The sequence below is a fragment of the Stegodyphus dumicola genome, chromosome 3 (genome assembly GCF_044657685.1).
Source record: "Stegodyphus dumicola isolate Sdum_Otavi_A_Nest chromosome 3, ASM4465768v1".
Lineage (NCBI taxonomy): Eukaryota > Metazoa > Arthropoda > Arachnida > Araneae > Eresidae > Stegodyphus > Stegodyphus dumicola.
Genome location: NC_140770.1, coordinates 27,529,088 through 27,601,176, shown reverse-complemented (window position 1 = coordinate 27,601,176; position 72,089 = coordinate 27,529,088). Strand labels below are relative to the sequence as shown.

Genomic DNA, 72,089 nt, shown 5'->3' with positions numbered 1-72,089 from the left:
TAAGATTTGGAAATTTTAAGCCAAGAAATTTTAACAAATGTATTAACTTCACAATTATTATAAACGTAATTAAAAAAATTTGGTATGGAATATTTTATTATTATTATCTTCACATTCCGATTGAAAATCGAAAATCGTGATTATTTATTAGTAAATGCTGATCAAGGAATAAATTAAAATGGTTACGATAAAGTAAATCTCAACGAGTATGGAAATATTTTTATGAAACATTTTAGGCTTGGTCAGTGTCAAGCATAGATCTCGAAACCATGGTTTAAGATAATTAGCCTCAATACACAACATTTCGATTCGCAGACATTTCGGAACGTGAGAAGAACCAATGAATAATGATGTAAATAAAATATGTTTTAGTTTTTCATCTTAAATTCATGAGCAATTTAGCTGAAATTTCTTTTCAGTGAAAAAGTTCCTTTTTAATGAAACGTAAACAATTATTTCATTTTTTATTTTTCGTTGATAATTTGACCATTTCTAACCACAACATTAATTTCCTGAAACCTATTTTAAAAGAAGTAAATCCAAACAATACAAATGTATGGAACTGTAAATTTCTCAAAAACAAGAAGCATTTTTCGTAGATTTCAGAATCGTCAAAAAATATGCGGCAAAAGAAGGAATGTTTTTCAAGAAACATTACTTGTTGAAAGCATTTTTTTTTACTAATTTGCCACTAAGGAAGTGAAAAGTATGTAAGCGTTATTTTAAACAAGTGCAGTTATGAATATCTAACATATTTAGTATTTTATGAAAATATATTTTATTTTAAAATTTCCTCTATTTCTGTTTTATTTATATTTGCGCATTACAAACCCACTGAAGAGATGCTATAAACATGTGACGCTTAATTTTTGTTTTTGAATTCTTTCTTCTCTACGTTATCCTTTTTTCGACTTTTTTATAGTATTAAGTTCTTGTTGTTAGAAAAAGATTATAAATTTAATTCATTTTGTTAATATGACATACGCGTGTTTTATATTAATTAAGAAGAGATGTTAAGATTACAAAATAACTTTTTCTGAAACTGATATCTGGAAGTATATAAAGAGGGCGTTTACACACTTTTAGAACCATTTCGAGGTCGTTTAATTAATGTTTAAAACGTAAAGCGTATTTTTTGAAATGTTCTGTCTGATAGATGTTTTTCTGGGCTAAAAGTCTGTATCGTGATTTCTTAAGTAGAAGGACTTTTCATAAAGTTTGCAGGGGTATTGATTTCCATTCCTTTTCCACTACTTTGCACAGTCTCACAAACGTGGTGGGTTTGCGCTTAGGAAGAGCTCTTTTCAAGATTTAATCTGCACAATAGTCCACAGACAAAATGTCAGGAAACTTCGCAGGAATAGGTTGTAAATGTATATGTACAATACTTGTATCTTTCTTAACTTTTTTCAGGGAACGAAGCAGTAAGTTTCGAAGTATTACTTGTTGCTTTGTCTTGATGAAGTTTCACTCTTTGAAAGCCACTGGGATAAAAAAATGGGTTTTTTTTTTCTGTAAATACGGGACGTAAAAAATTCTTTTGTCAGAACTTTTCATTAATTTTGACATTATTCCACTTTTCCTAATTTTAATTCACCATTCTAAGAGATACATGTGAAAGTCATAAAGCATCTTACTCAAATATTCTTTGCATTGACGGAACCAGAATTTGTACAATTTTTCGTTTAGTTTTCTATAGTAAATCGACCATTTTGCATTTATTTAAGTAAACTCAGGCTTCATCAAGCACTACAATGTATTTATTATTTATCTCCTGCTAAATAGCTTTCATAGAGGGGCCTACAAATAGTTCTGCGTTGAACCATGGGCTTCGAAAAAGACTGGTGAACATTATGATTTTTAGCTTTTTTAAGTGTAAATCTTGGTTAATTATTTTATTGATTGTTGCTACAGAAGTTTCTGCGTCAGCGGATTTTCTCTTGTAACCAATTGCTTAAATTTAGAAACATTAGAAACCGTACGTACCCTTTTCTTGTATTCGTTTGGAGTCTTCGTTCTATGCGAAAGTAATGAGTAACGGTTTTTTCCTTTCCTATTAATATTGCTGCTTATTTTTTACTTGGACAATTTTAAACAGTGTATTTCAGTACGTATTTGTATTATGAAACAGAAATATTTCTCTTAGAAAAGCGCAAAAACATATCCTTTAATCAGCTGCTTCTTTACGTGCTACATTTTGAAAGAAGAATAAATTTTAAAGCAGCAAACGATATTTTTCATTTCATATATAAAACTTTCGTCGGAAATTATTATTCCAAATCATTTTTGTTTTAATAGTTTATCTAAATCGTTTTAAAATTGTAAACACCGTCTGTATGTACATGCGTATATAAAAAGAGATATAAATAACTATTTTAAGAAGACTTGTATTTAAAAAAAAATTAGACAAGTTTTAAGCATATGAGAAACTTACGTAATGTATAAATAAGAACCTAAAGGAAATTTTGAAAAATAATGGTTTTACATGGTGAAAATGTATCTCTAATTAAAAAATTTTAGCATGTAAAAATCAAGAAATCAAGTACCTTAAATTGCCAAGAGAAGCATACATCTATTTCCTTTTATATACGCCTCAGTTTATTTTTCAATCTCATCTTTAAATTTTATTTACGATTAATGTTTACTTGTTATAAACTAGTGTTTTATTTCGAAAACACAAATTTCGGGATTATTTTATAAGATCTTTAATTAATTTTAGTTAATTTATCTATATTTATATGTTTATTTGTCAGGATTATATCTGAATGCATGCAAATCATAAATTCGTAAACTACCAAATCTGAAGGTAGTAATTTTATTTCTAATGTTGATATCTGCCAGAAAAATATGCTTATTTTTTGCACCTTTTTTACTTTTTGAATTTTAGTAACTAAAGTAAACAGAATACCGTTCTTTATGTAAAAAATGACTAATGTAATTTTCTGATGATTTACAATTACCTGCCAAGCATTTTAAATTAAATTTTTGTCTTATAAAAAGATTCATTTTACATCACAAATGCATAATTGGGATATTTTTACAAAAAACTATAAATAATAAAAAATACAGATATCATTTGTGAAACACGGACGTTACGATTTATGTTTTACATCATAGCCAAAAATATTCTATGGAGTGCGAAACTGCATTTATCTCATAGCGTACTGTAATATACATGCCGTATTCTATTCACGTCCTTTCATAAGATTTAAGAAATCCCATTTGTATAAATTAATTGTCAATTACTCTTATCCAGATAAAGAACCATACACTAAAAACCACACGAATAAAATTTTTATATCCCGCCAGGCAATGCGTTAAAATATTAGTTTACAGTTACTTAGCAAATATTAATTTAATCACTACTACTATTTCGTTTCCTCTTAAATGCATTTAAGAGCTTTTTAATTCAAGGAATTTTATCATGAAATGAAATTTTAATTAAAAAGTTCTTATTTTTAATTTAAAAACAAGTCTGTTTTAATCCGCTAAATCTAATGCTTATATTTTAATATTCCAAAGTTTAACGAAATATATAGATTCTTGTTACATATTTTAATTCTGTATTATTGAAAAGTTTTGTTAGACATGTTCCTAAACGAAATTAATAATTTTACAGGTGTATTCTAGTATTTATTTCGTTATTTCAAATAAATTCGCTTTCTTGATTAATCTAATGCAAGGAAAATATTATCGTCTTTTCTTTCGAAGCTTGAAAACCATTTGATTATCATGGTTTAGTTTTAGACCAAAGAATTTATTCTTATCGTTCACGTGATATTTTTATTTTACGTTATTTTTTCTAAAACATTCCGTAATATGTTTGCCCTTTAAATAATACAAAAGTAGAAATTCTAGCATGAACTTTCGCATTTATATTCAATGCGAATCATGGTTATTAGAATCATGGTGATCTAATTTGTTATTTTTAATAGTTTTTTTTTTTTTATAGATTTCACAAATCGGATTTGTTATTTTTAATAAATAAATTTAAATCTGAGTGGTTAAAGATCTAAGTTGAAAACTGAAATTTAAAGAACAGTTTAAGAACCTACTAAGAGAATATTGAAAAATAATTACGAATTTATTTTTATGATTTTGTGATTATAACCTAATAGTAATATCTTAATATTACAAAAATCTTTTGCTATTCTTTCAAAAACATTACTTAATATTTTCTTCCCTAAGGAATATAAACCTAAAAAATTATAACATAAACATCTGTATTTATATTCAAGTTTAGCATTATACTATAACATAAATATGATTTGTTATTTTAAATAAATAAATTTAAATCTTAGTGGCTAGAGATCACATAATTTAGAAATGAAGATATAAAGTATTTTATGTTAATTAACCAATTAATTATGATTTAAACCTTTACTATAATTTCTTGTTTTCTTGGTCCTCACCAGAATGTAAATTAATTACTTATGTGTTTAAACTCAGGGTTTGAATGTTTATATTTATAGTTTTTGGTAGTACCGACTTACTGTTACTTAGAAGAGCAGCCAGCTTTGCCAAGTTTTATTCCGACTTCAGCATCTTGCTAAATGTGGTTTAAATACCCGGTGTGAGCTATCTTGAGCCAGCTTAAATTGTTTATTTTATATACAGACACCGACTTCGTCATCTGTGTTTGAATTTAACGTTATTTTATGTTAAACTAAATACCCACACGTGGTGGAAGTTCGTCTTTTGCATAAGCAACGCCTTTCTTTATATTTAAGGCTTTGTTCCTTAATAAAAAATATTTTAACGTTCTTTAGGCTTTGTTATTGGTTTCAGACTAAGGTATAACTTGCTCCAAGTCTATTATTGTCCGCAGGACATTAACAGGAGATATATTATAACTCTATAAAAAATCTGCTAAGAATGTAGTAAAAAAATCTTAACTTTCTTTTAACAGCCATTAAAATAAAAAATTAACTTTTCTCATTTGTAAATGATAGAGATTAGGAATAAATAAAGAAAAAAAAAGATTTTAAAATATTAAGACAAAACTTGCCTATTAGAATTTGAAAGAAAAAGCAGAGAAAAAGGAATCTGTCTACAGTTAGAAAAGACGAGAGGTTTAAATACTTACTGCGAGCTCGTTATCGTAAAGAAAGATGAAATTTGAGAAGTGAATGATTCCACTCAAAGGGCGCTCATGTATTTATACGGTGAGAGTTTTAGTCTGCTGAATCTGTTTCCTTTTTCCGAGTATATTCATCAGAGCGTAAGAATCACCCCTTCATCCAAACGATACCTGACACAGGCCGGAAAAATAAAAAAAGAATAAAAAAACTCTGTTTTTTCCCTCAATTTAGAAGGTTATTTCTTGACTTTTTTTTTCCCTTTAGTAATCATCAATAATCCAATACCACGCCAATGCTTAATAGATAGCATCTTAATAACATGCTGCACGTATTCTAAAACTCACAGTGTTTGAAAACAAAGGACTGGAATTGCAAACAAAAATGGAGACAGAAATGGAAGACAAAAATGGCGCGAGGTGGCCTTGCCTTTTTTTTTTCACAGAACAGTTCCGTGCGGTTATTTCGGATGGTGCTATTAGTATTTCCGAAAATGAGCTTAATCCTTTAATTGTTTCCTTCCGCAAAGAAAGATTTTTGCCTTTGTAACAGACAATAAACATTTTCCGCCTACTATGGTAATTTTATCAAATTTTAGAAAGTTATTAGTGGTCCTTTTTTCGGAATATAATAGCAGATGAGAGGAAAGAAGCGTTTAGAAAACAGGAAAATCATTGCAGTTTAGCTTATTCAGCTTGCAGTTATTTTGAACTTAACAAACTTTTACGGTATTCATAATGTTATAATAAAAATATAAAACAAGAAAAATAAAGTAAATGTTCGAGAATAACATATATTTTGTTATGCAACATATGTTTTGCAACGTAATAGAGTACCTTACATTTATTTCTGGTGACTTCTGTTCTTCAGATTTATCTGCATAATTAAGCATTAGCAAAACGACTATTTGTCTTTCACATATAATTATTGATCATCATACAATTAACAAAACAAAAACTTTGTCTTAGGCGTAAATTAGTCAAGATCAGTTTCGAGGACAAATACGTAAGTTTAACCTTCTTCGACTGGAGAATTGGATTTTCTTGAAGCTTTTCATATTCACAAATATTTATCTTGTTTAATTAATGAATTTAAGTTAAATCCAGTTCTTCCTAAGTCTTTTAAAATTCTATTAACTTAATTTTTCAATTTCGTTACTATTTTTGCCAACAGATGGCACTACCTTCTTGTTCGCTTTACTGCCGTAGGGCATAAATATAACCGTGACACTTGCTACGTTTCAGTCTTGCAGATTTCTTGGCTCTTGATGAAGAGGGAGCTGTACATGATTGCCCTAAAAATCGATTGAGATCTTGACTAAATGTATGCCAAACACAAGGTTGTAGGTTTGCTATTTTTAAGTTTCCCTTTAATGTGTTTCTTTTCAGTACTGACCATCAGTTTTAAAATTTGCTTGCTTGAAAAGAAGTTTGCACTCAGAGGCTCGTTTTTGATAAAAAAAAAAAAAATAAATAAAAAAAATAAAAAAAAAAATAAATAGATAAATAAATAAAAATTCTGAAAATGAGCTTACATAAGCATTTGCATATTTTAAGTAAACAGTTTATGTTTAATAAAAACATGAAAATAACAGGACATTTAATATTTCTTTAGATATATTTTAGATATAATTACACTTTTAACACACTTTGGCATGGATTCAACTGGTGTTTGCGTCTAAGTAGGTGCTATTCCTACATAAGAAAAGCGATTCTTATATAGGAATGGAATTCCTAAATAAGAATCGTTTTTAGTAGAGCTTTCGAAGAAATGTCATGTTTACTTATTTTTTCCCACTCCATGCAGTGAGAAGTATGAACATATGATCCCCATGTATGAAGAAGTTTTGATAACTTCAGGTGAGTTGTATAATAATCAAAATCCTGATAGAAATTGAACATATTTTGCATTCCAAGTTTTTCTTACAGATAGTTTCAGGTTTTCATTAAGAATATTTGTATATTTATACTAATTCATATTATTTTTGACAAACATTAAATTTCTTATTCCAAAAGCAAGAAACATCCACAAACCATTATGTGTCTATCCCGGGCGTAACATTAGGCAACAGGCTTTTCAAATTCAGTTCTTAATTCGGATTTTGGCACATCATTATTCGTTTATCGGACCCAAATATATTAAATTTTGTCTTTTCTGCAAATATAATTCTGTCCGAATGTGATAAAACTTCGATTACTATAGATTTTTAGAACACCAGGAGTACTTATCTTGTTTCCTTGTTAACCCTTTCGCCGTCCTCTCCTGTACGCGAAAATGTCCCCCCCCCAACGGCCGTTTGTTTTTCGTAGCATATAATGTTGTTTTCTCTGTACATCATAACTTTCCATACATGATTTTTTTAAGGAAATAAAGCATAATGGAAAAATAATAATATATCTGCTTATTTCTAACAGCAGGATAATTTGATAACATGTGATCCAGGCGGTCCACTTCTCCAATTTTGTTGTTGTAATCTTTTACAATTATTGGTTCTTTTACAGTTCTTTTCCGTGTTTCAACATCAATCATCGAGTTATTATGGACTGTACTCATCAAACGTATATCCTTCTTGACTTTCCAATTCGCAACCTCATTTTTTCTCTTTTTCTTCTGAGTAGACGTTGAAGCCATCTCTCACTGTCTTGTATCTTACGTAAAATGGCGCCATAAAACCCGGGGAAAATTCAATTAGAAATAGAATGACTGATTAGTGCTATCCTGTAGGAGGTATTAGAACAAACAAAAATTAAAACTCAAACAAGTAAACATTTAGAAAGTGTTTTAAACGTTTAAAATTTTTTTAATGTAGAAGAACCCTCGAAGCGCGTTACGGCCGCCCTGCGGAAGTTTCACTTGAACGCGCTAGTCGCGTGACGGACGACGAAAAGGTTAAAGAAGAATTTCCTTCTTGCTGATCGCCAATCGTATCTATGTGATATCAGTGACTCTTCTAAAAGCTTCAAGGTTAATTTTTATTGCAAACCATTCTTTTAAATCAGATGCTGAACACTTTGCAGTGCTAATTTTGTGGTCTTGTTTGGTTTTTTATAGAATAAATCTACAATTCTTTAGTGTTAGTTTAGAATGTTATTCAGACTTCGGTGCCTTTTCAACAGTTCCACGTTCTACGTTCTTTTCATCGTTTTATTACATCAAAGCTAGATGAACGCTTTAAATCAAGGATTTTTTGGACATTTCGAATACTTTTACCATCTTTAAAAACATGAATTATAAAATATATAGAAGAGCTTGTTCTTAATTTATAATATCTTGTATGTTCACTTCAGATATGGAGCTGTTAATATATTTTGTTGAACAAGTTTTTCAAATGCAGACGGTAAGTTCTGCGATGTATTTCCATTTAAAACAAAACATTATAACAAGAAACCTGATCTTTCAAAATATTTTAACAATTTGGTTGAATTTTTATGGAAGTTAATGATTTACAATTTCTGAACAAATTATTTGATTACAAGGAATAATTTGATAATATGTATTTTCCATCAAGTAAGGCTTGGCTTAGAATAGAGAAAAAAAATAATATCCATAAAAAATTCTGAAATTTGTGTTATTTTCGAATTTATCAATAGATAGTCGAAATAGTAATCTTGGCTTAAATGATCTTGTTCGTGACCTTTATTGAACAGAAAATGAGGCCTAGATATTTCAATCAGGATTAAATGGATAGACTCTTCCGAAAAAAAAGAACGATATAGAAATGCGTAGTTTTCACTAAAGAATAGAAAGAATTAAAGAATCAATTCAAACTAATTCAGAAGTCAAACAACAAAAATCAGCGTTAATTTACAAAATTAAATGTTAATTTACAAAATTAATTTTGTAAATTAACGCTGATTTTTGTTGTTTGACTTCTGAATTAATATTTATTCGGCGTGTTATTGTGTCTTAATTAATCAATTCAAAACTTGAATTTTCAAAATAAATTATTTTTTTAAATCATTGCACTAATGAAAACTCATTACCTAAAGTCAAGGAGAGCACACAGCAAAAATGTTTCGTAAAAGCGTTTGCAAGAAAAAGTATCCGATCTGAAAAAGTGGTTCAAAACCTATTACTATTTCTATGTTATTGTCATAGATAAAATCATTTCAAAAGCTCTAAACTAATATATTCCCTTTATGTATGAATTTTACACTTTCAGTGATTTAATTCTTTTAGACATAGATATATTAGTTGTTTCATAAGTATTTTGTATATGTAGTATTCTAATTTACGTATTTGTTATCTATAAAAATTCTATACATTTTTAATTTAATAGATTTTGCGACCTAGATATTAATTTTAGAGTTAGATTGCTTATTATGCATTTTAGATACTTATTTGTGTTAAATTTTAGCAAATGTTCCTAAATTTATAAAATCTAAAGAAAGTAAAATCCCTTGCTGAAGAATATTGAAGAAGCTTTTGACAAAAGGAGGTTTTTTAAGAGATTTATAATTGATTTCTTATTTCTTTCTTATTCCCGGTCGACGTGGAAATATTCTTTTAAAGGCTAACGATGAATGAGATAGACAGAATATAAGTCCTTAAATGGCTGATGGTGACTGAGACAGACGTAATGCAAATCTTTTAGTGGCTGAAGATAAATGAGAGAGACAAATTACAAGTCTTTTAATAGCTGATGATGAATAAGAGAGACGTAAGGCAAGTAAGGCACAGCTTTTAATGTCTGATGATGAATGAGAGACACATAATGGAAGTCTCTTAATGGCTGATGATGAATGAGAGACACGTAATACAGGTTTCTCAGTAGCTGATGATGGAGATTCTCAGTAGATTTATTGTATCATAAATGTTCAATTATAGAAAGACTATATGTATATTACTTGTATATTACCGTATGTAAATTGCTATATTCTACTTGTGTGATAAACAAGTTTATTTCATTTTTGTTGCCACATTTGACATTTTACAGTTTTGGAGCACGGAAAGTTCACTTGGTATAATGCAGAGGTCTTCAAACTGTGTACCGCGGAACCCCAAGATTCCGCAAATCAAATTCTAGGGTTTCGCGAGTATATCTTCCGTTTTACTGGGTCGATTCACAAAATTCATATTACGCTTTTCATGTCTCGAAAGCGCGACTTGGGATATATATTAGATTTATATATGAAAATTGTTCTAATATAGGTATTTTAACACAAATTCAGAGTTTTTATGAAATGTGATGGCAATATTTTCCATATGTCGATTCTACGTATCCAATTGTGCTTAATTATTAAATTTTGTAAATTTGATGCGAAGTTTTAGAAAAATTAAAAAATTTACCTTGGCGCATTTTTTTTTTTAGTTTGCGCAAAGAATAATTCACTTGACGAACTATTTAATTTATAGCAATCTATTTTCTTTTCCTTTTTTACTACCTTGTACGAAGTAAAAAGGAAGTATTGTAATCGCGAAAAGATTCAGGCAGCATATTTCAACGAAAATATCCATTTTGACCGCTATCGAATGCAATTTAACGATGTTTTTGCGTGATATCTGTACATAAGGACAGAATAAAATACTCTTTTCCTTAAAAAAAAAAAATAAAACTGCTTTAAAATAAATTCTGAAGAGAAATTTTCGTGGCGTTTGTACGAACGTATGTACGTACGTGCGTACGTACGTATCTCGCATAACTCAAAAACGAGTAGCCTCAGAACGTTGAAATTTTGTATATAGGACTGCTATAACATGTAGACGTGCACCTCGTATTTTGGTTGCAATCGGCCGCGCCAAACATATATAAATATATTTATATTTATATCCACTCTGTTACCCGGCTCAGTGATCTCAGTTTGACTCTTATATGTTTGTAAATTGTACATTTTTTGCTTTAAAAATGATTGAATTATGTTGTTTTTATCTTCCGGTTAAGGATTTTATGCCTTTAGTAAATATGTGTGCAATATTTCTAGAATTATCAGCAATTTTAAAGTTGTTTAAGTGCCGCTAAGCCTTTTTTTAATGGCGGCCATTGATGTTTACTTTTGAAACAGGAGACTAGTGGATTTGTTGCCAATCTAGAGAAACTTAGCTTCGCAACGACAAAGATAACGCATTCATTTATTATTGCCAATTAAATCATGCTTAATTCTTTCTGGAATTTTTTTCAAGGAAATAAGTGTTTGAGATTTACTTCGTAATTTTTAATATAGATATTTTGAGTTTTTATGTATTTTTGCCTTCTCGCGAAGTGAGAACTGAATTAATTAAATGAAAAATACTCAATCGTCTGTGAAAAACTGTTTCATTTTTGTTTTGTTTGCTTAATTTCTTTTATACATCGTTCTAGCTTTATTATTTGAATAAAACATGTGGCAACGATTAGATAATTCTATTCTTTAAATGATATAAATTTTGTGCATTCTGAGTTATAATATGAACGAAATATATACGTTAACTGTTATGTAATTATTGGATTATATAACAGTTAACTTAGTTTCCGTTATATAATTATTATATAAATTAAGAGTTATATACTATTAAGTAAATCTAGCGCCAGAGTGTCGCTATGGTAAACAAATACTAGAGTGAATTTTAAAGAATGCATTTATTCTATTGTGGTTTATGCGCTGTCGGAGAAGTACTCGTAGATTAAATTCAATCCAATAAGTTTAAATGAAATGCAAGAAAAAATGCGTATAATTTAATATTCCAATACAAGGAAGTCATGTGGTGTACACACCAGATTTTTTCAGTGAAAATTCGTGAAAAAATTTATTGTTCATACTTTCAAATAATTTTAATATAGCTCGTAAGCCACATTTGACGTTATTATTACTTATAACAAATATAACAAATTTCAAAACGTGCAAACATGTAAATTCATGTATATCTTAGAAAATGTTGAATAAAAAAATTCTTATTTTTTGCAGGTGTGCTTTTACATTTACTTTACGATGATATTAAAAATTTTATGGTTTAAATCAAAATGTTATACGAAAAATTTATAACAAAATATTTTAAAATACAAATTTTTAAAATAAAACATAAAAAAACTGGGCGAATTTTATATGAGAAAAAACTTAAACTTCGAAATGTGAAAGGAAGAATGAAATAATTTTAATTAAAAAAAGATACTAACTACTATTATATACCGAATTCAATTAACATTGAGGCACTAAAATTTTTAGAGCTAATATTTTAAAAACAACTCTTGCAGTGTTTACAAAACTTGGCAGTTTGGTATAATTTGAGTCGTAGAATTGAAATATGGAAAACAATTGCCATGTCATTTAAGAAAAAGTCTGATTGTGTGTCGAAATACCTATATTAGAACTAATATATATCCTAAGTCCCGCTTTCGAGACATGAAAAAAGCAATTTGAATTTCATCAATCGGCCCAGTAGAACGGGAGATATAGAACTGTTCCATTTTTTTTGAGCAGTGTACATTTATAGATTAGTATTAATACTTCACTCGTGGTTATTATATGTTAAAGAGAATAACGGGCTATGCTTTGTGAAACTAAACAGTTTTTTTAACGGAAAATGAATTACGTTCAGACGACAGTATTGAAAGTTTAATAGTGAGGCATCTTTCAGATGCAGAAGTCAGAAGGTTAGTCAATAAAGGGATTTCTTTAATTGTCTTCACATAGAGCACCTATAACATTCTGATTTATTTTAAATATTATTTTAAGATACATATTTTTCTAAAGCTGGGATGGGGGTTCCCCAAAAACCATTGTAGTTTTAAGGATTCCGGTAAGTCGACAAAGTTTGAAGACCACTGGTCTAATGGAACATGAGCGCCATTCTATGAAGGTGAACCTTTTCTGCGCCATTTTCAAAAGTCATGTTCTTGGTCCTTTGTTTTCGTGGAAAACTCGATTAATGGGTGTATGTACCCAGATTTGCTACCAGAGATGAATTTGTACCAGAGATGACCCTCAGTTTGAGGAACAGTTTCCCGTTTCATTGTGCAGCAAGACAGTACTCTATCACATTGGCATAAAAACGTACTTAAGTACCTGAACGATAGAATATCCATTCGCTGGATTGGCCGTTCTCAATGTTCTCTTGTGATTTTTTCCTAAGAAATTTTGTGAAAGTGTTCGCGCCTCTATTTTCCCAGACTTACAGCAACTAACTACAGCAAGGACAACTGAAGTGCTCGAATCATTAATAAAAGATATTCTATCACGAGCGTCGCAGAAACTAGAATACCATACGGATGTTTGCCGTGTGAACGGAGGGGCACACACAGAACATCTATAGAAACTTGAATAACTGTAGTTTCACTGTAAATTTGATTTATCAAAACAAAAGAAATACAGAGTTCGCAGGTATTCTTTCTATTTGTTCCATTTAATATGAAACACCCTGTAGAATAAATAATCAAGTGTGAATAGAATGAGCAGTTATTTAGAAAACTTCAGTACTTCTCAGAATTCTCTTTATTTTTATGAAAAGCAAAGTTTAACTATTAAGGGAATGAGGAACTTGAAAGTGATTTATTAATTCTGGATTCGAATCTTCATAATCAGTTCTGAGGGGCAATGTGAAATTTAAATCTGTGTTTGAATAAGTAATGTGAAATAATGATGTTACTTTACAAAAAATCTTCGTTCATATAGGGTGTTAAGTTATTATAACACCATATTAATAAAATGTAATAAAAACAAATGATTTAAAATGCATTAATTTTAGTTATCAAATAATATGTCTGGTGAAAAATTATTTGTTTTTGGAAGTAAACAGGACAGGGAAACACTATAAAAATTTGTAAGCTATTTTTTGAGTAAGGAATTTCAATCATAGGGAAGTTTTCGAGGAATACTTTGATTACATTCTTAAGGGAACATGATGCAATATTGTCATCTAATAGAAACTGCATTGATGCATTACAAACGTGCGTTCATCAAATGGCCTACGCATGAATAAACATTACTAACTCCATAAACACAATACACAACTGAAACATTCGTCATTCGAATTGTGTAAACGATAAAACGCAAGTATGTTTAATATGATAAAGAGGATTTTCGCACATAGTTTAGACTATTGTCATTGCATTCACAGAAATACTTTATCTAAACTTTTTGTGCTTTAGATGTTCTATTTAATAATGCTTATTGTTCACTATAAGATAATAAAACCTTCTGTAGTACCGGAAAAGTTATTTTATCCCATTCCTCTGGAACAGATTTCCAAAGTTCAAGGAAAGTTGTAAGTCGATGCTTGGATAATCCGCTTTTTAAAGGACTAAAAGAGCAAAAATCCATGGGCGATGATACATCAGGAGATTTAGTAGGGATATGATCAAAGGGTATGGCCTTGATACCCGTTTCTTGTGCCATTTGTTTCAGGAAATTTACAGTAGATTTTCATTGTGCGACTGATTGTTTTGTATTGATGCTGTTCTGATTGATGGCACTGTGGGTAAAGAGAAGGTATCTCATATTTTAAAACTTGGTATCAGATATGTTCTTGATAATATGTGGAGTTGATCTTAACATTTTTCTCCACTCTCTTTATTTTTTAATTTGCCCTTATATGAAAATCCTGCGACAATCATAAATCCCTTTCAAAAACTTTGTTTCAATTTTTTTAACCATATTTTAATACATTTTTCTCCTCTTTGATAATAATAAATGGATCTCTTTTTACTACGGACATTTATATACACCTAACATTTATCTATTTTGACAAAATGTTTTCCTTTTTTGTCTGGATAAATGTTTTTCGTAAAGAATACTGCAACGCATTCTGCGTTCGGCGATATCGTGGATAAAGACTGATGTATATTATATTTTTTCCTCCTTTAAGATTCAAATCAAAATTAATCGTTTCCAGTTGACACTGAGCATTTTAATGATTTTGCAACTGTGCTTTGAATTGGCGGAGCTGAATGGCATGGAAATGACACCAAAAATTGCGAATTTTGAGATTAATATCGCGGTCAACTTTTGTCGTAGGGGAATCAAACTTGTTCTAATTTTAATTATTCTTAGCAAGTATAAAACTTACTCAAACATAAGTGTAGGAAATGGGGGAACAAATTAAAAGTTAGATTTCATCATCTGTCCAAAAGTTTGTTATTGTCAAAGCATGAATATTTTCGTTATTTAAAACACTTATATAATTAGAAGCATATAACCACTACCAACAATTAAGAAATTAAAGCCCGAGTAAGAATTTTTAAGCTGGGTAAGGGGATGAGTATATATATATATATATATAATTTAAATGCGTAGATAAAGACACTGGAACTTTTAACAGCTTTCGATATTGCGTAGATGGCTGGGAAGACCGCAGTGGCTGTAGGTAGGGCTAAGTGGAAAAGCATAATGACGCATTTAGCACAATTGACCTTGAATAATCACAAGCTTTATTTTTTTACGTATATCAAATCATCCTTTTGCAGACAAGATAGTTCTTATTTATGCCTGAATTCCGTAAGTTCCATTTTGAAGTACGACGTCATCTTATAAACAAGTAAGTAGCAACATGGAAAAGTTGCGTGTTGCCAGCACCAAAGCGTAATCGAAAAAGGAAAGAGTGTCGCAGTACTTCATAGGAAGAAGGGGGAGTCGCAAAAGTTTCAGTTCCGAGTTTTGGTTTACAATTAATTTGATTGGACAAGAGGTATCTGCATTAAACGTAACATAGAAAACGTATTATAGCATTACGTAACATAGGAAAATCTAGAATTTGGCAGAAAAGATGAAATTAGGGGGGAGATTAACAAATTCAGAATGTTAAGTTTGAGGTCGCCAATTTTGTTTTCAAACAACTATCTTATTTTGTTATATCCCCCCCCTTTTAAAAGAAAGGCTGGGTGAGCAAGGTGGAAGAAAAAGCGTTAGAGCAGGAAAATATGAAAGAGAATTTTGAAGCATACAAAACATAATATAAGCTTTTGAACAAAAACTATCGTGATTTCTAATTATTTTATTTAGGGAAGGTTTGTTGTCCTAATAAGAAATGTGATTAATTTTAAGAATGGCTAAATGCGAAAAATGAACGAGTTACTTTTGAAAAACTAGTACACAAGTGTTTAGAATATAATGTAGAAACTAATTAATGTTTAGAATATTGAGCATAGTAAGATGAATATAAAAATACTAAAAAGAATAATTGCATGTAAACATAAGAGTATGAGGAAGGAGTACTGGCTCAAAAGAGAGCCCTGTTTTTACCTCTGCCATCTGTTCTTTTGTCCTCCTCATATAATATAGACTTTGAAGGCTCTCACTTTAATTTTTTATGTAAGATTTTCTTTACATACAATGCAGTGTGTGTTTGTTTAAATATAATAGAGTGTTGTAATGCAGTTCACAAAAGCCGGTTACCTTATGTAAGGAACGGAGGCCTTTCCAAGTAACTGACTGAATAGCTGGATATGTGTGTACTTGGAGAAAGCTGTAGGGCCTTCTGATTTTGTGTAAAATAAGAAATTTGGAAATCTAACTATAATAGTAAAAACCATTTTGAACGTTTCTGTAATGTTTTAAAATACGTAATGCGTATGCAAAAATTTTACCACTGTGATATTGTGTGCAAAGCCTTCCCTGAAGAAATGTAATTATGTGGAATATTAAAACACAAAGACATTTGGACTGAAAATTTTTAATAGGACTTTAAAATATTGTCTAACTTTATATTTTGCAATTATGTAAATAATTATTTGCTCATATTTTCAGGATTTCGGTTTTACAAATTATTTCTTTTTATTTGCTAAAGCTTTTAAAGCTTTCTTTTTAAAAAACTTTTTCTTTCACCTTGCCCTTTTCTTCTTGAAAACCTTCTCTTCTTCACGCTGGGCCGGTATTCAAGAGGTTCTTGGTTCGATTCCCGGCGAAGGCGTTGCTACTTTTTCATCTCTCCGGCCTCCGAAAAAATATCCTAATGTCTCTACAGTGGGGCCCGAACTGAAAGGGTGTTGGATGATGATTCTCCTCACTCAGGATTTGGCGATTGGGTCCCCTTAAAAAAAAAACTACAGTCACCCTTTAAAAGAGTGGAGTATATAAAGTATTCATCCCACCTTCTTGACGTGCCTTCGTGGTGTAGTGGTTCTGCACGCTGGACCGGTATTCCAGAGGTCCGTGGTTCGATTCCCGGTGAAGGCATTGCTACTTTTGAATCTCTCTGACCTCCAAAAAATATCCTAATGCCTCTACAAGCTGATGAAATCTGAAACCCTAATCCTGTACATTAAAGTGTCACGTGATCTAAAATGGAATTCGGTTATAAAAAGCTTAATTACGTTGCAACTCCCTCTTTTTCTCTTCACTAGTCTCTTGTGCTGTTTTCGGCTGTGCCGCTAGCTACGCAAAGTTTACATTTCTAAATTCTTCCATTGTTTAAAATGTGAGCTGGAGAAAATTGTGAGGTGCGTAGCTCACAGACAGCGATAATGTGCATTATCGAAAAATAAAATGATGTGTGGAATTTACCGTTATGTGTGTTCTTCAAGTGTCATTTTGCTAACTACGCAGCAAAGTCGCAGTCCTCTTCAAGCCAGTTCGTTGAAAATCTCACAAACTCATCTTATTTTCTCTAATAATGTAGTCTTATCACAATAATAACGCAGTTTGTTTTACATCTAATGAACAGTTTTATTGCATATATATAAATTTTGGTATTGCCAATTGCAATAAAAAGGGAGTTGCAGAACGAGATGCTATAGTAGACCGGTGTGCGAAATTTGAGCGTTCTACGGCTAAAAGTTTTTGAGTTTTGCGTGATACGTACATGCGTACGTACGTATGCACAGAGTCACGAAATAATCCATTTTGAATCAATTTTACAATCTGTTTTTTTAAAAAAAGGGTCCCTTAATAAATTCATTTTATAGTTCGTCTTATGGGGGAAAAAAAGAATTCTTATTCTGTCCGTAAGTACAGACTTACAGTAAAAGCCTTATCACGGTCAAAATGGACATTGCCGTTGAAATATGATACAAGAAATTCTTGGCGATTACAATACATCCTTTATACATTTATTATTTATTTTTATTTTTTTTTACAATACATCCATCGTAAAAGGAAGTAAAAATGCCTTACATTTAAGAAGGCATCTCATGCATTTGTTTTTAAAGTTGTTAACCCGTTGTTTTAATCTTACCCTATCTGAAAATCATTTGATTTCTACGGGACAAGCAAGAAAAAAGAGGTGTCTGTATGCAGGTAAAAAAGAGTCCATTAACTATGATGAATTATGATATGCTCAGAATGACTGATATTGATTGAGATCCAACTTAGTAACGTGTGTCTTCGTATCAGTGTTCACCAGATTCTATGTTTATTTTGAGTCAAAAAAAAAAAAAAAAAAAAAAAAAAAGCAGTGAAGGGATAAGCGTTTAATGATATTGTGACAGCTTGGTAAATGGCAAGAGAAATTATTCGGTGCTGTAGTCTCAAACTTGGTAGCCCAAAGAAGTATTTTTGTTCGGCTAGCGATTTGGTTTCAATTATGTACTTGTTGCTAATACCGTGCTTGTACAGAATTGTTTTTTGGACACTTGCCTTTCTAGTATTGACTTTTCCTTAAGCCAAAAGTGGTTTATTTGTTTTATGCTGGAGGCATCTAATAGGCGGCAACCGTTACCTCCTATGAGAAACCATCGTTTGGAGGGAACAAACAGTTTACATCCATGCCTTCTCCGGGATTCGAACCCGGACCCTTCGGTATCGCAGTCGGCTGCTCTAACCACTATATCGTCTGAGTTGTATAGATTTAGATATAGCGTAAATGTGTTGCACAGAGGATTGCAATATGGTGTTTATTAAGAGAACAGAAAAGAGCTAGCAGTCACTACTCTTCAACTATGTGTAATAACATATCTATATGTGTAATAACATCAAAAAGCTAAGAAAACACATTAGGAGACAGAGAAATATACTGTCATTGTTCATTACGAGTATCAAGTTTAGTCTCACTCGGAAAGTTGTGCGTTAAAAGCTTAAAAAGTTTTCATAATATGTTTATTTTTTAGTTTCTTTCAAAAGTACGTTATAAATTCGTTATTTCAGCATATTCATTCATGTAAATGCTCGTGCAAAAATTTAAGATTTATATGTGAGTAAATTTGTATTACAAAGTATAATCAAAAGAAAATTCTGACAGTTATTGTCATGCAGAAAGAAAATAAATGCTATAAATACGAATTTTTTCCCATTGCGTTATTATCATTGTAATTTATGTAGGTTTTTGATAAATATTTAGGAAGTAAAGTTGTATTTAAGTAGTTATGTGAAATTTAGTTTTATATGGTTAAAAGAATGTGGTCTGTCAGCAGCTTTCAGGTCTTGCATTCCACTCGCATGCGATTTGAGTTTCAGACCACTGATATGGTCTATTCTTAACTCTCATAACTACTGTGAAATGTATTATATCCAGTGTATTATTTATCCAGTTTATTACATTATTAATCTATCCAATTTATTATACAGAGTGTATCAGTATAGCGGTGACAAAATTTCAGAAGAGATAGAGTACACTTAGATGATGGGAAATAATATAGTAATGCATGGTCGGAAACGCTTTCCTTACACGGTAGTCACGACATAAAAGTCAAGAAAGAAAGGACACGAGGGTGAGAAAACATGTTATCATTGAGTACAACAAAAACAAAGAAAAAGCAACATAAAGAGACAAGGATCATCATCAAAGAAGTTCGAAATTACAACCCGGACTTTTATGTAGGAACCGAGCGTCATGCATCTTCCATGCGATCTTCCATTCATGATGCAGATCTTCCATGCACCAGAGAAGTGAGGCCTGCATCTCAGAATGACGATCCTTGTTTGTTTTTCTTTCGTATTTGTAGATTTCGCCTGTGCTAAACATAATAAAGCATGTTTTGTCTCAGTGTTTGTGTCTTTCCTTTTTTTCGTATTGTGTCGTCATTATCTCGCCAGGAAAGCGTTTCCGACCATGCATTGCTATGTGATAGCCCATCGTCTAAGTGTACTTTATCTCTCCTGAAAGTTTTTCACTGTTGTACTGATTACATCCTGTATTATGTCCAGATTTGAGTGGTGTTACAAGCACTATTATATTGCTAGGAGTTGGTTCATGCTGCAGGGTTTGGCTGTAAAAAGTTGGAATTTGCGATAGTTCTAATTTAAACTTGCTATTGTTTTTCAACGACTTAGTGTTAGCTCATTTGACGATAGCCACTTACGAATATGGCAGAAGGAAGTAAACTGATTACTTAAAAATTGGTTCGAAGTTACAAAATATGCTTGTTATTCCGAATGTAGTACTTTAAAAAGAAGGTAACTAATTAATCAAAATAATACTTTTGAAACTTTGTATCAATACTATACAAATGGTGTCCGCCGATAACATCGCAGCAAAAACATCGCGGACGTAAACGTCGCGGAGAAAACAATGCAAAGCGAAAACGTCGTGCTACAAAACATCTTGAGAGCAAACATCGCAGTTCTAAAACATCGTGGTACAAAATATCGTCGTCGAAAATAAAGCTGTTCAGAAACTTCGCAGTTTAAAAACATCGTCGTCGAAAATATCGTGGTAAAAAATAAAGTATCTACAAATCATCGCATGACGATAACATTGCACACATGCTTTTCCCAGGCTTTAATAACTCACAAATGTATATTCCCACAATGATTTGTGAGCGCAAGATTGAAAGAAGGATAATTTTTACTTTCGTATTTTTTTTAACTAATAAATTTTTGCTGATAAAATTTTTTATTTTTTTGAGAAGTTAGTTTTTTTATTATTTTATTATTTTTTTAGAGAAGCAATGTTTTTATAGATAAGGTCATGTAGTTACATACCTTCCTTTTTCTGATCTTTTTTAAATTGTACTTTTCAAGAAAAATTACCTTAAAAACTTTATAATAAATGATTTATTAATGACCTTTGTTAGTTAACTATGTCAGTTTAAAATTCTATTTAGTGCTATAAGTTGCATTAAATTTTTATGCTTAAGTTTCCTTCTTACTTTATCAGCAAAAGTTTATTAGTTAATAAAATATATGAAAGTAAAAATTATCCTTCTTCCCATCTTGCGCTCACAAATCATTATGGGAATATCCATTTACCTTTAAAGCCTGAGTAAAGCGTGTCTGCGATGTTATCGTCATGTGAATTTTTGTAGATAGTTTATTTTTTACCACGATATTTTCGACAGCGATATTTTGTACCACGATGTTTTAGAACTGCGATGTTTTCTCTTTGCGATGTTTTCTCCCACGATGTTTTGTAGCACGACGTTTTCGCCTTGCGTTGTTTTCTCCGCGACGTTTTCGTCCGCGTTGTTTTTGCCGCGATGTTTTCGGCTATAACCATACAAATACGCTTTGTCTCAGCATAAATGTTAACTTCATATAGTACTCAAATATCAGGTGTCTTAATATTCTGAATATTAGGTAACTAAAAAGTACTCTGTCATTGTTTCGGTCAAATTCCGAAAGCATAGTAGATGTAAGACAAAATTATGTATTTATCAAATGTGGTAAACATTTTGGAAGATATATGTGGACATTAAGCGGTTGCGGTAGTAATTCCAATTTCAAAGCGATAATTGTATTATGCATAATTTTCGCTGCATGTGGTTTGGCATTACACTCAAGCAATCGAGCTTCTTGAGTGTAAATTTCATCAGCAATGATTTGGTTTTCAGATATAAGAGCTCATATTATACATTACCAGCGCTGTTTGCTATGTAAACCTTTTGGAATGGAATAGAGGCTTTACAATATCGGACATGGGATTCGGGAATAACAATCAATGACGTTCATATTGTTGATGGTGTATTACACCCATTTCCTTTCTTTCTACATTTTCTCCATATGCCAGAAAGCAATCATGAAAAGCTTTCGTTTTTCGATGGGAATCAGTAACGAGGAAATAGACAGGTTTTGAAATTTCATGCTCTACGTCATTAAGTGCTCTCAGTCATCCAGTTGCTAAGCACCAAGGATTCCGCAGTTGGTATAAATGCAATCATAGTTGAATCTTCCGGAAGGAATGAAACAAATAAGGCAGTCGGAAACCTATTTCATTATTCAAGCGATTTGTCAGTGAAATGGAATTTTTTAAACAACTTTTGTATAACATGTTTTATTACTGCATCGTTTTATAAAGGTAGTTTTTATTTTGTGGCATGTCTCATAAGCGTTTGTACTGGATTCCTTCTCGTGCAGCAAATATGTTTGAATAATATTAGTATTCACAGTCGTAACTAAAATGCTTTTCTACACAAACGAGAATTGGACTGAACCGTGAAAGTTCCCGAATAGTAAGACTTATATGTGAAGTGCCCTTCATGCACATTTGTCCCTTCTGTATATGTACGCCATTTATATCAGATGTTGCAGCGAATGCCATAGAAAGCTGATAGAACATTTTTGATTACCTGTAGCTTTTAAGTGGGAAACGGGGCATACACGAAAAAGTTTTCATTTACAAAAAGATACAAAATTAAGATGGTATAAAAACCTTAACGAAGCATTTATTGAAGCAACATAGAAAGGAATGGGCAAGCGGGACATTCTATAGTATCTAACTGATTCATAAGTCACAGCACTAGGTGCTCATAGAGCTACATTTACTAATGTACCAGGACATTCCAATGCATAGGAGCACCCAAAATAATCCTTTTATATATTACCTAGAATTCCCTGGAGCTCACGTGTTAGTTGTTCAAAGCAATGACGCATATTGTACTTGGCAATATTACACTGAGTTCTGACGGAAGTTTGGCGATATTGCTCGTTTACTACCACATATACATAATCTGATTTTAGCTTCGAATAATGAGTGTAATGTTAGTCTGTACTTGTTATAGGACTATGAAAACATAGGTTCACGTTCTCCAGTTAGAGACCTAAAGGCACCACACTCCACTCCACAGTAATAAACATCATTATTGCAGTAACAACACGAAACATACGTTGAGGGCACTTTCATCAGGCCTTATAGGTTAATGCGTTATGTATATTATATTAAGCTCAGTAAAGTGTCTTTGCAACTCAGTTTCGCAGTTGGGTAATAGAACTTGGGATTTGTAGAACTTCTGAGAGGAATTTCTCTTTTATTTTATGTCTGCCAGCCTTCTGAATATAGAATTTTTATGAGTTGTCGGGCCCCATACTAAAATGCAGAATGCTTTTAAAGTGCTGTCGTGTATTACCAGTAAGGGAATTAGATGTTAGAATGATGTATTAAAGTTGTAAAGTCATTAGGGTTTGGGCTGGAGACGTGAAAAATATACAATGCCCTTGCCGAGTTTCGAACTCCAGACCTTCAGAATACGCATCGAATGTGCCTTCAATTTACATAACGAAGGCATGCAGAAAGAAGGGTAATTTATCTTAAAATAAAAAATTAAAAAAAGATAAAAGCTTTTTTCCCAAGATAAACATACTTCTGTAAAGAGGATGGATTGTTCTTATGAATAGAAATGTGATAATTTCTGTAATTTTTATTACTGAAAAAATTTAAAGGTTTTATTCTTTGTACATTTAAGGATGATACTAAATCAAAAATATTAAAATGATTTAGCATCTTTCCCTACGCTCTGGTTTGAAATATTTGCATTTCGTCATTGCCCCAAGTACATGCAGTTTTAAAAACATCAAATATGATATTTTAATGTTCCGCTGAGTTACTGTACACTTAAAAAGCACAATTTGTAGACGTGTACAGTTAGAATTTGATCTCATGGTATTAAGACAGACTTTTAACAAAATTACAAAAGCTACAAGAATTTTGATGTGCGATTTTCAATCACAGTACCTTTTCCGAAAATTGAACATTTATCTTATGATTATTAGAGTAGTACGCTGGTACTTGTAACGCTAGAACATTTAAAGAATATTTTAAGAATTAGATTTAAAGAATTACACAAACTATCATAAAAAATTTATTTACTATTGGTATGAAATATATATACAAATGAAATGAAGATAAAGCAAGAAAGACTGTTTTCATAAAGTTGCATCACATATTATTGAAACAAACCATAAGTGATGCTTACAGGAGTGTTTTTAAAATTGCTTCATAAGAACAATATAAGCATAATATATTAACATACAATAAAATATCTTTTAACAAAAAACAGTACATAGTTAAAATATATAAATTTTTTAATTTTCAGAACATATAAAATTTCATAATTCGCAGACTATGTCTCATAACGAGCAAGATCCATCACTTCCATCCCATCATGCCGTGACCCATTCCATAATTCATACCATGACCCATGCTAACGCTCATAGGCATAGCCATATACATAGGCTGATGCTTTTCTTCACCTCCTCCTCCTCCTTTATCGTTGCCTCCAAGGATCTTGGCAAGAATTCCAGCAACAAGAAGAGCTTCAAGTCCACTTCCACCACCTCCGTGTTTTCCGCCTCCGCCCATCATACCACCACCCATCATTCCACCCGCTTCCACTTCCGAAGCAGTCATTATGACATAGACGATGGCGGTGGCTACGAAAAATGACATCATTTTTTGACCTTTCACGGGGGCCATGCCGATAGCTCAACACGGAATTTCACCTTCAAGAAAAGATTAAAAATAATATAATATTTAAATTGTAGGTGACATAAACACTATACGTATAGAATTATATGAAAATAATCTGTTAAATAATGAAGGAATTTAGAAACTTTCGGGTAGCAACAACTACTTTTTCCCTGCGCAAATTGATCAGCGCACTGAAAAACCATAAATGGGTTTGCAACGATACATATGTATGACAAACATTGGCCGCGTAAAACATTTGGGAAGAAGAGATTGTAGAGAACCAAAGACAGCACAGAGAGGAGAGGGAAACAAATTTTTATTAGAAAATTAGTTTCTAATGTGTCTATATTTGCAAACGATAACGCTGTAGGGTTTATATTTATTTTAACTAACATTTATTTTAAGTTTAAACTATCTTTCCTGTCAAGCCTTACTTTCCCCTGGAACTGCCAATGCCAGAATATGTAAATTTGAGTAGAACGCGCAAGCATTCAAATTATCAGCGGAAGTAGTATGATTTAAATAGAAGGAAATGAGTTCCGTGTGATATTCTTACTGCACGAGCGCGGAGGTAGTTAGCGAGAATTGAAGAACCCCGCGTTGCGGCCTATGTGCTTGGCGGGAAGTAGTGGTAATCGTTCCAGTGAGCTTCAAGTCTGCTGAATTAGCAGCGGTATTGTAAAACGCGGTGAGTTAGTTATTTTAGAGAGCCTCGTAGTTATAATCTTGTCTTTACTTTCTTTTCAGGTTATTATTTTTATTTGACTGCCGAGTTGGCACAGTCTGTGAGCGTCAAGAGCACGCAATTGTAATTTATTACGTTGAATAAAAAGGGACTTAAACCCTTCACAAGGCTCTATCTTTTATACAAGTTTTCACAGTCACCTCTTGGTTGCGTGCAAGTTGGAGGCGCGCAACGTTATATTGGCGCCCGAACACTTATCGAACTGAAATGGCCGAAAACTGGATGGAAGCCGCTTGACAACACCAAGAAATGACAACTCAGTTAGAAGGATTTGGATACCTGGTCCAGACTTTGAGAGCGTCAATCAAGCCAAACGTCCATTTCGACGGAAAAAATTCGGTGGCGGTATTTCTCGAAGGTCTAGAAAACCACTTTCAGCTCTACCCTGTGCCTGAAAGACAAAAAGTTGCCATCGCCACATCAGCACTAAGAGGACAGGCCGCGCTATGGTGGAAAAATATAGGTAAATTTTTATTAAGGGAATTTGCAAGCCAGACATATACATTTGAAAATTTCAAAAAATCGTTAGTAAAGGCCTTCCCCATAGTGAAAGATCGCGCACGGCTGGAAGCCGAACTATATAGTTTCTATCAACGGGATACAGCACAATTGACGGACTTTATTTTACGAAAAATCAAGCTAACGGATATGCTGTATGGAAAGAAACCCGATGCTGAGATAATTGAAATAATATTACCAAGATTGTTACCCGCTGTCCAAAACTACTTTGAAATTAGAAACCCAAGCACATTGCAGGAACTTTTCGAATTGGCGGTGAAGTTTCAAAATCGCAGAATAGCAGAAAAAGCGAGAGGGGAAACATATTCTTAAAGTACCCGAAGGAAGGAGGAAACCAGAAATGGAAATCGCTCTTATGGGGGAAAGAACTGTCAAGCTAACGCATCGAAACTCGAAGGTCAAGGCCCAAAAAGAAAATTTGAAAATAAACATCCGCGTACCCAGAAGACACAGATTGAAAGGAAAGCTTTAAACGACTAGAGGGGCCTGTCAAAGGCAGGGTCCAGACCCCGGAAATTTTAAAAAAACCCTCAAATAGACATTTAAACACGGTCATCGTAAAAAACTCACAGCTACCAATTATACAAGTCCTGGTTGGCGATGTACCAGTAGAAGCCCTCATCGATACAGGAGCAGAAGGAAATTTTATGAGTGAAAATTTCTTCAAAAAGAATTTTTATAGGATACGATTATTTAAAACCAGAAATACGGAAATTATAGCGGCGCAAGGAAAAACATGTCACTGCATCGGAAAATTATCATTAAACTTACAGGTAAAAGAGGAAAATCTCAAAGTATTAATTTTTGTGGTGAAGGATCTGCAACACTCTCTTATTTTAGGTATGGACTTTTTAAGGGCCACGAGGGCCAAATTAAATTTTCAAGATAGTTCCGTGGTGTTGGAGATGGACCAGAGGGTGTTGGAACCTGTGGAGACACCTGAAGTGGACCTTAGCCATCTGAATGACCATGAAAGTAAAGCAATACAGCAAGTGGTGAGTAATTTTTCTCATTTGTTTTCAGAAAAACCAGGAAACTGCCAAATCGTGACTCACAAGATTCAATTAAATGCCGAAAAACCTTGTAGGACTAAACCGTATCGTTATGATAAACAAAAAGACCTAATCATCGAAGAACATATTCAGGAGATTTCAAAGAATAAAATAATAACGCCCATAAATAGTGAGTACGCGAGTCCAGTCGTACTATGTAGGAAAAAGAACGAGTTTCCTCCTTCGGATAAAAGGGCTTGGAGGTTTGCTATTGATTACAGAAAACTAAATAGTATTACCAAATTTCCAGTTTACCCTTTGCCGGTTATAGACGAGATCATTAGACAGATCAAATCGACAAGATATATGTCTACTTTGGACTTAACGTCTGGCTACTATCAAATAGCTATGAGACCCGAAGATATACATAAAACCGCGTTTATAACAAAATCGGGCACTTATGCATTTTTACGCATGCCCTTTGGGTTGTGTGGGGCCCCATCAACATTCCAGAGAGCTATGGACATTGTTCTAAAGCCTGTCCTAGGAAAATCAACTTTAATTTATCTAGATGATATAATTATAACGAGTAGTACGTTGGAACAACACATTAATGACCTCGAACAAGTTTTTAAATTATTAAAAGAGGCCGGTCTTACAATTAACGCCTCAAAATGCAAGTTCGCAACTAAAGAACTTAAATATCTCGGTTATAAAATTTCGCAAAAGGGTATAGAAACGCAAGATTCAAAAATAAAAGCTATTAAGAATTTCCCACCGCCCAACACCGCCAAGAAACTTTCTTCTTTCCTTGGATTATGTTCTTACTATCGATCTTTCATAAAAGATTTCGCTAATATTGTTGAACCACTCTTAGTAATCAAAAGAAAAAAGAGTAAATTTACGTGGACAGCGGAAGCTAACACAGCTTTTGAAAGATTAAAAGAAGCGCTTATTAATGCCCCTGTTTTAAAATTCCCTGAGGGGCACGAAAACCTGGAAATTGCAGCAGATGCGTCAGACTATGCGGTGGGTGCGGTTCTTATGCAAAATAACCATCCGCTGGCATTTTTTTAGTAAAACATTGAATCAGACACAAAGGAATTATACAGCTACAGAAAGAGAAACATTAGCCGTATTAATGGCTGTACACAAATTTCGAGTTTATTTCGGCAAATCGCCAGTAACAGTCTTTTCGGATCATGCGGCGGTTGGTAGACTTTACTCGGGAAAAAACCTAACGCCCAGGTTAATAAGATGGGCTTTAAAACTCCAAGAATATAACATCACAATAAAATATAAACCGGGTAAGGAAAACAATGTAGCTGACGCACTTTCTCGTATAAAATTGGACGATGAAGGAAATGAACTTAAATGCACTGTGTTGACTTCAAAAATTTTAGATTCTAGAGATACGGTTATTACTGAACTGAAAGCTGATCCTTAATTTGGAAATATCTATGCTTATTTGAAAGACCCCGAAAGCTTTGAGCATACAGATATCGATGCGATAAGAAATAGAGCAAAAAACTATGAAATAATAGATAATTTATTATTCTATACGAAAACAACAAACGAAAATCTTGAGTATAAGCCAGTCATCCCAGCCTCGCTTCGATTAAGCATTTTGAAGGAGTTGCACGAAGAAAAAACAGCGGGCCACCTCGGGGTCAGAAAGACTATAAAAAGGGTACGCGAGGCGGTATATTTCCCGCAATTATACAAAATAGTAACGGCGTGTGTCAGGTCCTGCAATCAATGTCAGTTAATAAATGATATTAATTACAGCCCGGCCGGGTACTTAAATAGCATTCGCGCTACATTTCCGAATGAAATTTTAGGCATAGATCTTCTTGGTCCCTTCCCCCAGAGCGAGTTAAATAAAAATCGTTTTCTTTTAGTAATAGTAGATCATTTTTCAAAATGGATAGAAATTTTTCCACTTAAACGCGCGTCAGCCAAAACAGTCGCAGATGCATTCTTACACAGATACATTTTAAAATACGGTGCACCGATAAAAGTCATTAGCGATAACGGAAAACAATTCATTAGTCAAATATTTGAAAACATATGCAATGGACTTGGCATACGCCATATCAAAATGGTTCCGTATAGATCACAGGCTAACATAGCAGAAAGAGTTAATAAAAACATAGTAAAAATAATTCGCAGTTACGTGAGCACACATCACAAGCGCTGGGATGGCTACATAAATGAATTAGCTTATGCTTTAAGAACGGCACATCATGATACTACGGGAAAAACTCAAGCAGAATTATTTTTAGGCAGAAAGTTAATTACGCCTTTAGATAAATTATTCTTTGTGCAACAAAGAGAGCAGGAGTTTAAACAAAAAGATGTGCAAAAGTTGATTGATCAGGCGCTTAAAACCTCGGATACGGCAAGAAATAGGCAGAAACTATATTACGATAGAAAACGCCGTGAAGCAGATTTTAAAGTTGGGGATAAAGTATTGAAGCGGAAATTTTCTTTATCAAGTGCCCCAGACAATTTTATGGCAAAGCTAGCTCCAAAGTTTGAAGGCCCCTATGTAATTCAGGAAATCAAAGGAGTAGTCTTATATCTTAAGAACGAGAGAGGGGAAATCTGTAAAGCAAGTCCCGACCAGGTGAAAAAATACTATAATCCAAATGATTTTGAAATCCTTAAAAGTTTCTTGCAGGACTCAAGTCTAAACGAAATAGAAGGGCCAGAGACAACAACTATTCCACCACCCAAGAAACAGAGAACTGAGGAGAGACCTAGCACTTCTACAACCCGGACGTCGGTATCAAAAAGAAAAAATAATTTTCAAACTCCGGCGTTTAAGAAAAACAAAAATACAGATGCACCGGGTAAAGAAACCGTGGTAAAGAGAAAAACACCACCTACAAAGGATAGCAGGAGAAATTACACATCAAGGAGAACGCGCACACGGCCACAGAGTCAGGTGCCAGCAAGGCCGCCGTTCCGGAAACTGAAACGCCAACAGGAGGCACAAAAATACGAGGAACAGAAGAAATTCAAGAAGGACTCCAGACCGGAGGACGTCAAGACCAGCCGTCCCAGGGAGAAACGGAAAGGCCAACAACCAGACGATTACTCCGCCAAGAGGCCAGCATGTAGAGGACGCAAAAGAAAAAGTCAGGTGGACGACACTCGGAGGGCAGTAAGGAGAAGATTAACATCCATGAAACCTCTAACTTGGGATCAATTCTGCCAAAAACGAATGACGGAGTTTCAAGCATCGAAAACTCAAAGATAAGTTAAAACCTTCTATAATTTTTTTTTCTCTTTTGTTCCGAAATGTTATGCATAAGTACGAAGTTCTATGTTTTGACGAAAGTCAATATGTCTCGGTTGAGACTTAGTTTTGTTTTACTTTATTTAGCTAAGGCAAAAGTATTATTTTCTTTAAGTGTAAAAGCTAAAAACAAGCATTTTCTGTTGGTCGAAAGACTAATTCTGTTATGTTAAAGCCAAAATTTGGCCGAAGATAAAAATAACTTCGTATTCTTGTACTAATAAGAATTTTACTTTCAGTGCCGCCAGCTTGGCGAAGAATGAGTAAAGTAAAAATTTATTTTCTCTTATTCATTTTATGGTAAATTGTAAAAAGCATATGTATTAAAAATTTGTAAATGTATGTAAATTCTTGAAGGTTATGTAAAAGTAGAATTTAGTCTAGAAGCATAAAATTGTAGATGCTAAAAGTGAATGCTTAAAAGCAAGGAAGTCAAAATTTAAGTAGTAAATTGTAGATAAAGTCATGCTTTAGAGCGAAAGCCTGCATGTTTAAAGATGAATGAGGGGGAAGTTAGAATGAATGTGTTTTGTAGGGTTCTCCACCTACATTTGAATTTTTAAGACTATTAAAGTAGCTCATTGAGTTGTAGAATGTCGAGTAAGGTGTGTCTATTTGGTCGTTGAATTCTAACAAATCATGGTGGTTAGGGGAAGTGTTGTAAGACTAAAACACGAATATTCCCGTTTGACACCACACACGGTGGAGAGCCAGGGTAAAGTTAAATTAATGCTTGAAAAATTGAATGAATGTGAAGTAAGCAATAACTAAGAAAAACGAATCGTTTAAAAACAAAAATTTATTGTGTCAAGAAAGTGTAAATTATAATGTATGTAGAAAGATACTGATACTTATTCCTTCCAGATGCTGGAAGGAAAGACCAAGATTGATTGATGAAGTCCAGGAAAATTTGCTGTAAGAAGAGAGAGTTAAAACGAGCAACAGAATACAATTTGTTACGTAAGATTTTTTTTGTGTAAACGAGGTTCTCGCCAGTTAGTTCAGAATTAGAGAAACTTACAACAGGTCGTTTGTAGGACCTGCTTCCAAGTTTTCCAAATTCTGGCAGCGGCAAATGTAGGGTTTATATTTATTTTAACTAACATTTATTTTAAGTTTAAACTATCTTTCCTGTCAAGCCTTACTTTCCCCTGGAACTGCCAATGCCAGAATATGTAAATTTGAGTAGAACGCGCAAGGATTCAAATTATCAGCGGAAGTATTATGATTTAAATAGAAGGAAATGAGTTCGGTGTGATATTCTTACTGCACGAGCGCGGAGGTAGTTAGCGAGAATTGAAGAACCCCGCGTTGCGGCCTATGTGCTTGGCGGGAAGTAGTGGTAATCGTTCCAGTGAGCTTCAAGTCTGCTGAATTAGCAGCGGTATTGTAAAACGCGGTGAGTTAGTTATTTTAGAGAGCCTCGTAGTTATAATCTTGTCTTTACTTTCTTTTCAGGTTATTATTTTTATTTGACTGCCAAGTTGGCACAGTCTGTGAGCGTCAAGAGCACGCAATTGTAATTTATTACGTTGAATAAAAAGGGCCTTAAACCCTTCACAAGGCTCTATCTTTTATACAAGTTTTCACAGTCACCTTTTGGTTGCGTGCAAGTTGGAGGCGCGCAACGTTATAACGCATTGAATGCGAGAGATTGTTGACAACAACGACGAACGGAAGATTGCAGGAGGAATTCGTATAACTTCACATTTTATGGCATCTTTCAGCTCTGTCAAATCTCGTGGATTTGAGATATATACTGCGAAAAAAAAAGGGGGGGAGAGAGTTCTATATGTTCCGTTCTACTAAGCCTATTGACGAAATTCAACTTGCGTTTTTCATGTCTCGAAAGCGCGACTTAGGATATGTATTAAATTTATATATAGCGTTGTTCTAATATAGGTATTTTGACGCAAAATCGGACTTTTTCCGAAATGAGATGACAATTTTTTTCCATATTCCTATTCTAGGACTCAAACAATGCCGTACTGCCAAGGTTTGTAAAAATCACACGAATAGTTCTTAAAAAATTAGCACCCAAAGTTTTAGCTTCTCAATGTTAATTGAATTTGATATACATTTATTAATACCTCTTTGTTATTGAACTTACTTCATTTCTTCTTTGAGAAATCAAAATTTAGGCTTAATCTAAATTTAAAAAAAAAGAAAAAATCTGAAAGGTTTCAGATTTTAAATTACGTTTAAAGGTGCGTTTTATTAACATTTTGTCTGTTACATATATTTATTAAATATCAAGTTCTTCGCACTTAAACCACAAAATTCAGTTCAAGAGCAATAATATTGCAAAATAGTTTTATAGCGAGAATATCTTTAGAATTTCCGTACCGATTCTCGCGCGCTGGAGATAAAAATGTTTTTTCTGTACAACGTTGCCATTGGTCGCTTCGAAATTCTTAAATTTGTTAATCAAAAATTCGCTAAAGTTTTACAAAATATATAATCGATAATAAACAAATTTCAAATTTCAAATTTCGGCTTCCACATACCCATATTCTCAATAGGATTACGTCATTTAAAATTCGATGACTCTATGTACCGTTGTTTCATCACAATGCGAGAAACAGACGTATATTTATGCAGATTTTTCATTATTTAATTTCTTGAAATATAGTGCAGGACTCTGGCATTTGGTGGCAACAGTTTGAAAAGTGAAACGGACATTTATAGGGAACCAACGCAAAATCGGAAAACGAAAACAATAGTCCTTTCGGGGAAAAGCCCCTTTGGACTAATAATTTCCAAATTTTGTATGATTTATTTTTAAAATTTGTATTCTAAATAGTTTTTATGAATTTGTTAAAAACATTTTTATATTATAACCTATAAAAATTTTAACGTCATCTTAAAGTAGATATATTTCTAGGCGCATCTGCAAAAAATTAGAGTTTTTATTCAAAATTTTCTAAGTTATACATGAATTTACATATTGGAGCGTTTTGAAATTTGTCAATTTTATTTTTGAGTGATAATAACGCCAAATGTGGTTTACGCAGTTTGTTAAAATTCTTTGAAAGCATGAAGGATGACTTTTTTCCCGTTCGTCCACAATGAAAAAAAAAGTCTGGAAGGTTCCAGATTTTAAATTATGTCCAAAGGGGCTTTTTTTTAACCTTTTGTGTGTTGCCTTTATTTATTAAATATCATGTTCTACGTACTCAAACTATCAAATTCAATTCAACAGCAATATCGCAAAAAATTTTAAAATGAGCATAGCTTTAGAATTTTCGATACAGAGTCTCTCGAGCTGAAAATAAAAATATATGTAATATTTTTGTACAGTGTTTCCATTGTTCGCTTTGAAATCGTTTAGTTCTTTTAATCAAAAATTCGTAAAGTGTTACAGAATATGAAATCAATACTAAAACAAATTGCAATTTCAAATTAGGGCTTCCACATGCCTATATTCTGTGGGCTTTGCCAAAGAAATGTACACACAATCTGCAGTATTTTGTGCTGTCTCTTTGAGCATCAATAAATTTCGCATATATTCCAGCGTTTGTTGAATAAAAATATTGAATAATTAAAGATTTATTGCAAGATAATTTTTAGCAATACATCTTTTTAGCATACATCATTTTTAGCAATACATACATTTCAGCTGCATGTAGTGAAATAATGGATTTATTATTATTATTATTAATTTTCTGATTTGATACATGTTCTTAACAATTTCCATCACACTAGAGTCAGGAAATATTTTTTTTTTCATAAGTCCATTGGTACAGCTGTTGATTTAAAACCCTGATGGTGTCTCACACGATAGAACACTGATGTTCCTTCAGCTGCAGGAATTTTGTTACTTAATCTGATTTTTTACAGAAATTTGTTGCGTTACACGAACTACTTTCACTTCACTTCCCTTAGTAAGCCTATGAATTAAACACTAGCAGTTCTTTAAACTAAAAGACAGATCTTATGGTCAATTTTTTCTAAAAGAAGTTCACTTCTTTTTTAAAAGAAAGTTTATCCGACTAAAAGAAAGCATATGATTACACTTCCTTAAGAATTTCTGTTATTAAACTGCGACAAGGTAACAAGCCAGATCTGTGTTTCAGGTGACAGAAATATAGTAATACCAACATCTAAACTCCAGCCTTTTGCGTTTTGTTCTTTGTGGTGATGGAACTTCCAGAATGTGACAAAAATGATTGCGGCTTCTTAACTTATACTTTGTTCAAAAGAACATGATCTAAACTTTTGCAGATGCTGAATCTATCGTAAATATTTCATAGAAAAAGGAAAAGCTTTTCAAATAAAAAAAAAAGGAAAAAAAAGAAGAAATAATCACAATCAAGAAAGAACATATTTTTCTTTAGTAACATTCATGTTACCAAACCGAGTAAGATATTGAAGGATTTAGACAGGAAACTTAAAATTTAAGAACATCAAAGAAATTTTGAAAGGAAAGGAAAATGTATGATGATTGATTGACTTATACAAAACTGTAAATTTTGTAAAGAAGCTGCTTCAGCTCACTGAGAATGTTAAAGAACCAAAAACTCCAATCAAATTTCTTAGAGATTGTCTTTTTTTAAGTTCTATATTTTTAGGCAGCGAAGCTCACGTGGACTTTGGTTTAATTTTCCATTGGTTTTTATCTTTTATGGCAGAATTTCTGAAAATTTTATTATCGTTTACTGCCCCATGGAACACAACTAAAGAACCTGTCACAGGTCATTGCTTGTTTATGCTTGTGTATGATGTACCAATTAAAAAAGATGATAACATTCATTACATCTTTTTTTCTCGTAGAATAAGTTTTTGAACATGAAGCAATAAAATATGAACTTGAAACACATTAAATGAGGTGTAGGATTTAGTTTCATCTGAAATAATTTTTATTTTCGAGTAGCACCAGTGTCTACTTACAGAAGATTGTCATGCACTAAGAAACACGTTATAGCAATCATGTAGATATTAAGAAACAAACCATTAATCTTTATAGTGCTTCAGACAATGACCTAAAATAAGATTTTTATTCTAAAAAGTTGAAAGAAATTAGGTTCTGAGAAATTTTTTTTTCTTTCACTTTAAGTAGCAGACTATTTTGTGTGCTAGATTGTGCACACAAACGTAATGAGCTTCAGAAAATTAAGGTGTTCATTTAGTCTTATTAAAATTCTAAATTTCATCACAAAGCAGATTTGAGCAAGGCTAAACTACGGGGGTTAAATAAAGAAATCTGAGTCACAAATTTGCGAAATTGAATATATACGAAAAATAATGTTTGGAATCAGTGTTTGTGTTGGTGGTTTTTGCCTCTCTATTTTTTAAGAATGTCCGGAGTTTATTAGAATCATTCACCGTTCAATTTTTTTGCAATAATAATTTGTGATTACTCTGAAAAAATGAATTTGTTTAATACGTCTGTTAGAGGAAAATATCTATGGATAAGATAAAACAAAACTCTTACTGAGATGAATAAATGGATAAATGATTTAAGACTACACGTACATTAAATATTGATAGAAAAAGTAAGAAATGAAAGCCAAGTTTTGTAATGACACAAAAAATGTAAAAAAGTTACAATATTCTATTCACTTTAATTTAAATAAAATCTAAATATAGTAAAACAGAATGCATTTGTTGCTGTTATATTTCATCAAAAGGGTAAGAGAACATTTCAATTAAAATACATAATCTCTCTCTCTATATATAGAAAGAGATAGATAGACAGATATATATATATATGATGTACCAGCTTTTGACCGGAATAAATAGATTGGTGAAGAATCATAGATGTAGTCGTAGCGCAAAGTATCAGGCGATAAGTTTAAAAAACAGGATTCATTTATTATTATTCAGGAGAAATAGCAGTTACAAAAATAAGAGCTCCGGAGTAAATAAGAAAGAACTACTAATAACTTTTTGTATGAAGTTTACTGCATCGTTACATTAAAGAAAAGACCCCGATATTCCTTTGCGAGTCCTTTTATAGCCCCTGAAAAGGCGGAGCTTCCAAGAGATGATGTCAGCCTCGTCAGCCATTCCAGTTCGCTTTAAATATCTACAGAACATTCTATAACTGTACGTGTAGAAAAGGCGGGAAAACAACTTGACTACGGGGCTGTGGATTTAATTTCACGTACTTTCAAATAAGAGACCGTCGCCATTTTAAAAAGAAAAGAACATACACATAGAATTTTAAGTGTATTTTTGACTATGGAATTTTATTATTACATATATATATATATGTGTGTGTGTGTACTCCTCAAAAATGAGCTACAAACTATCGAAGACACAGCTGTAAGTTTTTAAATTTTTATTACACATTTACTTTCTCACGAAGTACTTCAGAATTTTACCTGATTTGTTTGAACTGCTCGTGTGTGACGAGGAGTATTAATCTGAATCGTCCGTGGGTCCCCTACTGGCGATGATACTTTATTGAATTTGTAGCAAATGCATTGGAACTTCAAATCAACGCTTTTACGTCACTGATGAATATATGTCAATGTCATTTTATGATTGATTTGTTCGTATCATGCAGTCAACGTATGTATCTGAAGTAAGTGTTGCTAATTAGCTTTCTTTTTACCTGAAGCTAAGGAATGTGTTTTCCCTTTTTTCCTCTCAAATTTCTTAATCCATGTTCTTTCAAAGCAAATTCAAAGCAAAGTTCTAAATTCTTTCACAGAATTCTTATTGACTGGGTCTAGAATATCTTTAAAGCTTTAGAGATTAATAAACCCTGAGGTGGACACCGCATAACTTCCTGGGATGTTTATTATACACATTTTTTTGGTGCACTTCATTTAAACTTATTTCCTCAAATGTTTCTAACTTCATTAAAAGATCTCTTAAAACAAGTTGAAAATGGCATCAAATTTGAAAGCTTATAAATTAAATATATCGTTCAATTTTTATCGTACGAGAGTTTAACTTCTTGTTTCTCTTACTTTTTCTTAACGAGTAAAATTTTTTTCCAAGTATAGGAACCGGGAGATGGCATTAAGTGTTAGATTTCGTTATTTGTCCAAAATTAATTTTTTAAATTTGGCATTGCCTGAACGTAAATATTTTCGTCATTTAAAACACTTCTGTAACTGGAGGTATATAACTACGGCAAACGATTGCGAAAATAAAGACCGGATAAGGACTTTTGAGCCGGGTAAAAGGGTGAGTATATACAGATGGATAGATAGATAAATAGATACACGTTTGCTATTACCAACTGCAATAGATAATGGAAGTGCACGGCTAAATGTCACAGCAGTTCCTGTATACAAAATTTTAACGTTCTATGGCTAACATTGTTTTAGCTATACAAGATACGTACGTACATATGTAAGTACAGACATCAAGAAAAAATCCAGAAAGAAAAAGAAAAAATTTTGAGTCATTTTTAAGTATAATAATTAAAAAAAACCTAATAAATAAATCATTACATATAAAATGGTAAAATGTTTGTGCTTTGATTAAGAAATAATTAAATAATAATTACAATTTATTGCAATTTCTTTTTCGCTTTATGGAAGAATTAAAAAACTTTATATATTGTTAGAATAAAAATATTTTGAGGCTATAATATAAAATATTTTTCTTCCTAAAATCTGAACTTTTCTTGCTTTCTTTTGATATCGCAGTTAGGATTTATTGAACACACACGGAAATTATGGATATGGGCATTCTTTACAATCATGCATCTGCCAATTTAAATTAAGACAATTTTTGATGTGCCTAGTTTGTTTGCAGCACTACATTTGTGAATGCAATGACTTTTCTCAACTGATTTTAAACTGGTTTGAAAACATTGTTTATAAAGTATTTCTTTATAAGGTATTTCTCCCGCCTTCCTAGCGTGCCTTCGTGGTGTAGTGGTTTGCACACAGTCCTACATTTACACCCAAACATACTTTATTGTGCGTACCCCTGTTATCATATTTATATAGATAAAATATTAATTATTGCTCTCTCGATGTCCTTTTTAAAATCGCTGTAACCAAATGCGTAATCGTAATTTTAATCAAAAGCAAATTGAAGCAAAATAAAGTGTACTATATCATAGACTTATGATATAGTACACTTTTGAGCTCGCTCTTTTGAGCTTTGTTTTACTTTTAGCTGTGATGGCTATACTCTGCAAGAAATAAGAATACATGCATTATTACTACTTTTTAAAATTTGTTCTTTATTAAACATAAAAGTAAATTATTGTAATTTAGGTAACTAATTAAGTATTATTTTTTCACTTTCTTGTAAATGCTTTCGTTTTTTGGGTGATATCTGCACGTACAGACAGAATAAAGGACTCTTTTTTCCAAACCCGGATTGTAAAATGGACTTAAAATGAATTAAGAAGAAATTTGTTTCATGACGTCTGTACGTACGTACGTATGTATATATCTCGAATAACTCTAAAACGAATAGTCGTGGAACGTTGAAATTTTGTAAATGGTACTGCTATAACATGAAGTTGTGCACCTCGTTTTATGGTTGCAGTCAACATCACCAAACGTATACACGCATATACATATGTATTGTTACTCCACTCGGTGATATCAGTTTTTTATTCTTATATATTGGTAAATTATGCGTTTTTTGCTTTGAAAATGAGTTATGGCGTTCTCATGTTCTGTTTAAGGTTTTTATGCTTTAGTTAATTTGTATGCAATAGTTGTAGAATTATCAACAATGTAAAAGTTTAAGTAGGGCTAGGCCTAACGAAGCAGCCATTTATTTACATTTCCAACTCAAAGTAGAATAATGAATTAAGTCCGTTGGTGCACCGACTTCAGTGACTTTTTTCCCAGTAGGACCAAAATTTAACTTTCAGTTTTGTGCTTCGAAAAATTTGTTTTTCTGTCCGCTGCCCGAATCGCTAGTTTTTGCGTAAAAATTTTAATCGTATTTTTTAACTGTATTTGGTGCTTTAGGTTTTTCTGTAGTTTGCAAATTTTAATGAAGATATTTTGAGTTTTTATGTATTTTGTGCTTTGCCGGGAAGTGAGAACTGATTTAATTAAATGAGAAATGTATCTCTAATGGAATTCCAAGAAATAAATTAAAATGAAATACAGCAATATTGTATAAAATTTAATAGGTCGTATAAGGACGTCGTGTGGTGTCCACATCAAATATTTTCCAGAAATGATTTTAATTTGCTTTCGAAAAGAGGTTAGTCAAGAACTGTTTGTTGGACGGGATCCGTCTTTTGATTACTTTTGTGTCAGCATTACAGGAAGAAATATGCCTGATTAGTTTTCTTACTTAGAAAAAAGAATTTAAAAATTCTTGTGACTTTCCTATGACTCCTGTGCTTTCACGGGTTTGTTTGGGAAATCGGCTTGTAATAATATTACACATGGGATAAGTCGCAAAAATAACCATGCAACCATCTTAACGTATGTTAAAAGGAACGGAATGAAAACTGTGTTTTGATTATTATTCCTTACATTTAATGTCACTGAGGAAAATATTTTTGCTATAATAGTGAAATGCTTTTTTAATCCATAATTTTTCTACTGTAGTTTTTGGGCTTAGAATTAAGCTTTTTATGCGGAAAAAAGTTCTACAAACCCACCCTAAGAAACTAATGTTCATTTTGTCATATTCCGTTAAAGTACAAAGTGGAAGAACGTACGACCTGATCTGTAAAACATTGTTGCCATCATTTTTCCATAAAGGCGAAGTGAAGTCGCAATTCCTTTGTGCCAGTTTTGCAAGCGTAAAGTTGTTTGCAATAAATCGTTTACTATAAGCAAAAACATATCATAAGCAAAATTAAAAGTAAAGTTTTAATTTTAAAGTATTTTGGTTAATATGGTTTTTCTCTCCATGTCAACCAAAAAACAATTAAGAAAGTAGAAAATTCTTTTCTCATCGTATTAACAATAAACAACTGTTAAGAATTTAGAAATTTCCTTCTCACCGCATTAACCATAAATAACAATTAAGAAATTAGAAGCTTCTTTCCACCATATTAAACATAAATAACAAAGTAGAAATTTCTTTTCTAACGGTATTATCCATATAACAATTATGAAATTAGAAACTTCTTTTCTCACAATGTTAATCATAAATAACAATTAAGAAAGTAAAAACTTCTTTTATCTCCATAATAACCATAAATAACAAGTAGAAACGTCTTTTCTAACCGTATTAACCATAAATAACAATTATGAAATTATAAACTTCTTTTCTCACCACATTAATCGTAAATAAAAATTAAGAAAGTAGAAACTTCTTTTCTCACCCTATCCGCTATAAATAGCAAAAGAATTAATTATTAAACAATTAAGAAAAGATACATTTTTTTCTCATCATATTAACCATAAGTAACAATTTAGTAAGTAGAAACTTCTTTTCTCACCATATTAACCATAAATAACAACTATGAAATTAGAAAATCTTTTTCTTGTAGATTGTGACCGTAAATAACAATTAAGAAAGAAACTTTTTTTCCTCACCATATTAACCATAAGTAATAATTAAAAAAGCAGAAACTTCCCGTCTCACTATATTAAATATAAATAACATTTAAGAAAGTTAAATCTTCTCTTCTCACCATATTCTCGCAGAAAAATAATAAATCAATCAACCCATGAGTTCTTCCCCCCCCACAAAGGCATTCCAGATAACTCTCGTATTCTTTGCCACATCTAAATAGCGTAACCCAACGAAGAGTTACCTCATTAATCTTAAACGAAAAAACAGAAATTGGTTAAACAGTTTTTAGATTGCCCCCATTATCAGTATGGCACAGTTTCGTTAACGCAGTTGGCTGCCACATTGTTAGTCTCCTGATCGAATTTCAAAGAAGACACAGATGTTACTAACTGTGCGTTCCCCTTTCGAGCTGTTACAATTTGCGGTGCATCTTGTGATATGAAGTTTTAGCTGATACGGCGGCTAAATGACTGGTGAATATGGCCAATTCTTGCAAATGTAAGCTTCTACTCACTTGGAGGGTGGTCTGAAGCCCGTTTGTGCATTTTTGCTGCATGAATAGAAATGATGAAGTGTAAAAATTATAGAATTTTTTTTTATTGATACGATAGCTGGTGTATACGTCTATTGCAGAAGATACTCTGATGTGTTCTGTTTGCTAAAATTAAATATTGTAATCACACACATATGACATGATATTTCCGCTAATTTTTTAACAAGGATCATAATTAATTATTTTAAATTTAAATGACTATCTGTAAATCTGAAGTATGTAGATGGTGAATAAAACGCATATTACCAATCATGATTTTATCTCCCTTTAATGGGTAAAAATCAGTGCACTCAAAATTTACATTTTCACACCTTATCTTATTGCTTTAGAATTCCTTAGTAATTTCACGGTTAATTTCGTTAAATACGAAAAATTACAAATGCTAATATTAATTTTCTTGACTATATGTTAAGGTAAAATAATTGTATTTATATAGTAACAAATAAATAATTATTTATCATAACTCAATTTATTGAAATTATTTTTAGATTGAATATTAGAATTACCCTCATAGCCAAATAAACTTTTGCAATTATGTAATATTTAATTCTAGATTGAGCAGGATTTCGGATAAAATATCCTGTAAGCTTTTGCTTTCCTTTTCAATTATGTAGATGAAATATACAATTACGAATTTTGTATATATGTAAATAATAATAGTGAAATTATATGTAAAATCGTAGCATCTCTTATATAATGTAAGGTGCAGTGCCTCAAGACTCGATGCTCGACAGGAAAAATAGGATTACAGGTGCAAATGTATTTAACATTGAAGTAAATGGCTATCCTGCTAAATTGGCGAGATATTGCCAAGTTTTTAGCAAGTAATTTTGTCGCCAAATTTGGCGAGAAATTGCCAAATGTCACCAACGAGAGAATCAATTTTCAGTTGTTGCTTTAGTTTTTCAGTTCAGACTCGACTTCGGATTATTGAGATTATCTCCCTGCCAGCTTCTCTCTTTAGATGTGCTGTCTTTAACGTTTTTAGTAGTCTAAAGTGTAACCACTCATTATACTCCGTGATACTGGGAAGAACAGTAGGAGTATTTTTGTGGAGATTCCTAGAATTCTAAAGTGTTTCTTTTGGTAAAATAAATTTGAGCAAGCTATCATCGGTTCTGTGTGCATTTTATTTTATCCAATACACACCTAAACGCACGCAGCAGTACAGTTTCTTTTAATTATTTAGTAAAATCAATTATTGGTAAAAGTGAAATAAAAACTGTATTTCAATTACGATCGGACGAATCTTCTCATAAGAAGCAGCAGTATGAGACTTCTGCTTTTAAAAGACTCTCATTTTAAAAGATAAGTTGTTGTATAGGAACGAATAATGAGTTCTATTTGAAGACGGCGTTAATATAAGCTGACGTTTTTGTTTTAATTTCAGAGTAATTGCTAGCTTATATCGCTTAAACATTTCTCTGATAAACATTGTTCATGATATACATTTAGTATTTAGTTAAAATTTAGGAAATTTGCTTTAAAATAAATGCTATAGACCTGAAAAATTCTTTCATAACGGGTATTTAATTTGGACAGTGTTTGAGCTGTATCGCAATAAGCATCCATTCATGTTAAACAGGTTTTTAATGTTATTCATATTTTCTAGATGAGAAATCTTTTTGAGCAATAAAGATTTTCTGTTTAAAACATGTTGTTGCGAATTTTGTATGTATGTACATAATTTTAGTGAAATTATATATGTAAGATTTTGTAAAATGTAACATGAAAATCTGAAGAATTTAAGCTTTACTGGAAAATAAGAATACAGGCCCCAGTTTGTTTAACATTGAGTAAATGGCTATGTTGATAAACTGGCAAGATATCGCCAAGATGACGATGGTTTTACCGACTAATGTTTATCGCCAAATTTAGCGAGAAATCCCTCGGTGAACCATTTGGTGACATTTTGGTCCATTTCATGTAAAATTGCAATTGGTATTGATATTGTATAAATGTAATTAATATATGAAATATATAACTGCAACCGCGTCCGGTCCTTATATACCTTCCAATAATTTCGAAAAGCGGATAGTGCTATAGATTTCTTAGCGGACGGTGCAAAACTATGTAAAATGAGAGAGAGCATCGGTTTCTGAGTTGTTTTTTTCAGCTTGAGTTAAGTATTGATAAATCTCCGTGTAAGCTTCGCTCTTTAGATGCGCTTTTCATTGCGTTGAGTTTAATGCTCTTACTAGTTTGAAGTGTAAATACTGATTGTATTCTCTGATACTGTGTGGAAAGTTCCAGAACTATGAAATGTTTCTTTGGAAAATACATTTTATCAAACTGTCATAGGTTAGGTGTGCGTTTGAACTCTTATGCACGCATCTATCTCCCAAAATGTAGATAGTGATAAAAAGTGAAGATCAGTAGAAGTGTTGTAGAGGTAGTTTATGGTGATTAATAGAATTAAGCACAATAGTCAATAAAACAACAGTTTTCAAGAAATATTTCCAAATATTAAGGAAAGAAATTTGTTGCTTACGCTTTGCTAAAAATTTCATATTTAATTTGAATCATGGTAATTTAAGTAAAGGAAATAAATCATTTCTTTTTCTGATGAGTACCTGTAAGTCATAGCTGTAATATTGAATTTAATCATAATGATTTCAATTGCTTTTTAAACAATGACTTGATGTTAATACGGTTAGGAAATTAAAGCATAAATTGCAGGAAAATTACGTGTTATATCCTTTTACGTGTAAATAATACAAATTTTTAGTCTGAAGAAACAAAAAGTGGTTGATAATTATTTAGGCAAAATTTGCGGTGTTTATTGAACATTGCTGGCTTATAATGTTAAATTTTAAAGCAATTTTCAGCCAGTTTGTGGTCTTTTTGTAGGTAAATAAAAGTATACTCACAGAAAGTCTGAAGTCATTTCAAAAGTAAACGTTTCCTAAACTTTTTAAAAAAGATATTTATTAAAAAAGATTTTAAAAAGAGAAAAAAAAAAAGAAATTATTTTTTATAAAAGAAATTATTTTTTAAAAAAGATATACGTCCAACTTTAATATACGTCCTGTTTGGACGTGATAATTTGTGTTTGGAATACGACTTGAGTTTAATCAGTCAAGAATACACTTATTTACCTCTTCGGAGACAGTGGAGATTCAGCAAACAATCCGCACTATGAAATTTCGAGGTATTTTGTGTTTTGTCACGTAAACATTTTACAAATTCATTAAAAATGAGTTTTAGGAAAGTGAAGGTCAAGAGTCAAACAACGAAGAAAATTGTTAGGACAACGATAGAGGTGAAACAAAGTACGAAGATGACATGCGTATTCGAGACTTAGCTTACCGTTTCCCGTGTACGATGGAGTCTAGGATTGTGAGAAATAAAGATGATATTGTTTTTGATCTGGACAGTAGAAAAATATCTGTGTACAGTATTGCGGGCAGAGCTTCATTTATGTACAGTATTTATTTCTCCCATTGTATCTGTATTTTGGTGCTAAACAGTGTTACAAATAATAGTAATAGTTTTATAAGAAAGAATTAATTATTTTCCTTTATTTCCTACGGAAGTGTTTGTTCGTATCTGAATCATCCTATGTAACGTCACAGGATCTGTAACAGATTAATGACGTATACCTAGATATTACTGTATTCGAAATTTAATTTTATGAGAAATTCAGGCTGTTAGCTTTGTAGAAAAATTGTCTGGTTTTCGAAAGAGACACGTAAGAATTCCATCAATTTAATAAACAAAAGTATACAGTGAATCAATGAAATAATATTTTTGCTGTTACAATAATAATAATGAATCTTTTCGTTGCTTGAGGAAGAAGGATTCTTTAATGCATGCCTTGCAAACCATATAGCTTTTAGTAAAATTAATGTTTTTCTAAATATGAATTCTTGCTAACTTAAAATATTAGACAGCAGTGTGATGAACACAACTTATCTTTAATTCCAAACTGGCGCATTACAGTGCAAAATAGAAGGCATAGATAAATACATTAAATAGGCTAAATTTCTCATTCATTATTGATATTTATACATGTATTAGTCTAAAATGTATGTAATATGAGTTCAACTAGTCCTCTTATGTAAAATTTTGCATTGCATGGAAATATTGCTTAAAGTGCATTATGAACAAAATTTGAAAACAAGGAATATTAAAATAGCTTAAAAATTTTTTTAAAATATGAAAGCTCTCAAATTTTATATTATTTCCGGAGGGGCGTTTTTTTAACGTTTTATGTGTTAGCTTTATCCATTAAATTTCATGTTCTTTGCACTTAAACCACATAAAATTCAATTTAGCAGCAATATCACAAAATATTTAAATACAGCATATGTTTAGAATTTTCGATAGACAGTCTCGTGAGCTGGAGAGAAAAATATTTTTTTCGCTTTACATTGTTGCCATTGCTCGGTTTGAAATCGTTGAGTTTGTTAATCAAAAATTCGTTAGAGTTTTACAAGTGCAATAGGTAATAAAACAAATTCGAATTTCATAATTCGGGCTTCTGACCATGTTCAGGTGAAGGATTATGTAATTCAAAATTTAATGGCTCTAGGTACCGTCGTTTTTCCACAATGCGGGAATCGGGATCATTCTCCTTTATTTAATTTCTTTTAAAATAAAACAGGGTTTTAATATTTGGTGGCAACAATTTGAACAGCGAAACGCAGTTTAAAGTGAACCAACGCAAAATCCCGTTTCGAGACTAATAGCCATTCTGAGTTAACGCTCCACTGGCGGTTAACTCATAACTTTCGTACTTTTGCTGCAGTACGAAACTTTACTTCTTTGAGATATTTGGTAGGAAATATTTGTTTAATTTTCCCTCGAATTCAAATTTGAGATGCAATTTTTCCATTCTCGAAGATAAAATAGTCTGGTACAGCGGTCTCAAACTCAAATTGCATGTGTGCTGAATGCACGATCTGTAAACAGCAGTTAGACTAGATTTATTTTTCTTTTTTTAACGAAATAAACATTTTTACTTCCTTGTACGAAGTAAAAAGGAAGTATTGTAATCGCGAAAAGTTTCAGGCAACATATTTCAACATGTATGTGGTGTGGTGGCGTATTTTAATTATGCCAAAGCACACTAGAGCTATCTGCCTAAGGGGAGGGATGCCTTTCGTGGAGGACTTTCTAAGGGTGTGTGTGTGTGTGTGATTATGGCAAAGCCTCGAGGGCTATCTGCCTAAGAGGAGGGATGCCTTCGTGGAGGACTTTCTAAGGGAAACTGGCTCGTATACACGTTACACATGGGGAAAACCACGAAAGCGCCCATGCAGCCAGCCCGTTCGCGGGATTCGAACCTCGGACCGAACTACCACTGTTCAGCGACTTTACCGCTCGGCCGCTAGTGGGCCCATATTTCAACAAAAATATCCATTTTGAACTCTATCGAATGCAATTTAACGATGTTTTTGCGTGATATCTGTACCTAAGGACAGAATAAAAGACTCTTTTCCTTCAAAAAAATTATAAAACTGCTTTAAAATTAATTCTGAAGAGAACTTTTCGTGGCGTCTGTACGAACGTATGTACGTACGTATCTCGCATAACTCAAAAACGAGTAGACTCAGAACGTTGACATTTTGTATATAGGACTGCTATAACATGTAAATGTGCACCTCGTATTTTGGTTGCAATCGGCCGCACCAAACGTATATAAATATATTTATATATATATCCACTCTGTTACCCGGCTCAGTGATTTCAGTTTCTTTACTCTTATATGTTTGTAAATTGTATATATTTTTGCTTTAAAAATGATTGAATTATGTTGTTTTTATCTTCCGGTTAAGGCTTTTATGCCTTTCGTAATTCTGGAAGCAATATTTGTACAATTATCAACAATTTAAATGCTGTTTAAGTGCGGTTAAGTTTTAAATAACATGGCGGACATATTTGTTTACATTTGAAACAGCAGAATTGTAGATTTGTTGTCAATCTAGATAGACTAAGCTTCGCAACACAAAAATAACGCCTTCATTTATTATTGCGAATTAAATCATGCTTAATCCTTTCTGGAATTTTTTCGAGGAAATAAGTGTTTCAGATTTACTTCGTAAATTTTAATGCAGATATTTTGAGTTTTTATGTATTTTTGTCTTGTCGCGAAGTGAGAACTGAATTAATTGAATGAGAAATACTAAATCGTCTGTGAAAAACTCTTTCTTTTCTGTTTTGTTTGCTTAATTTCTTTCATACATCGTTTTAGCTTTATTATAGTATTTGAATAGAACATGTGGCAACGATAATTCTTCAAATGATATAAATTTTGTGCATTCAGAGTGTCGTTATAGTAAACAAATAAAGTGAATTTTAAAGAGTGCATTTATTCTATTGTTGTTCGCTGTAGACGAAGTAGATTTAATTCAATCCAATCAATTTAAATGAAATTCAAGAAAAAAATGCGTATAATTTAATATTCCGACAAGGAAGTCATGTGGTGTACACATCAGATTTTTTATTAATAAAATTGCAAAAATATTTTAAATAAATTTTAAATTTCTCTTACTAAATTCTCTCAAAAAGTATATAAACAATAATAATAATATCCTAAGTGAAAAAAGTCCGATTTATATTTATTTCTAATGTGAAATTTAAAGTTTCGTACATGCAAGATATTTTTCTTCGTTACATTTCGTAATTCAAATATATTGACAGCTAAATATTAAATTTTTAGACTGATAGCTACTTCAAATAATTCTAACATATTTATTTAATCGTTAAATAACTTTCTTTAATTGAAACTAAATATAAAGAAGTATGAAAACTTTCAAAATTTACTGAGACAAATTTTCCAAGTGGGACGAAACTTGAGAATATATAATGAGAGCCTAGTCCCTTTCTCTTATTAGAAATAGAAGTATATATATTTGTATGTAAATAGTTATAAGCATTTTTATTTCGTACTACAAGTGACCATTTAATGACGTATAGATTCTGATGGAGCTTGCAGTCTTGGAGAAAGTTTGTTAGAAATTATCTTCCTCACAGATTGCAGGTACTTAGAGGACAACTGGGTTCTTTACATAAACTTTAAATTGTGGAAAAAGTACTGTTCGTATATAAATGTACTCACAAACAAGGTAATTATTCTAAGTGCAAAAATTTGTAACCGTGCTTATTTATTTTTTGACAAACACAGATAAAAGTTATAACTTCAAAATTTAATAGAATTTATATCATAATCTAAATTAACCAGCTGCATTTATAGATTTTCTGATGCGCTATTAATTTTAGTTTTTTATGGCATAGAATATAATGTAAACTCGAATCTCAAAAAACGAAAATTTTGATATTTTTGCAGTATTATATATGTAAGAAATGCACAATTGAAATGTATTCGCGGGCCACATAAAATTGTTTTTGGGCTACATGCGACCCGCAGGCTATCTATTCCAGACCATTTGTAAATTTTGATAAACAGAAATTGCATTTTATAATAATAAAGTAAAAATACATAAATGAATAAATATTCACAATTTTTTCGTCTAAACAATTCCGTTTGACACAGTAAAAGAATACATGTTGTTTACAGATTGAAAGTTGTGTCCTCAAAATTGATTCAAGAATTAAAAAGTGGTCAACAGTTTAGTAAAATTGATAATTTCTCCACCGGAAGATTTCTATATCGATTATCGTTGAGCCCATCAACGACAGAGCGATAAGGCCGCTGAACATTGGTGAGTGAGTGAGTGAGCGCCACCAAGGAAGACCACTGACCTGGCCTTAGCCTCACAGTGTGTTATCTTCCTGGCAGAAACCATCTACTCTCTGCTCCATCCTGCTCCGGGAACGCAGCCGAATAGACGGCTAAGAGCCTCATAAAGTCTACATATAAGCTTGGATGTTGTTGTACGGGGAAAGAGTATCCTGTTAAGAACTACTTAAAATTAAGCAAAGAAGCAATCATTTGAACTAAGGCTCAAGTTCCTGTGAATGGGTTGTCTGTTTAGGAATTTCCTTAGTTTTCTCCCTGTGTAACGTAAATGTCAGCCTAAGAAGAAAGGCATTCTTCCCTTTGGACGAATAGACTTCATGTGCTATACCATAAACAAAATAACTGATTCTCAGTTAGAATGACCGCTGAATACTGGAGATTCACCCGATTTCGATCCCAGGCAAGAATGGGCTGGCTGCAAGGTTGACTTTCGGGATTTTCTTCATGCGTAACGCGAACACGAGCCAATTTCCCGTAGGAAGTTGTCCACGAAGTTATCCATTCCCTTAGGACGACAGCACGTGTGTGTTTAGCCAGAATCCAATAACCTAACCTATACTTTCTTTTGAAATACTTAGACATCTTTAATCAAAAAGGGGTTTGAATCTAAGAACTCGAGATTAAAAGGGACTCATCACCTAAAGAAAGGGATTAAACTCACGCCGACTAAAAGGAGTTAAGCTCATCTCAGTGTCTCCTTTGAACCTATCAGCATCATTATATGGATTATTCTTCGGATTTGCAGGGGAAATGTAGTAAAATGATGACGCTTCTATAAGAGAAGAGAAATTCAAGAACTTAAATTAAGCCAGCTACATATTTTACATAGTTAGGGAAGTAATCTAAAGCTAAAATCCATTTGCATCTAGCGAATATTAGTTCCTTTTTCTTACTTATTTCCCGCGGAGAAAATTATCCCCTCTCGATTGAAATTAAGAAGAGAGAAAAAGGAGAAAGCAGAGAGGAGAAGGCACTCCGAGACAGACAGCCTTGCCGTTTTGATCCAAAGCTGAAATTTTCGTATATACGCTGTCTTGCATGGTATGGGGATCAAACGTTTTGAACGCATGTATACCACTTTGTCGGTACAAGAACCTATATTTTCGAACCCATATATACGGGCTAGCCAGTTAGAGGCTCAAAGAAGATATAAGGTATTTCTGCCTTTTTTTTGGCATGCCTTCGTGGTGTGGTGGTCTGCACCCTGGGCGCGTATTCCAGAGGTCCGTGGTTCGATTCCCGGCGAGGGTGTTTATTTTTATCTTTCCTGCTCTAAAAGATACCTAATATCTCTACAGTGGCGCACGAACTAAAAGGGTGGTGGATGATGAATCTCCACTCCCAGGATTTGGTGTTTGGGTCCCCTAAAAACCTCAGTCGCCCTTTAAAAGGGGGGAGTATATAAGATATTTCTATCGCCTTCTTGGCATGCCTTCGTGGTGTGGTGGTCTGCACGCTGGGCGCGTATTCCAGAGGCCCTTCGTTCGATTCCTGGCGAGGATGTTGCTTATTTTTCATCTTTCCTCCTCCAAAAAATACCTAATGTGCGAATGTACATTGTGTGTAATAGAAAGAAATGAAGGGATATGCCAGTCCTCACGCTTGAAAAATCGAGAATGGTAACATAAAAGACTCTTCTATACAAAATTTTTAGTGAAGTTAAGTTGAAATCCACGTACTTGAATAAGTTAGACACGAGTGGTCATCACATTTTTAATGCACCAAATTGCCTTTCTTACAAGCGTAATAATTCCTGGAACTAATTTGATACATGGAACATTCTTTACAGTGTCATTTTTAGATGGTTATATTGTTATAAAATTAAAACACAAAATTACAGACATTTAAAAAGAAATAACTTCTAGAGTATTGCAATTATTTTCTACCTTTTCATGTTTGAAGAATAAAATAGACTTTAAAGACTCACATAATTATGACCGTGTTTCAATAGCCAGGAAATAATATCCAAATAGCGTAAACTTACCAACAATCAAATGGAAAGTATTGTGTTATCCGATGTTCTTTCCACAGGTTAAATACCCTTACCTATAATATCTCTCAGGCGAACGTTCATATATATATATGTATCTCAACGGCTACGGTTCCGAACAAATTCGACAACGTCTAATAATTCATTGTTATTTATATTATTCGTTCCTTTTCTTTCTGTCGATTTAAATGGAATACTTCCCAGTATCAAAAACAAAACAAAACAAAACAAAAAAACTGATTGAAGAAGCGCTTAATAAGGCAAAAAAATCGGGGAAAAATATAAAGTGCAATATATCACCCATTTAAGTTTCTTGATCCGTCTCGGGTCCTCTGAGAGGACGGTTGGGAATTCCAAAAATACTTTTTAACCCACCCGTCGGAAAGCGTGCCACAGTTTCATCTTCTTTGCGCATGGTTACATTTCGTCCAGGTGAATGATATAAGGAAATAGGTTTTGTCTTTTGAACCGACGTTTCTAAACTGTTTAGAAATTACTTCCTTACTGTATATTGACCATTAATCTGAACTTAAAATTTTAAGTATGAAATATATTTTACTTTACTTCATGTCAAAAATGGCTGGAAAATAAGTATTTCCTCATAATCTATTATTTGTAATTCTTCAATTTTGGCAGCTGCTCTGATTATGTTTTCACGTACTGGCAGTTTTCCATCTTTACAAAGTGTGGCAAATAAAGAAAATAAAGCTCGCAAAATCTTATTAAAATTAATGAAATATAAATGTAAAATTCCTATTGTGAAATAACTACTCTGGAAAAAAAAAAAAAAAAACCCTTAGTCAATAAATACGTATTCCATGGAACGTGAACTATTCTGGAATACTGTAATAAAACATATGCATTATAGTTTGATTTGGAGCATAGATAATTTTAAATTTATTGAATGCATTTTATAAGCAATTAGTAAATCCGCTATTTTCTGAATCGAATAATGCTTTAAAGTAAAATGACCAACCAACGTACATGTGTCCTGCCCAAGCATTTTTTTTTAATGCTGTCATTTTGAAAACATTATTTTTAACCGCAAACACTAATCAGCTAAATACACCCACGCCCCATACATTTTTTCCGCCTTTTTTATTCGACATTTTGTTTTTCTCTTTAACTTTCTGAGTCATAATAAACAAGGTGTTGATGTCATTGCTAAAACTGAAAATAATAATTAAAGAAACAATAAATGATAACTAAAGTAAACAATAGCTAAAGTAGGGAACTCATGACTTAAAGTTCATTCATTTCACAATGTCTTAAAACTAACATCAAAACAATTAACAGAATGATAATCATAAAATTAGATCATAATGACAAGGCTCATAACATCCTATAGACTATATCAAGTTTGGAATATGGGACTGCTATAGCATCTAGTTGTGCACCTCCCTTTTATATTGCAATCGTCAGTTGTCAGTGATCAAACATATATATATATATTATATATTATACTCTCTCTATAAAGGATATGTATAAGTATATATACGTTTATGTATATTTTCTTGTGTATATATTTCTATATCTCTCTCTCTCTCTCTCTCTATATATATATATACTCTCTTTTTTGGGAACTAAATTTATATTTAATTTGCGTTCCGATTTTAACTTCATTTCAATTTACTATCAATATACAGATGGAGGACAAAATAATACGAACACCTGTGAAATAATGGGAAATATTTATTAATAAGGTGTTGAAACACCCTTTGACTGAAGTACAGATTGAATGCGACGTGGGATAGATTCATAAAGGTCATGGACAATATTTAAAGGAATATTAAGCCATTCCTCCTGCAGAGCGGTCTCTAATTCCGAAAGTCCGGATGTAGGTGGAAATCGGGAACGAAGTTTGGACTCCAAATATGCGCATAAATGTTCAATAATATTAAAATCAGGAGATTGAGGGAGCCAAGGGAGATGTTCAATTGCATCGCCATGCTCTTCGAACCATTCTTAAATACCCCTAGCAGTGTGGATAGGGGCGTTGCCGTCTTGAAAAAGCAGTCGCTCCCCAGGGAATACAGTCTGGACAAAAGGATGGACCATGGTCGCCTAGAATGCTTAGATAGTGATTGGATGTGATCCTCCTATGCAGAATAGCAAGTGGCCGAAGACCGCGCCAAGATATCGTACCCCATACAATAATGGCACCACCCCCATGCTTCACAGTGGACAAAAGGCAGTCAGGATGAAACGCTTCTTTGGGCGTTCTCCAGACAAAAACGGGTCCGGTCGTCTGAAATAGGGTGAATGACGATTCATCTGACCATATTACTTTTGCGACTGCTGTGGGGGGCCAGCCTTTGTGATCTCTGCATATTATTTTCCATTATTATTGGCGTCGCTTGAAAGCATTAGCTGCTGTCACCAAGGGTTTGCGAATTGCCACTCTGCCATAAATATTCGCAGCATGAAGTTCCCTTTTGACAGTTTTTGTTGAAACGGAGTCCTGGAGATGATTGTTCATTTCGGATGTTATCTCAGATAACGACTGCTTGTGCTTCCGGGCTACTATGCGTTTGAAGACCCGTCTATCCCTATCAGCCAGCTTTGACTTTCGGCCACTGTTGTGCTTTGAAGACGTCGTCTTACACTCTTTTGTGTACGCTGTCATAACAGCTGATACCCTACTCCTTGCACACCCCACAAGGTTTGCTATTTCCGTTACCGATGCTCCACTTAAAAGCGCTCCAGCTATCATTCCTCTTTGGAACTCTGACAAGTCTGACATTTCAACTTCTCACAGACAGTTCGATCGAAGAATGCAACACAGGTGACTGCTGTTCAGAGACTAATACCTACCTCCTCACGCACACTAGGTGGCAGACTTCTGTTGCAGGTGGCGCGGCTGTACTGCAGGTGTTAAATACGTCATACTTTTTCCAGGTGTTCCCATTATTTTATCCTCCATCTATATATATAAATCAATTCGCGCAATATCTGCGCATTATATTCTCTCAAAAAATTAATCAGCTATAGACAAAAAGTAAGAAATTTATTATCATATTCCCAAAGACTTGAAGGAAATGAAATTCAATACTAGTACAATACAAAATTCCCGATAAATATGTAAAAACATCAAGCAATTGTCACCAAACCAAAATCATTGTCGGAAAATACAAATACAGACAAGAATACAAAAATACGAAAAATATATAGGAAGATCAATATAATCAAATCTGAATCAACGTTATTAAGAGGCGGTAGATCAGACCCTGAGGGGAGGGATTCAACTCAGAGAAACTCCTGCTTTTCTGTTCATCAGAAATTAGCTGATGAACCATTCCAAATTATTTAATTATAACAGCCCCTCTGAAAATTTTGAATATCACCCGACGCAGAGGCATCCTGTTTATGAAATAAAAATACACTAAAACAAATCCATATCTAGCAGAATAAAGGACTATATCTTTGTAACTACAGTCCAATAAAGTAAAAGAAAACTAGACACTTTTTACTGAAATTAAAACTCAAATAAAATGTAATAATTACAAATTATATTAAAAAAAAGTAACAGCCAGTTTGGTGCAATTGACGAAATAATTTCGCTACGGCAAGTTTGAAATCTCCCGAAAGGGGAATGAAATCAAGTAATTTTCCATTTTTAGTTATGGAAAGCATTATACTAATGTAAGAAAGGAAAAGAATAAAAAAAGAAGAAAGGTTAGAAAAGAATAAAATCTTCACGTCATGGGCTTATCATGACGACTCAGAATAGAGTAGGTCCTCTGTTAATAAAAGTATAGTCAAGACAGATTCTATTTCATATGAAGTTGTTTTAATATATTTTTATTTAATAAATGGGCTGCATCTAAGGCGGGGAATCATTCAAAATTTTCTGGTGAACTGTTATAATTGAATAATTTGTAATGGCTCATCAGCTAATTTTGGATGAACAGAAACGCAGTGGTTTTTCTGCGGGAAGGGTTCCAGTTGAATGTGATCTACCTCCTCTTCAAAACGTTGAATCAAATTTTGACTGTATTCCTCTGTAGGGTTTATATTTATTTTAACTAACATTTATTTTAAGTTTAAACTATCTTTCCTGTCAAGCCTTACTTTCCCCTGGAACTGCCAATGCCAGAGTATGTAAATTTTAGTAGAACGCGCAAGGATTCAAATTATCAGCGGAAGTATTCTGAGTTAAATAGAAAGGAAACGAGTTCGAGGTGTGCTGTTCTTACTTCACGAGCGCGGAGGTAGTTAGCCAGAAATTGAAGAACCCCGCGTTTCGGCCTGTGTGCTTGCCTGGAAGTATTGTTAATCGTTCAAGTGATCTTCAAGTTTGCTGAATTAGCAGCGGTATTGTAAAACGCGGTGAGGTTAGTTACTTTTAGAGAGCCTCGTAGTTAGAGTCTTGTCTTTAGTTTCTTTTCAGGTTATTATTTTTATTTGACCGCCGAGTTGGCGCAGTTTGTGAGCGTCAAGAACAAGCCCTTGTAATTTATTACGTTGAATAAAAAGGGACTTAAACCCTTAACAAGACTCTGTCTTTTATCCAGTTTTCACAGTCACCTTTCACAGTCAGTGCAAGTTGGAGGCGCGCAACGCTACACCTCTTTCTATGTATTTTTTGTATTCTTATCCCATATGTGTAGTTTTCGAGAATACGTTTGGTTTGGTGACCTTTTGTTGACGTTTTTACATATTTATTGGAAATTGTGGATTTGACTGGTATTAAATTTCATTTCTTTTACGTTTTTGTGAATTTGGTCCCAAATTTCTTACTTTTTGTATATACCACTCTCTTACCGGCTTTTATTCTTTCAATCGTTAGGCGTAACCATATACTTCAACTTACACAGGTCTTCCAGATTGCGGAAATATTTATATTTTGGCAACGCCAAATAATAATAGTAAACAAAATTCAGTAACTAACGAAACCTAACTTTTAATATTGTATCCCGTATCCTATAAGTATATTTGGGGAAGTTTTATGCTCGTTATGAAAAAAATAAAAATGCAAGAAGTTTGACTCCTGTACAGCAGAAACTGACCGGGATGCATATTTCACAAGTGCACATCAGCGTAGCCACTGAGGGAGGGGTTTCGAAAATGGACCAATGAGATTCTATTGCTTTTATCACGCTAAATTTTCGTGCATGTGACCATATGTTGTTTATGTTTTAATTTGCATTTGTTTCGTAGTTATAAATGCATGGTGTAATAGTAGAAAATCTCGTAATACTTTCGTTTCATGAGTTTAATTAATTGCTTACATTTCATTTTCGCGAATTTTATCACGCATTATTATTTGATTGATGTTCATGGCATATTATGGTTCTTTACATTGAGAAAATGACTCACGCTACAATTAGCCTCGAATATTACGCATTTACTAGCACCTGTGGATTAACAGAATTCAAGTGTATAGCTTTTTTAATTGAGCAGAGAAGGACTGAAAGTGTTTGATGAGTATTTCTCGTGTAGACAGTATATTTAAGAGTGAGCAAATCCTAAATGTGAAACTTAACACACTAAATGAATACGAACGCAAATTAGTAAAGTTCACTTTGAATAAAATTATGCATTGGCTATTACTATAGAACATCTTTTTCATATGGATTGCAATGGAAAGTGCCGCCTTCTATTTACATATACGAGGGCATTTCAAAAAGTAAAAATACACCATACGCCAGAGGAAAAGAAAAGTTTTGATGAGCAAGTTGACAACACACGTGTTAACCTTGAACCGTTAGCTTTCTCCTCGCGGTCGTTCGGCATTTCAACGTTGATTCTGGTTGGAGTAGGTCGTGTTTAAAATGGCTGCGCCGATTCAGAATCCCGCCAAATGCGAAGTGCGGTCCGTCATACGTTTTCTTCATGCAAAAGGTCAGCCCGTTTCGGTTTATGGGAACATTATGAATCGACAAAATGTAACGAAATGGTGTCGTCATTTCTCTGAAGGTAGGACCGATGTTCATGACGAACAAAGAACAGGTCGGCCATCTGTGATCTCTGATGCCCTTCTTCAGAGAACAGAGGAAGCAATTCGTGCGAATAGACGTCTCGAATTGCATCAGATCATACCGGAAGTGTGAATGAAAATTCTTTATGAAGTTGTGACTGTCAAGTTAGGGTACAGGAAATTGTGTGCGCGCTGGTTTCCAACAGGCGGCAACCTTCTATGACTGTGGGATACAAAAGCTTGTGCACCGACTTAACAAATGTTTGGATAACGGGGGTGATTATGCCGAAAAATAATAAATAATCCAGTTAATAAGGTGTAACTGATGTTTTCTATATAAATGTTTTTTTAAGGAATGCGAGCCATTGTATCTTTACATTTCGAAATGCCTTCTTATAATTGGTGTAAATATTTTTCTCATAGTTTTATGTAAAGATAGTATTTGGGATCAGATGTTCATCACATATTTCTTTCTTCATTTTATTTACCTTTTATTAAGTAATATTTCACATGGATATTTTAAGAGTGTCCAATATCTGTTTGTATTTATTTCAAATTCTTTCAACCAGGTAGTGAAATCTTCACAATTGCTTACATTTGATCCAACTTCGCAATGAAGATTTTCAGAAGAAATCGACGATGCTTTCCTTTGGTCCAACCTAGAAGCCACTCCCTCGGTGGCTACACAGATGTGCACTTGTGAAATATGCGACCGGGATACTTAACTGCAAAATTTTCGATAAGTACAGTAGCAATAAATGATAACTAAAGTAAACAATAGTCAACAACTCGTATCTTAAAACTTATGTATCTGATAATATCTGAAAATTAGCGTAACAACAGTCCGCAGAACGCACATCATAAAATTGTATCATAATAACAAGGCTTATGATATTCTATTGACTACATTACGGAAATCTTAAAAATCACAAATTTTAAATATACAAAAGTAACATCTTACCTGTTTTCCAGATTCAAAGTCCTGAAACTTACGATTTTATTTTAAATTGGTTTATAAATCATTGCCATGCTGATCTTCAGAACAAAAAATTATTAATTTAATTAAAACTTTTCAGATTTTCCAGTGTTTTCTAAAGCACTGATTTAGTTGTAGAATTATTTTAATTTTCTACTAGCTATTTTTAATTTTTAAACCTTTTCCTTTAAATTCTTGTTTTCCACCTATAACTCCCTGCCAGAATGAGATTTCGGTATCTCGCTTTATGTAAATAAAGTAGAACCAATATTTGATGTGGAAGTTCAGTCACTTACGAGGAAGAGCTCAGACGTTCTTAGCAAAGCGGGTTCTGCCTTCGGGTCACGTCGTTACTTTAATCTATATCGTTGCTTTATCTTACTATGAATGGCTGTAGTCTTACATACCTGTTAGTATTTACCGGTGAGGTTTAGTTACAGGCCAAACCGGTTAGTTATCTTTGTACTGCGCCGGCTAAAGTTTGGCTAGTTAGAATTAGTTTAGTTTCTTATTTTCTCATCTGAAATTAAAACCCAAGTGGAAGCTTTCCGGTTAGTACGAGAAGGTATTTCTTTGAGTGAATGAAAGGATATTTTAACCCATCTTTGGACTTATACTTGTATAGTTATAAGCAGACCAGAGAATAGTCGCTAGATACTGCTATAAAAGTTCTAGAACTTTATATAGTATTTATGTGTGTTAACCTTTTCACGTGGGCTAGAAAAATAGTTGTGTTCCTTCACTGGGGGCTCTTCGCTCAGCGGTTAGGGAAAGGGGGGAAAAGTTTTCAAATCGAGTCTTAATAGTTCTCATAAATGTTTTGAATAAACATGACAGAAGAGCAAAAAAAATTAACCAAATATTCTGAGCAATTTTTACAATTCCACTCAGTAGCAGTTTTTACAGATGAAGATATCCAGAGCTAGTCCGGACTGCTTCATCAATTTACATCCCAAATATGCATAGCATAGCGAATGTAAAAAAGGTATGGCTACATTTAACATTCTGTAAACATAAACAGTTGACTACTTCCACGCCACACACAATGTTTTCCTAATCCGGATACTTTCGACAATTTACACTCCAAATATACATATCATAGCGAACATAAAACAAAGCGCAGCAACATTTAACACTCTGGTAAACATAAATCTAAACAGTTGAGTGCATTCACTCCACACACAATGTTTTCTCTTTGCCTTTTCTAATATAAGATATTGAATCTGTCCAATGTTGATCAAAAGTATGTCTGTGGATATTCACTCCTACAACTCAACCGCCTTTTCCTAACTCTGGCAACAGCTACAGCAGCGAGATACTTCTTCAAGCTGCGTGAGGAAATGAAAAGAGACTTCCATTCCGATCAGGTTGTGACGTGGCGATGGATGGAGCTGAACTATGCCGTTCGACGATGTTGCTTGATGATGTAATTCTGTTTCATGATGAATCGAACTTTTTATTTTACTTCTTTTCACTCTATACATACCATAATCATGTTTATTCTTTCATTATTAAATACCCTTAAAATGCCACTGCCTTCCTCTATTTGAATCCTAACCTCATTCCACATGTTTGAAATGTTAAACTTTGCTCTCATGATGAACTTTCAAAAATCATTCTTGTCAGCTATATAATATTCTTTTTCATAAACAGATTGCTGAAATATCGATATTTGCTCTCTCTGAAGATGTACTAAAACTATTCAGCATTACTGTATCTATGGTTTTCTCCCGGCAATCGTTTATTATCCGATCTAGCGTTATCCCGAACTAGGATCTGTACCTTGACAGTCTCGGCATCGAGGGATAAAACACGAGCCATGTTGTTCTAGAACCACAAGTGAAGATCGTCTTAGAAGGTTGGACTAAGAGGAGCTGGACTGTAAAGAGGTTATCACATATGGCGACAGTTCCTGCTAGACGGGACTTTTCTGAGAAACGAGATTCTGGTAGCACTGGTTTAAACGGGAGGATTCTTAGAAAAAAGAGCCCCGCTGGAAGCGAAGTCCTGCCTAGCTACGGAAACGATGTAGCGGCTAAGCGCTAATTTTTCAAACATCACCGAAAATGTCTCGGCTCTAGCTCTGTCCCAAAGGAGGTCAACCAATTAGACGAAAGTTCTGCTTCTGAAGGATCACGTGATCCCAGTCTGAGCGATAATCGGTTACTGCTTGGCGTTCAAATCTTTGTAGTAAATGAAAATTGTAACCTAGCTACGTGGGTTTCCTGGAATTATGCGGGTTTTGGGAATTGTCCCTTTCGACGTCCAGTCCCGCGTAGCCGAAACGTAATGTGATTGGGACCTAAGTCCTCAAACTGGTGGTATCGGTAGTCGTTACGGCTTGCCTTTCAATCCGAATTCCGTGTAATTCCATTTAGGTGTCAGTAGCGGTGAAACAGCTAGTCTGTCCACCGTATTCCCTCTATTAAACCTTTCTGAGCGGGGCTGCCCGCAGAGTACTGGGAGGGGCATTTTGATGACCAGTCAAACCTTCAGATTCCCCATAGTGGCCTCTGGTCGCCGGGAGTGGTGACTGAGGTTAAGCAGTTCAATCATAGGCCATTTGAGAAATCTTTTAATAGTCTGTCGCCTGTAAGTGTGGGACAGGTTGCAGCAATGTAAATTATAGTTACTCTCTTTGGTTGCGAGATTCATCTTGTCCCACTTCTTCCCTAATATGGAGGTCCTAAATCTTTGTTGGGCTAGGTTGTGCGTCCGTCTGAGTTCACGGTACCAACAGTTAACAGAAGACCTATATTTATGGTTCTTTCCACACGAAAGAATACCATTTGCAGTGAAATGAGTTTTTATATTTTTAATCTAGCTTTTGAATACATAATATTAGCATAATAATTGAAATTATGGGAGAAGGGATGAGAAAAATGAAGTTATGATTATATTTAGAATTTCTTCTAAATCAAATAGAAAAATAATAGGTTTATGTTTTCTGAAACTGATGTTGAGCTTTTTTGAAAAATATATTATTGAACCATAGTATACTTTCTGATCTTTCTCTGCCAAAGATACAAAGAGGTCGCATTCTTATATAGTTTTCTAAAACTGATGTAAATTTATACTTTCATTAAGTGAAATAAGTGTAAATAACGTTTTGAATTTATTCATAAATCATTCCGTATGTCCTATCACTAATAAGGAGAATTCTGCAAAATTTACGATATGGTAATTTATTAATTGTTTGAAATTAAATTTAGCCCATTCTACGTAAACATTTACTGCTTTTAGAAAACTTAAGACACTAACATTTTACTGATAGTAACTTGTGATTAGATCTAAATAATTATGAGGACGACTTATCGCTATGCCTTGAGAAGTATTACAGATATTTGGGAAGGATGTAAAAGGCACTTTTATTTAAAATTTGCAATAAGGGTTGTAGAAACTAAATAAGCTGAGCAGAAGCACCACCTGTTGCTTTCATATCTGCCAGCATTTATGGCGAGAACTAAAACAGAATTAAAAAATTTAAAAGCAAATCTAACTGTCAAATAACTAAAGGCTACGCAGAGAAAATTAACAGTGAAAGACGGGAAAGCAATATCGGCAAGAATAAAGCAATACCGAAGTCAGGATCTCTTATATTAGTATAGCAAACTAGTAACGTGGCCTTCAGCAGGCAGAACACGCTCTGTCTAAACAGTCTTAAACGCTTTATTAAATAGCGAGCTAATTTCCATTCTGGCGAGAAAACAGATTAGTATTGCATATTTGCCAGCATAAAATAACTGATTAAATAAATTACAATAAACCTTAAAAACTGCTGTTGAAAATTTTTTACTGAACATCAAAGACGCATTTTTTAGGGGAATTGCCACTTCTGCATGTGGCAGGTTGTTTACAGAAAAGTAATTTTGATATTCAGTTGTGAACTAAAATAACACGAAAAAATATTCGCAGAAAGGTAAAACATTATGCACCCGAAAATTTGTTTCCTTGAAAATGAACTGTAAGGTTTATCCTAAGTTTTTAACAGTTATTTTAAGCTAGAGCCTCCTTTCCTATCTCTCATTTCAGCTTACAATTTCCTACCAGAATGTGTTTCTAGAATCGCGGGTAATGCAAATGAGTAAGAGTAGTATTTAAGTCGAAGTTTCACTGACTTCGAGAGAGAGCTTCAAAGTTTCTGAATAGAGCGCGTTTGCCTTTTGGCCAGGTTTCTCTCAGCTGGTTACTACGCTTAGCCGTTTTAAAGACCCTTGATAGCTTCGCCAGCTAAATTCGATATTTAGGAGCCAACTACTTAGAATTGTTATATCTCTTTAGTTAAGCACTAATTAAGTTCTTATTTTTTATTACTTTTGAGTTTATGCCCAAGTGGAGGCTTTGTTGTACGCCCCGAGAAAGGGACCAACTGTTCATTCTTACTTCGAGTAATAAAGGGTAACTAACCCTTCTCGAGTCTTACATTTATGCTACTGAACTTAACCAATTATTAGCTTAGCTGTTCACTAGATTCCTCCACATTTAATTGTTAGATAAAAGGGTGAAACCATGCAGTACAAGCTAAATAAAAAACTTCAATTAGACTTTTCTAGATTTAATTATTAGCAGATTGATAATTTTCGTACAGCGGACAGAATTGCTACTGAAAAAAAGCTTTTCTTGAAGTTAGCAGGAGCTAATGTATGTAAATGACACATGACTCTTTTACAATCCATATTTACTGGAAAGGGCAAGACTTTCGAAACAGGACATTTCATCGTCAAGAATATTTTATGTTTCTGAGACTACTTGTTCATGTCTTGAGTTGCAGATTCTTTTTGATTTATTGTGTTAATGACACGTATTTGATCTTTTTAACCAGTGCCAATATTTTTTCCTAGTCTAAGAAAAATTTGTCTGAAGTAGCTAAACTGTCAGAATGACTTGACTTATGGAGTTAACCATGTGTTCAATTCGGAAAATACCGTATTTATGCGAATCTAATGCGCATCGTTTTTGGCCAAATGTAGTATTCAAAATTGGGGTGCGCATTAGATTCGATGGCGCATTAAATTCGAGTGCAAAGTTCGCCGATGACGTCAGCAGTTCGCTGATGGCGTCAACCAAATTTAAATCGTAACAACGAATTACTGTATTTCTCGACTACATTTACCGTTACATTTATCGTTGACACATTATTGCATAGAGGATACAAACTGCAGAGTACGTAGTCACGAAATGGAGGGCAAACAGAGAAGAATGTCATATGACGCTACTTTCAAACATAAAGTAATTCTTTGTGCTTAAAAAATGGCAATAGAAAGGCAGCGAGAGAGTTCAACGTAGCTGAGAGCAATGTTCGCTTGTGGCGGCAATAGAAATTGGCACTGTTTGGAACTAAAGCTAGTAGAAAGAAATTCACTGGCCCTCGCAAAGGAAGACACCCTAAAATTGAAGAAAAAGTTTTGCAATTTGTACATGAAAGGAGGAAGAATGGACAACCTGTGACTAGTGACACCATGAGAAATAAAGCAAAAGAGGAGGATGAAGTTCTTGGAATACCGAAACAAGAGTTTAAGGCTAGCCGTGGATGGATATACGGTAGTAGTAATTAACAATGATTGTTTCACATAACAATTGCCCATTAATAGGTTAATTCTATGTTCTGCTACTTTATGTATAAATCCATTGTTGTATAAAATATGGTATCTAAATTTAAATAAAATTATCATACCATTAATTGATAGTTTATATACAAATCCATTGTTGTATAAAATAAGATTCAATAAATTCCTCATATCATTGATGCGCATTACATTCGCCGACAAACAATTTTTTTATTATTTAAAGTTTTAAAATGGGGATGCGCATTAGATTCGATGGCGCATTAGATTCGCATAAATACGGTACTATTCTAAACTAAAGTGACTCAAATTCAGAAATCATACGTAACATGACTTTAGTCATGCATCCAGTTTCCAAATATGTCCTGGAAAATGTTCTGGATTCTGTATCTTCAGGATTTTGTATATAGTCCATATGAATTTGGTTAGGGCTGCTCCATACAATCATTGCGGTATACAATAAATCCCTGTTGAACACGGATCTGAAGAATGTGATTTCGCATGTACTCGGTATCTTTATTGCTTCTGTTTAATTTGTCCAATGCTAGAACTTCATTCATACGTAGTTTAATATTCATTTATGGATACTGAACGCTTGCGGACATCAACTTTGGCTAGTAGCTATCAGTTTTGGCTAGTAGCTAAAAGATTCACATCGACTGAAAATGAAGTCAATGAAATCGTAGGAACTGCGAAAGCAGTGGGCGAGGAAGTAGATGGACAAGCAGTGGGCGAGGAATTCATCTGTCTAAGGGTGCGATGCCTTCGTGGAAGGCTTTAAGGGAAACTGGCTTGTTTGCATGTTACACAAGGAGAAAACCACGAAAACGCCTATGCAGGCAGCCCGTTCGCAGGATTCGAACTTCGGAAAGCCAGTGTTAGAAGATTTTACTGATGGGCCGCTGGTGGGCTACGAATGAAGAATTCGGTAATCTTATTACACCAGCCGACAGTGAAAAAGTGATAATGAAAAAGATAAAGCGCCTTTAACTTACTTATGAGAAGGTAAAAGTATTGTTAAAAAATGCACAAGAACTGTCTAATTTTGCAATGAAGATTCATCAAGCGGAGAAAAAAGAAGATCCTTTATAATAGGCTGTAGTGTCATTAGGATTTTCTGAAGTGGGAGACGTTGAAAAATGAGCAATGGCCTCGCCGGCATTCGAGCCTAGTTCTCTCGAGTAAGCTCCGAGTATGCTACCGTTACACCACGAAGCCATGCAGAAATGAATACCTCATAAGGCATTGAAAAACTTTACACTTCTTACATCGAAACTTTTTAATCTCGAAATTTTAAATTCGAATTTGTTTAAGGAAGCTCAGTTAGCAAAAGAGATTGAATCATTGGAGCAACTTCTTCGTGCAAGGATAGAAGATCCCAAAAATGTTATGATGAAGAAAGAGGATTTAGAAAAAGAGCTAAGACAGCCATTAGATAAAATTAGAGACTTGCGGGATATCATTGAAGAACTGAAAAAGCAATTTGATTTAAAATATAAAACACAAAACTGAATTGCTATTGAAACTTGCCAGCATGTGTGAGACCTTGAATGCTAAAGATGATGCACTGAATGTATTCCAAACCAATTATATGAGTGGAAATTCAAATGAACAAATTGAGGATCTTAAAGAAGGTGTAGCTTCACAAAGCCAGGTGACTGAAACGATGTCCCAGATTCAAACATTACTTTATGAATATGGAGGACAAATACATTTCTTAGAAGGTAATTCTCAAGATACTGAATGTCTGCACATTGCAGATGACAAGATGACTTTGCAGTGTCTCTTCGTTCTGTTCACTGGCTGAAATTCGTAGAATAGAAGAGAAGATTGGTCGTTTGACTCAAACTGATGAGAGTTTGATCAGAAAAGTAAAGAATTAGAGAGGCAGTTCGGAGAATTACAGATTTCATGCTCAGAATATCTACATATAAATTCAGCTTTACAAGAGACACATCACCAGCAATTCATGCAGACTTCTGCCTCAAAACTGCAAATCATTGATCAAAATCATGAATGTGGCACTCCTTCGAAGAATAACGCTACAACTGAAAAGTTTGGACAAAATGAATAATATGAAAAGCAATAAAAGGCTTCTTTCTGAGTTATAAGAAACCCAAATCTGTATAAGTGCTTTGCAAGTAGAATTTTAAAAAATGCATCAGAATTATTTAAGCAGCAAAATTTTGCTGATATTGGAGTAACTGCTTCAGTGGATGAATAGACTTTATGTATGGAACTTTTGTAGCTTGAAAAAATAAACAGATAGATGATTTAAACCAGGAAATGGAGTATTTGAAAGAAAAATTGCAGTCGCTGTAGCAGAAGTCTTCTGATTTAAGTATAATTGGAAAACTGAAGAAAGAATTGGAAATGACAGCTGAAAATTTTGGAAAAGTTCAATCTGAGAATTCTCACTTACGACCTCAGCATCAAGCTTACAAGAAAGCTTACCCCTATTGATTCAGTGTGATCAAAGAGAAATAGGACTCAGTGATATAAAAAAGGAAAAGACAAAAAACTTTGAAAAGAAAAAGTACTATTCTGGAAGACATTAGCACAATATATAAGATATGATATGAGGACTTAGACAACATTCTAGTTGAAATGGAGCAAATAACAAAAGGGAAACTTCATTATAAAGAAATAATATGTAGATTGCTTAAAAACAAAGAGAAATTACAAAAAGGTGTTTTGAAGTAAGGTCGGGAGAAGTTTCTATGAAAAAAGGAGGAAGCTATAAAGATTTAAAAAGATAAATTGAAATACCTTACGAATTTGCTAAAACATCAAAGAGATAGCATTATGAATGTCCGCTTCGATAGCAAATGACAGAAGGTAATTCTCAACTCATAAAGCATTAGAAACAGAAACTGTATTAGCAGAATTAGTTACATTGGACTATCATATATTTCTACTATTATATTTGTTATATATTAGTTTATTTATTTATTTATTTTATATATATTTCAATATTAACAAGTGTTAACAAAATTTATATTGTTATATGTTAGAGAAAATTGTCAAACCAAAATTTTTATGTAATAAGTTATGTTAATGTGAAATTATTGTATGAAATTTATCTGTAAACCAGCCACAATATAGCCATGTAAAAATTCAAGGATTAACAATAAAGGCGGACGTGGGCAGAACCGATTAATTGTAATGGTAGAGGGGTACTACTATTACTACTACCTCGAAACTTTTTAAACGATTGCATCAGTCATTGTGCCACGGAAGAGTTTTCTCTATATGCAGTTTATATATAGAAATAATTTTTAAATCAAACACTCTTGTATTCTACATATATGTTTTAAAGAACACAGTAGGACTAGAAAAAAAATGGCGGGAGAAAGAATTTTTGAGTTTCTGTTCAAACTCGCTTTCATATTTCCAAAGAAGGAAAGCGAAATCAACAGCTACAGAATTTTCAATAAAATATGTTTTGCGAATTATTTTAGAATGAAAAACACTTGATGGAAAATAGTAACTTCTTCTTTTTTTATTGCTCACAAGAATGCAAATTAGCTTTGAGGGTATTTAAACTGAGCGTTTTGAATCTTAGTTGAGAAACCTTCTAGCAATCGCGTTTGCTGCTAGTATATTTTTGCTAGCTCTGCCTAAATCTGATGTTCCGGCTTTAGCATTCTCATTAGCCGATCCTTTGAATTGTGCGCCTGTAAATACTTTAAGAAAGCTTATTCTACTGTAGTCTTATGCAAGTATAAGACTGAAATAGAGTACTACTATTTCAACTCGTGAATTCAATTATTTGTCACTGCTTAATTTAAATAGCTTCAAACGGTGGTTTTGTCTGTAACATGAAACTTGCCTTTATATTCAATTTAAACTAAACTAAAAAGATTATTTTGAGCTTTGTTCAGTAATAGAGTGTTTAAATGTAGCGATACCTCAAGGTCTTGTCTACTTTTTACTTCTAGCTTCCAGTTATAGTAACTCCACCATCTGAAAAGAAATTATTCAGTGAAATATTGTGTTTAGAAATAGAGCCCATGCCCGTGGCAGCTCACATTGACCGACCCTAGGACCCTACATTTTAGCGAGCACCAGAATCCTCCTATAATTCTTAATAATATTGCTTTTACTATTATGAATAGAACGTGCATATGAAAGGACTTTGAAAGTACTCTGCACTTACTACTGCAGGCTGCCTCAATCGTATTGTGTATGGAAATATGTATAATACCTGTAAATTTAGATGATAATCGCAGTTTAAATTTGAAATCAAGCAAACGGCCCCAACGTTTTTAACATTTATTTCAAATATGTAGTATTAATAATTGAATGGGTTAACCCTGTCCTGTGGGCAATTAGATTTATCATCCATGTTTTTGTTTTAATGCAGAGAAACTTCTCTCATTTGCTGCCGCCTCGAGTGAAAACCAACGCCATCTGCAACTGCGGTCTTTGATTTCACTGCAATTTACAGCAACTGAAAAAAAGCCAACTAACTCTGAGATGACTTTTTTTTTAAATAAATTTATATAACGCCTCGAAATTTTTTGTTAGTCACCAACTTCTCTTGTCACAAATTAGGCTCAGAACAATATAATATTATTTTAAACATATATATTTTAAGTAAGCATGTTGCAAGAGGTTGTACTCGCTCTTGTCTGAAGCAAAATGAGAAAGCATTAATAATCTTTTTATTTAACACTTTATTTAACAGACGACACTACCTGTTCTGTAAAACAAAATTCTGCCACTTGCAGGTATTTAAAATAGGGTAAGCGAAACTCAAATTTAAGTAACTCAATCAGCGATTACAGAATGGCCTACTTAAACTTGCTCAATAATTTAACGGCAAGTATTCAACATCGACTAGCAAAATGGCTAACACCCGGACTAAATTTTGGCAGAGTTTGCTGTAGAACGTAACTGCTAGTGAGGCTGTTAAAAGCTCAAACTATAAACATTTAAATCATGGGTTTAAGTACTCAACAACTAATTTGCATTCTGGTGAGGACTACGGAAAGAAGAAGTTACAGTACATGTTCAAATCATAATAATTTATTAATTAAGATACAACTTAGACACTGATAAAGAGCAGAGATTAATTTTGTAGTTTGTAAGATATGCATTTCTCTATGAATTTTAATGTTTAGAATACAAATTTTATCTATCATACCGATAAGGGAAACGTTTTGGAAGATACTGATTGCAAGTTTAATTTTTTCTTGAATTATGTTGAATTTTTGTTGCACACTTATAATGGATTTATGAATTTTTATGTATAAATATTTTCCTGTAAAATAATACTGTCATTTATGAATTTTCATATATATATATATTATAAAATAAAGTTCAATAAGCTTTATTTTTAGCTTAATTTTTATATTTACGTTACGTGGTCTTATAACTTAAATCTTGTAATACTTTTATAGAAACTTTATATTAAAATAAGGAATATACTTATTTAAAAATATTATACATTAATGTATAGACATGTGAACATAAAATCGAATAAAATTTCATAAGTTTATGAAAAATGAAGATCTTTATTTAATCATTTATGGCGAAACAGCCTAAAACGATCTGTCTATGGAGAAAAAACATTCCTGAAAGACTTTCTAAAAGAAATTGGGCCCTTACACTTGAGAAAATCACGAAATCGTTTACAAAATTAGTTTTTTCTCTGAAGTTGGCACTTCAATTTAGTGGTCTTATTAATCCCACGGTTTCTGAACATAGAAAAATGAAAATCAAGTTAACTATCCTATTCTTACTCATGACAAAAACATTCGAAAAGCTTAGAGACAGTATTTTGTTTCATTCATCATAGAATATTATAAAAAGGGAAATTTTAAATATAACCCAAGGTAAACCAGAATACATGTTTACCGGTGAATAACATCTAATTCACTGGAATATTCATAATATTAAAAATGTGTATCTAATAAAACATAAGCTTACATTTATTTGTATTTTGGAACAAATATTCACAACATACCAAGAGTTTTGCAGTGACAAAATATTTTTATTTGATAAAATAGTTTTATGTTTTAACTTATTGTACGTGGTGTTGTGGGAAGCGACATTATCTGAAAGTAAATTTTATAATAAATGGATATAATAATGCTTCTAGAATATTTGAGCACCTAAGAATCATTAAATGATGTTCAACTTCAACTCATGAATGTACACTCTCTAAGAAATAATTTTTTAAAACATTTATTAATACACTATACAAAATATACATGCACAGTAAATTTGTTTACAAACATTCTTCTTGCAAAATTTCACTCGGCAGACATAATATAAAGTGACATAATATGTTACATCAAGAAGAACTTATAAGACCCATGCGGTTCTGTTTCTGCATGCATTGTCATATTTAAAAATTGCAGAAAAATATATTTATCTTACTAATAAGTATAATTAGTCTTAATTTAATGCAATAGACTAATTTCATACATTATCCTTAACCAAGCAAAAGTCTATTGAACATAATTAGTCAAGCAAGTAATACATCTCTTAGTCAAACAATATACCTATTGTACTTATGCAAAACAACAGTTTCAAGGGAATAACTTCAGATTATCTAAGAGAAGCTGCATTATCTTAGACTAATCAGGCTAAGGCATACTGCTTTATGTTATACTAGTCTATTAAAATACTTTGTGTGCTTAAAATTTCATTCTCATTACTTCTACCGAGATAATAATGAAATCGGCAAAATAAGAATTGTGTATATACCTAAATAGCATACGTAAAATTATATGCTTACATACGAATATTGTACATTCTCTGAGCTAGAAAACACAGGTTCAAGTATTTTTTGCGAAATTTGCATTTTTATCATGGTTATTACTTATCTAACAAATACGTATACATTTAAGGTATACATTCGACGTTTCTGACATTATTTAATGTCAATAAATATATGTATATATATTGTATACATATATATGAGATGTTTTAAAAAGGTTTGACCTCAAACAGACAGTATGCGCAATGCACACTTAAAACAATGCGTAATTTAATGTTAAATCTCCTTGCATATTTTAATTCGTTACACATTCTGTTTCATATTGAATGGGACAAAAGTAATAGCATCGTACAAATTCTGTAACTGATTTATTAAGCGGAAACAAATTAATTCTGAACTACTATTATACAAGCTTTATTTGGCAATAGCAAAAATGTGCCCGTTGCCAAATTGTCGTTAGAGGCACTCTTAAACAAAATGGCGCCATCCATGCAACAGAAAGTGCACTTGGCTTTGGAATACGCCAGAACATCATCGTTTGTCATCTTTCAAATACATTTTCGCAAGAAATTTGGTAAAGAAATACCGCATTGTCAGTGTCTCGAACGGTGGGTGATGCAGTTAAGGGAACGGGTTGCTTGTGTAAAAAACCAGCCCAGGGAAAACAGCAGCCCAAAACGATGTGGTTGAAAACAATTCGTGAAATGGTTTTACGAAGTCTCACATAATCAACACATCATGTGAGTTTTAAACTCAATGTGCCTCATGCAACGGTGTGGCGTGTATTACGAAAACGTCTACAATCCGGCCATACACCTTTTAGATGGTGCGTGCATTAAAACCTTCTGACAAATCGCTGCCTGAAGCTTTCTGTGAAAATTTGCAAGAGAAGCTGGAGGCAGATGGTTTCGCTTATAGACTTGTGTTTACGGTTGAAGCTTCCTTTCTCGTTTCTGGTAAAATATTTCATCATAATTTATGATTTTGGGGCACGGAAAATCCACGTGGTGTAATGGAATATGAGCGTGATTCTCTAAAATGAATGTTTTCTGCGCCAATTTAAACCGTTGTGTTTCTGGTCCTTTGTCTTTCGTAAAAAAATTGATTAACTGGTGTATTTATCAAGCTGTCTTATCAGAGTAGTTGCTCTCTCAGTTGGATGAAGCCGTTCCCCGCATCATTCTGCAGCAAAATGGCACTTCACTAGATTGGCATAAAAGAGTACTCCAGTACCTGAACAATAGTCTGGGTCAAACGCTGTGCCATTGCTTTGTTGGCGCCGAGATTCGCTGATCTAACCATTTGTGATTTTTTCCAATGGGTTTCTGTTAAAAACAAAGTTTTCCTGCCTCCAATTCCCCAGTACTTACAGCAACTGAAATAGCGATTAATTGAGAGGCTCGAATCCTTAACAAAGATTATTCTATCACGAGTGTAGCAGGAACTATAATCTTGCATAGATACTTGCCGTGCCACCGGAGGGGCATACATAGAGCATTTATGGATAATTGGATTACTTATAGTTTCCCTGCAAATTTGATTTACAAGATAAAGTAATTACAGCGTTCCCAGATATGCTTTATTTTTGCCTCACCCAATATGCAACACCCTGTATTTGCATTTCTAGTCTTCTATGTGATCTATCTCTTTGAAAAGGAATTTTCAACAAGCTTGCGGCATTCTAACTAAAGTAGTAACGTTCAAACATACCTTACAATAATTTAAAAAAATCAGAAAATTCAACTTCATTCAACTTTTTTCATTTGAAATCAAAGTTAGACTCAAGTCTTAAGTCAATCAGCATCATAACTTTGGCGCAAATTCCTCACTTCTGGATATGTACAGTAATATTCAATGCACTTTACAGCATACTAGTTGAATAAATCAACAATGATTACTTAAATACATTCTAAAATGAACTTAGATGATTAATGATGGCATCTGAAGAAATGGACATTGAATGTTGAATGATGATATCCCCATCTTAATGAAGACATTTGTATGTTAAGATGATATCCAGGGCAAATACAGTGTAAAACTGATGATATATTGTACTGGAATATTAAAGCAATAGATAGCCAAATGCTAATATAAAACTATACATAATACAGGTAATTCGAATTCATCGAATATCCTTTG

The 72,089-nt window shown here is 33.0% G+C and overlaps 2 protein-coding genes across 2 annotated transcripts in view; both read right to left on the bottom strand.

Annotated features, from left to right (window-relative positions):
• LOC118205831 (uncharacterized) overlaps nt 1-5,229 on the bottom strand; it is an 8,458-nt gene extending 3,229 nt beyond the window's left edge. The window contains exon 1 of the mRNA XM_085812671.1: nt 5,087-5,229. The gene's annotated coding sequence lies outside the window, so the exon portion shown is untranslated. The remainder of the gene's footprint in view (nt 1-5,086) is intronic.
• An 18,695-nt stretch (nt 5,230-23,924) lies between these two features.
• LOC118205832 (uncharacterized) lies at nt 23,925-50,889 on the bottom strand. The gene is made up of 2 exons (XM_035378117.2): nt 50,755-50,889; nt 23,925-24,574 (listed from the first exon to the last, which is right to left on the bottom strand). The coding sequence occupies exon 2, from the start codon at nt 24,546-24,548 to the stop codon at nt 24,222-24,224; it is 327 nt and encodes a 108-aa protein (XP_035234008.1). The 5' UTR covers nt 24,549-24,574; nt 50,755-50,889; the 3' UTR covers nt 23,925-24,221.
• Nucleotides 50,890-72,089: the final 21,200 nt, after the last annotated feature.

Excerpts from the sequence above, each read along its gene's own strand:
- LOC118205832 (XM_035378117.2), bottom strand. The coding sequence starts at position 24,548 with ATGGCCCCCGTGAAAGGTCAAAAAATGATGTCATTTTTCGTAGCCACC.